The sequence below is a fragment of the Sorex fumeus genome, unplaced genomic scaffold (assembly GCF_029834395.1).
Source record: "Sorex fumeus unplaced genomic scaffold, SorFum_2.1 ptg000007l, whole genome shotgun sequence".
Taxonomy (NCBI): Eukaryota; Metazoa; Chordata; class Mammalia; order Eulipotyphla; family Soricidae; genus Sorex; species Sorex fumeus.
Window position 1 is genome coordinate 31,000,154 of NW_026606064.1, and position 72,089 is coordinate 31,072,242.

A 72,089-nucleotide genomic window follows, 5' to 3' on the forward strand; every position below is an offset into this window, starting at 1 on the left:
TTTTTTTTTCTTTTCTTCATGGGCCAAACAAGCCATTGATAAGGCTTTGCACTTTACTTTTGTGCATTTGGTATGCTTCTTTAATTATTTTTCTCTTACAGAAAATAACTTGAAAATGATTTTTACAAAATCAGATTTACTGTAGTAATGTAAATTCAGTACTGAATCAAGATTGAGAGCAAGTATTGTATTTTTGTTGTGTTCAGTTATATAGTAATTAGGTACCAGGCCATATGCCCTTAGAGAGAAGGGCAAGCACCTGCTGTGGTAGATTCCCCTTCTTCCACATATATCATCAGAAGTAGAATCGTGAGGTCAGAGAGGTTATGTAAAGTAATCAACCTTTTCATAGGCTTAGTGCCAAAGAAAAAGATGCATATGGGACATTCTAAAAATGAGCATCAACTTCAAAATTAATGATTCCAAGATGTCAAGGACTTTAGGAGAATAAAGATAATACTCAATAAATTAGTGAGTAGGAATGAAAATATAATTACAAGAAGAAAAATATAGAGCTTATTATCCCTGGGGTCTGTAATTCAAATCCTTCTTCCAACTAATAGTTGATCAGGTTGGAATGAAGAAAATAAATTTTGTGTTAATCTTAACTATTCAAGAACTCAAACCAAGTTATAAGAGTATCTCAAATATAACTTGTTTTCTATATTTGTATTTATTTAAACTGAGTAAAATATTTTGATGTATATGTGTCATTACAAAGTAGAATCTTGAGTTCCTAAAAGATTATTTGTTAGAACAGATTGATCAGAATCACTTAGAGATCTTACTCTTAAAATTTATATCTGAAATGTGTTCCCTAAACACTAATTAAACATGAGTTGAGGAAAATGTTTTCCTTTTAATGATCACTGATAATGCTGATGAACTCTTACGACTTCTTTATTTTATTGATTCAAATTCATTGCCATGGTACGAAGAATACCTGCTATCATTTGTTGGAATTCTTGTGATACAAACTCACTTTTTTCCAAACACAAATAAATTTACAAAATACTGTCTCACAAAATATAATTAGCTATGAAAAATTGTTTTGAATGCAATTACTTGAGATAATTTTTCCCTCTGAAAGTTATCACATTAATTAGGTTAAAAGTATCCCATTAAAATACTAAGGACTTTAGGTATAAATAACCACATTTAAAAAAATTACTATATTCTGAGAATGTTCTCAAGTATATTTTTTGACTGTTTTTTCTTATTAGAAATAGAAAATGAAAAGATGCATTTCTTTTTTTTAATCTATTCATATGTTTTATTTGTTTCATTTTTTAAAATTTTTTAATAGTTAGACATTATGAGGTACAGTTGCAGACTTACACATTTTTGTGCTTGGGTTTCAATTATACAATGATCAAATACCCATCCCTCCACTGGTGCCCATTTCCCACCCCCACAGATCCCAGTATCCCTCCCACCCCCATCCCCCACATCCCACCCTGCCTCTGTGTCAGGGCATTCCCTTTTGTTCTCTCTCTCTTATTGGGTGTTGTGGTTTGCAAAAGAGGCAATGGGTGACAATCATGTTTGGTCTATAGTCTACTTTCCGCATGCCTCTCCCATCCTGGGAGGATCCGCCCAACACCTTCATTTGGTGTTCCCTTCTTTATCTGAGCTCCCTTTTCCCCTGGTATGTGTGGTTGGCCTCCAAGCCATGGAGTAAAATTCCTGGTACTAATCTCGGCCATTCTTGGGTGTTAGTCTCCTATTTTGTTACTTTATGTTCTCCGGATGAATGCAATCTTTCTATGTCTATCCCTTTCTTTCTGAGGCATTTCACTTACCATGATACTTTCCATGTAATACCACTTGTATGTAAATTTCGTGACTTCATCTTTTCTAACAGCTACATCATACTCCATTGTGTAAATGTACCAAAGTTTCTTTAACCAGTCATCTGTTCTCGGGCACTCAGGTTTTTTCCAGATTCTGGCTATTGCAATAAACAGACAATTGCAGATGTCATTTCGACTATACTTTTTTGCCTCTCTGGGATATATTCCCAGGAGTGGTATTGCTGGATCAAATGGGAGCTCAATTTCTAATTTTTTGAGAATCGTCCATACTGTTTTCCAAAAGGGCCGAACCAGTCGTCGGCGTTCCCAACAACAGTGAAGGAGTGTCCCTTTCTCACCACATCCGCGCCAGCACCGGTTGCTTTTGTTCTTGTGGATATGGTCCAGTCTCTGTGGTGTGAAGTGATATCTCACTGTGGTTTTGAGCTGCATCTCCCTGATGATTAATGATGTGAAGCAATTTCTCATGTGCCTTTTTCTCAATTTTCATTGTAGCTTTCAAAATTATCTCACAATGCATTTGTGCTACTTATCAACATCTCTTATATCATATTTGATAATTGGAAAACTCAGTCTCTATTGAATGGAGAAAAAAGGTAAAAGAAATGCTTTGGGTTCAATACATAGCCTTTTGATAGACTGCCATTATAAGAAATGTGTCATTAGTGAAATATTCTGTAATTTAACACTACTTGTCAGTTTTATAACCCTATCATCATAAATATTTCAATAATGTGGCAGAATTGATAAAGAGCCTTAAATCAAGTGTATTTTCTAATTTTCATATACCTGGATTATTTTTAATGTATATGACTAAATGAGCCCTAGATATATGAGTACTTGGGTATGTAAATCAGGTTCTAGTACTTTGTATTATTACTTAACCCCTAAATAGCAAGTACATGGAGATGAGCATGCTTGGGGGTGGGGGAGGATGAAAATCTTCATTACAGTGCTCAGGTGCATTCAGGAGTCTTCACTCATTAATTGATGCTATACCAACCACATCAGACATTCAATGCAAGAACCTTGGAATGTAGAGCATAGGTTTCTGGGAATCAACAGGGCCAACAGGTGGTGCTCTGGGGCAACTAGGACCACATGGAAGAGTGCTTGTGGGCCTCTATGGCTGCACCCAGAGGACTATGTGACCATATGGAGGTTAAAAATGTGTTCATGGGCAATCCTTGTGCTATCTCCCTAGCCTCATGAACATGATTTTTTAAACTCAGGAAGTATACTACTACCATTTTATTTGCTATTCTATAACTTGAAGAGAGAGCGATTTTAGATATTCACCTCCATGACACCAATAGCTCTAACTTTCTATATCCATGAATTAATTCATTTCCATCATCATTTCACTTGTAAATTAGTTTCATTAAGTGTCAGAACTTATTTGGTTCCAGAGAACAGCTTTCATCAGCTCCTTTACTAGCAAAGTGACTCATTCCTTTGAAGTATATATGTTATTTGAAAACTACATTTTCTCCTAGTTTCAGACCTAGTTTTTTTACATCTTAGAATGTGAGGGGCACACAGTACAAAGCTTCTGTAGTGAATCTAAATTGAATACATTATCTTAAAGAGAGAGTGAATAATCTGCTTAATTGTATATTCATAAAAACAATTTCATAAAATTACTTGAAAGCTTAAAAATAAGCTACCTATTGTTATCCTAGTGATAACAGTGAGATGACATCAGTCACCTAAGTTATTGAATGAAATAAAAATAATGATAATTATACTACTAATAAAATTAGTAAATAAAAGCTTTACATCCTGAAACCTAAGAATATATATTAAGAAAATGAAATGTTTAATATCTCTAGAAATGGACAGAAAAAATAAATTATTCACTTCAATCAACTTAATATAACACATCCAACTATTTGAAAATTACCTGTTCGAAGATATGGAAAAAAGTTGAGTAACCTCTACTTTACATGTCTTACTAAAAACTATTTGCACTTTGAAAAATCATTTGATCATAATTTTATAATTTCATTCTACTATTTCAAACCTGACTTATTGTTTGACCAAGTAAAGTGCTAATAATTAAAAACAACAGAGAATCTCTTGAATTTTGAAAGCAAAAAAAAAGTAAAAAGATACAGTATTAAAACATGATTTTTCCTTTATTGTTGAAGCACATTCCCCATTTTTGTTTTTTGTTTGTTTGGGGACCACACCCAACAGTACTCATTTTTTTCTTGGTCCTTGACTGTCAGGATTCTTACACAAAATTTTAAATCAGTACATTAATAAGTAATTTTTTCAAAAACTGTATGCTTTTGTGCTGCTAGTATAATATCTGGGCTGGAATGATAGTACAGCGGGTAGAGCATTAGCTTTGCACACGGCCAACACGGACAACCTGATTACAATTTCTCCACCTCTCTGAGCCTGGCAAGCTACCCATGACATATTCAATATGCCAAACACAGTAACAAGTCTCACAATGTTACTGGGCCCACTAGAGCAAATCGATGAACAATGAATGGGAGGACAGTGACAGTGACAATGAGAGTATAATATCTTTGTGGCTGCATTAAGTGTATATAATCTTATTGATTAGAAAGATTGAGCTTAACTAAAAGTCAGGAGGAAAATAGCTATAAATGAATAGCGATTAGTAAATAAGAACAAATATTCTAATTCTTGACCAGAATTTTCTCCTTACATTATGCTTTGAGTTGAAACTGACCACTGCACGGAAACCAACAAAGATCAGTTTTTTTGTTGTTGTTGTTTATGTGTTTGTTTTTGTTTTGTATTTTTCTGCTTATTTTGAGCAGTGAGAATTCAGGAAGGAAAATAAAAACTTTTAGAAAGTTTGAGCAATGAAAAAAAAATCATGCAGGAAATTAGAAATAACATAATTACCACAAGTTTTAAAACTGGAAACTTGGTCAAGGGAGATCACTAACTTGAGAACGGAATCTGAAGTTGTCTATACAATATGTCAGCAATTATCTTGTGAATTTAATAGGGAGTCAAAATACTGAAGAAGACGTGATACAATGGTAAGATGTAAAAACTAGTGTAAATCTCATCAGATAAAGAACATGATTGGCTGTCTTGCTAAAGTATAGCAATACTGTTTTTCAAGTTTTCTTTATTTTTCTTTTGATTTTTAAGTTGCACCTGCTGGTACTCAGGGCTTACTCCTGCTAACACTAGAAAGACTATGTACAGTGCAGGGATAGAACCCAAGAAGGCAGCATGCAATGCAAGCACCTTAACTGCTATAGTAACTCTCTGCCTAAGTTTTCTTTACAACTTGACTTTAATGGTTCATTTTTAAGTAAAGCACTATTGAAAGGAGACTTTGGAAAATGTAGTTCTAAGATTTTTAGACTGTATCATGAAGCAGAGGAAAAAAATGAGGTAGCACTGCACGGTAGCCTGTTGTTCATCAATTTGCTCGAGCAGGCACCAGTAACATTTCCATTTGTCCTTGTCACGTGCTAGTGTAGCCCAATGGCGCCTGCTTTTTCCAGAAACATGAAGTGACACTTGTTGTTACTGTTTTTTGGCATATCGAATATACGAGTAGTTTTCAGGCTCTGCCATGCAGGGGAGTGGGTACTTTGGGTAGCTTGCCAGGCTCTCCAGGAGGGACGGAGAAATCAAACCCAGGTCGGCCACGTGCAAGTCAAATACCCTACCCACTGTGCTATCACTCCAGCCCTTAATTATTGGTGCAGGAAATCCAATGCAAGAATTGATTCTGGGTGCATATGAATTTCCAATAATATGACATGAAGAAAATTTTATTATTTCCATATTGGAATACCAAATAACTACAAATGACTCATTGGTCTCAATTCATTGGTGGCACTCAGGATCTTTGTCACTGTCCTTCTGTTATTGATTTTCTCGAGCAGGCACCAGTAACATCTCCATTATGAGACTTATTGTTACTGTTTTTGGCACATCAAATACGTCATGGGTAACTTGCCAGGTTTTGCCGTGTGGACAGAATACTCTCAGTAGTTTGCCAGGCTCTCTGAGAGGAGCAGAGGAATCGAAGCTGGGTCAGCCACATGCAAGGCAAATGCCCTACCCACTATGCCATCGCTCCAACCTATTCAGGATCTTTAAAAGCATAAATTTGAGTTAAAGTTCTACCAATTACTAACTTATATATAATGTATCTTATATTTTTAAAAGATGGTTTTCTTCTATAAGCAGAGATGGAAATTAAACACTTACTCTAAATATTATAATAAATATTAAATAAAAATAAAAATAAAGACATATATTCACAACACCAGACTCAATGTAAATACCAACAATTAACAGCACATTTTCAAAATTTTTAATAAAAAATTAGTGATGGATTCAAACATTAATATGAATTTAACTGAGAGAGATGTTGGAATACAAAGAAACTCGACTGAGCAGCCTACTTTAGCTCAAAATATTTCAAGTTAAAGTTAAGAAATAGCTAGCTATTCCTTCAACAAAGATGTGTACATCTATGAAACTGCTAGAGATAAGTTGATTATATTACCCCTTTATGTACAAAAAAGGGCTCTTGAGGCAAGAATTAATTTTGTGAATGACAAAAATTTTGAATGGCAAATTTTAGTGTTATTATAACGTTATAATAAACTATAATTTATTGTTATTAATTTTAGTGTTATTATAGTGTTATAATTTTAATGTTATTGTGAAAATTAGAAAAAATATAGAGGCTGAGATGTCTGCTTCAAATTGAATATTCTGTTAAACATACATAGTAAATGCAATCAGAACATAAAAATTATAAAATTTCAATATAAAATATATGACATTTTAAACGTTGGAAGCTTTTTAAAAAAGGACTTTCATAAGTTATTTAACCCAAATTGTATTTGAAAAGGTTTGAAAATTCTATTTAACAACAAACAGAAACACTTTGGGTGTTTTTTAGGTACTATCAGATTGCCAAGAACTTTACTCAGAAATGTGTATTATTAACTATTGTGTGTAATTTGCTCAGAAAAATCAATGAATTATCTTATGCTTACGTTATAGGTAAGAAAATTGTTGTTCAAAATGACTAAATGGTATGTTTAATTGTATAATTTATGAATTAAGAATATGATTTATGAATTCTACTTTATCTTTTCCTTGTTCTGAAATCCTATCATTTTTATATTTTATTCCTTCACTCACATGGTTCAAAATAGTGGAGTATTAAAAAAAATATTAGGAAGAATTAAGTATATCCATATGTACCCATTTGTGAATCCTGGAATTTTATCCTTGGCACTGAAGTCAAAAAGCAACCACACTGTTTTTATAGACTCAGTAATCTTTTCTTTCTGTTTATAATACCAGGAGAGATACCGTGTAAAGAATAGAGAAGATGATTTTAATAAGAGAAAGTAAGTATATTCCCAAATCCTTGTAGTAAAAGTTATTCTGTATACTATTAGAGATTAAGAGATAAATTGAGATTAGGGGATAAACATTAACAAATAGCTACAGAAAAGCGGTAATTCCTAGTTTACTTTTATACCCCAGAGGACAGAATGAGGAGCAGAATATTTTAACCAGTTTTCACTTGTGACCCCATTTTATCTGGGTATCTTTTATGCTCATATGTTGGTATATAAAATCACACAAATAAAAGTTTACTGACAATAAAGTGCAAGGACATGCATTTTAAACATTTTTAAATTACAGAATTCTATATGAGATAGACACACAGTTTTGCCAAGATATAGTTTTGGTCTTCAGATTTCTTTAACATTTGATTTTTCTTTTGTTTTGGGACCACACCCAGCAGTACTCAGGTGTAAATCCTGATCTGGACTCAGATTATTACTGAAGGATATATGGAATGCTGTGTCAGGTGTATTGTCTCTCCAGCTTTATGGTATTCAGAGTTCTTAAAACAGTTATAAGGATATAAGGATAACAGGTTTGTTTGTCCTTTCTGCCTTGCCACAGGGAGCTTAGATTTATTTGGTTACTCCCATAATAGTGCTCCCATTTCTCTGTGTTTATTTGTAACCACTTTTTTTTTGTGCTCTGCTTCCCCAGTCAGTGAATTATCTTTATCTCCTAAACAGACTCTGTTGACTTGTAAATATTACTTTTCTCTTCTCCTTAATTCTTTTCCATCGTTAATTCAGAGCAATATCCTTTTTGTATAGATATGGGAAGACAGTTAATGCTACGCTTTTGTAATTTGGAAGTTAACTGACTCTGAATAATATTCACTCCTGGGCATCTGTTCTCTCAACTTAAGCCTCAGTTGCCCTTACTTCTTAGGACCCCAACAGCAGGGTCCCAAAGAGGGACTGGGGCAAGCTGTGAGCTACCCTGGGATCAATATGGGCCAGGCCAAAGCGACATAATACTGAACTATAAAAGCATGATCATGGACAAATTCTGTCATTATCCAAAAAGCAATAGCTAATTTTTTTCCTGCTAGGATTAGGAACGATTATCCTGGCCTGAGCACTGAAGTCTGAGATCTATAGCAAGAAGTCCCTAGGAGAGCAAGCCTACAAGCTTAATGTATCTCTTACTGTGTCCATAAAACATAACTAATATGAAGAAGTAAAATTAAAATGTTAAGATGTGAATTAAGTTATTGGAGTAAGAAGAGGAGAAACAATCTCAGTGGCATTTTGCCCTTGAGCAGAAGAAGGACTTTCATATGTTGATTGTGCTTCCTGACAGGGTGTGCTGGATACCCTCAATACTCGAAGTTGGGAGAGACTAGAGACAGACCAATACAAGCAAGGGGGAGCGCAGAGAGATGAGGAGGAGAGACAGGAGAAGACAGGAATGAGAGGCAGTTTGATGATTGGCTAGAATGGGGAGCTAAGTAAGATTAGAACAGGTGTGTGTGGGGAGAATGGAATAAATGTCAACTGGTCACCAATCAATCTGGCCCTCGTTTCCTCCTTCAGTCACCCATGGCATCGGCTATCCCGGGTGGGGAAGCAGCCCAAGACCACCAAACACATGCATTGTGAGAGAGAGTCATGGAGTTCCCTAGCCGCCTGGAGATTACACAGAAATACGTTAAGTACAAGAAAAATGAAAAACAGGAAAGTCTCTATAGTCTATAAATTTTTAAGGGCGACAACTAATGTAAATTATTGCTATTTCTTAATTTAAAAAGATTTTTTCAGATTCCTCTATAAAAACATTGAATTAATTTGTGTAACTGTGAATATTATTGAGTGAAATACTGAATTTAACTCTATACTATTTTTTATACTAAGAATTCTACCAAATACTATAAAATGTAAGATATGTTATATAGATCACTATTATTTATGGTTATGGGTTGAGAGATTTATTTAAGTTATCCAAGAATAATCTCTGAGATTGAATTTTCAGTAATATTTTGTCTTCAGAAGACAAATAATTACAGGCCCAAAGTCAAGACAAACAGTATATGTTGGATTACAGTTCCACATATTTTATTCTTAACATTGGGTTTTCTTTCTCCTACTGCAGGGAGTGTAGGTTAATTGAGTTACACTCACCACCATGCTCTCAAGCACACAAGGGCACTCCCAGCATTCCATGTTTATTTTTAATCTCTCCTTTGTGCCTTTCTTCCTTTTCTGTTAATCAAAAATATCTCCAAATCACACATGGTAACTTATAAAGTCAAAATTTCTGATTGTTCTGGATTTGGTATATGTAACTGAAATACTGATTTTTCTCTCTCCTTTATTTCCTTTGCATAGTTTTATTTTAGAGTGATCTGCTCTATAGGAATGCTTTGCTTTTGTAATTGACTCTAAGCAATATTAACCCCTGGACATCTGTAATATTTACTTGACTTAAGCCTCAGGTGCCCTTAGATTGATCCTAGTTCTTTACACTCTAAAAGGTGGGTGCCACCTACAGACTTCAATAGACCCAGGGCAAGCCTAAAGCTACCCTGACTTCAACATGAGAAAGTTTAAGTGTAATAAGTAAAGAGCACAGTCATAGAACAAACTCTGACATGACCTCAAAAGAAGTAACTGAATAAAGACCCTTTTGGGCTTAGGAAAAAATAGCCTGACCTGAAGACTATAGTCTGGGAAATATAGAAAGATGTCCCCAGGAAAAACCACCCTTTACCATGAGTCCAGAGGATATTAAGTAAAAGTCTATATCTCTTAATGTGTTTACACAAAATCATTAGATATATTATTTTTAAATTAATTTTATTAAATCACTGTGAGATAGTTACAAGCTTCCATGCTTAGGTTAAAATCACACAATGATCAAACACCCATCCCTTTACCTGTGTACATCCTCCACCTTCCCACCCTCCCTCTGCCATGGAAAATATAATTCCCCATAATCTCTCTCTATTTTTAGGCATTATGGCTTGTTATACAGACACTGAGTCTGGCAAACTTCCCGCGGCATACCCAATATGCCAAATACCAGTAACAATGATAGATCTCATTATCCTAACCATGAAAGAGCCTTGAATATGGCACTTTTTAAAATTTCAGGACTAGGACGAAGGAGATGTTACTGGGGCCTGCTCGAGGCAATCAGCGAACAACAGGATGATCGTGATCATACAGACACTGAGAGGTTATAATGTTTGGTCCTTTATCTACTTTCTACACACATCTCCAATCCCTACCAATTCCTCCAGCCATCTTTTTCTTAGTGATCCCTTCTCTATTCCAGCTGCCTTCTCCCCATTGCTCATGAGACAGGATTCCAGCTATGGAGCAATCTATCTATCCCGTGTATCAACTGTCCTTAGGTGTCAGCCTCATGTTATGTTGTTTTATACTCCACAAATAAGTACAGTCCTTCTATGTCTGTCCCTCTCTTTCTGACTCATTTCACTTAGCATGATACTCTCCATGTCTATTCATTTATTAGCAAAGTTCATGACTTCTGGCTGGAGCGATAGCACAGCGGTAGGGCGTTCGTCTTACAAGCGGCCAACATGGCTGACCCGAGTTCGATTCCTCCGCCCCTCTCGGAGAGCCTGGCAAGCTACCGAGAGTATTTGATATGCCAAACACAGTAACAACAAAGTCTCCAATGGAGATGTTACTGGGCCCGCTCGAGCAAATCGACAATCAACGGGAGGGCCTTTACCTTTACCATGACTTCATCTCTCCTGACAGCTGCAATGTATTCCATTGTGTAGATGTACCAAAGTTTCTTTAAGTCGTCATCTGTTCTAGGGCATTTGGGTTGTTTTCAGATTTTGGCTATTGTGAACAGTGCTGCAATGAACATATAGATACAGATGTCATTTCTACAGTGCTTTTTTGCATCCTCAGGATATATTCCCAGAAGTGGTATTGCAGGGTCATATGGAAGATCAATTTGTAGTTTTTGAAGGACTGTCCATATTGTTTTCCAGAAAGGCTGGACTAATGGCATTCCCACCAACAGTGAAAGAGTGTTTCTTTTCCCCCACATTCACACCAGCAGTGGTTGCTTTAGTTCTTTTGAATGTATGCCAGTCTCTGTGGTGTGAGAGATATCTCATTGTTGCTTTGATTTTCATCTCCCTGATGGCTAGTGATGTGGAGCATTTTTTCATGTGTGTTTTGGCCATTTTTATTTCTTTTTTGAGGAAACTTCTGTTCATTTCTTCTCTCCATTTTTTGATGGGGTATTTTTTCTTGTACAATTCTACTAGTGTCTTGTATATCCTGGATATTAATCCCTTATCAAATGGGTATTGGGTAAATATTCTTTCCCATTCTGTATTTTGGTCACTGTGTCTTTTGAAGTGCAGAAGCTTCTTAGTTTGATGTAGCCCCATTTGTTTATGCTTGCTTCCACTTGCATGGTCAGTGCTGTTTCATCCTTAAAGATGTTTTTAGCTTCAATTTTATGGAGAGTTCTTCCTACATTTTCCTCTACGTACCTTATGGATTCATGTCTGATATTGAGGTCTTTAATTCACTTTGATCTGATTTTTGTGCCTGGCATTAGACAGAGGTCAGAGTTCACTTTTTTGCAGGTAGCTATCCAGTTTTCCCAGCACCACTTGTTGAAGAGGCTTTCCTTGTTCCACTTCACATTTCTTGCTCCTTTGTCAAAGATTAAGTGGTCAAATATTTGGGAGTCTGTGACACAATATTCGACTCTGTTCCATTGGTCTGCAGGTCTGTTTCTAGCCCAGTACCATTTGTCTTAATTACTACAGCTTTGTAATACAGTTTGTGGTTGGTGAGGGTGATGCCACCCATCTTCTTTTTCCCAAGGATTGTTTTAGCTATTTGTGGGGGTTTATTGTTTCATATGAATTTCAGGAGTGTTTTGTCTATTTCTTTGAAAAATGTCATGGGTATCCTGATAGGGACCACATTGTATTTGTATATTGCTTTGGGCAGTATCGCCATTTTGATAATGTTAATCCTCCCTATCCATGAGCAGGGGATGTGTCTCTATTTTCTAGTGTTCTCTTTTATTTCTTGAAGTAGTGTTTTGTAATTTTCCTTGTATAGGTCCTTCACCTCTTTGATTAAGCTGATTCTGAAGTAATTGATTTTCTGAGGTACTACTGTGGACGTGATTTTTTTAATGTCTTTTTCTTGTCTTTCATTATTTGTATATAAGAAATCCATGGACTTTTGGGTGTTGATTTTGTAGTCTGCCACTTTATTAAACTGACCTATTGTTTCTAGGAGCTTTTCTGTAGAAACTTTAGGGTTTTCTAAGTAGTGTATCATATTGTCTGCAAATAGTGATAGTTTTACCTCTTCCGTTCCTATCTGTATTTCCTTGATACCTTTCTCTTGTCTAACTGCAATGGCCAGGACTTCCAGTACTATATTGAATAGGAGTGGTGAAAGTGGGCAACGTTGTCTTGTGCCCTATCTTAGAGGGAAGGCTTTTAGTTTTTCCCCATTGAGAATGATACTTGCCATGGGCTTGTGGTAGATGGCTTTGACTATATGGAGGAAAGTTCCTTCAATACCACTTTTGCTGAGAGTTTTCATCATAAAAAGGTGCTGGATCTTGTCAAATGCTTTCTCTGCATCTATTGATATGATCATATGGTTTTTATCTTTTCTTTTGTTGATATGATGGATTATGTTCATCAATTTCCAAATGTTAAACCATCCTTGCATCCCGGGATGAATACTACTTGGTCATGGTGTATGATCTTTTTCATGAGTCATCGGATTCTATTTGCTAATAGTTTGTTGAGTATCTTTGCGTCTGTGTTCATCAGGGATATTGGCCTGTAATTCTCTTTCTTTGTGGTATTTTTGTCTGCTTTTGGTATCAGGGTGATATTCGCTTTATAGAAACTGTTAGGAAGTGTTTTTGATATTTCAATTTCATGGAAAAGCTTAAAGAGGATTGGGAGTAGGTCCTCTTTAAAGATTTGGAAGAATTCACTAGTAAATCCGTCTGGGCCAGGACTTTTGTGCTTGGGAAGACTTTTTATTACCATTTCAATTTCCTTGATGGTGATAGGTCTGTTCGGGTATTCCAGGTCTTCTTGGTTCAGCCTTGGGAGTCTATAGGAATCTAGGAATTTATCCATTTCCTCGAGGTGTCCGTGTTCTGTGGCATCAAGCTTCTCAAAGTACTTCCTGAGGATCCTTTGAATTTCTGTAGTTTCTGTTGTAGTGACCCCCCTTTTCATTTCTGATTTGGTTTATTAGGATTTTCTCTCTCCCTTTCTTTGTGAGTTTTGCTAGAGGCTTATAGATCTTGTTTATTTTTTCAAAGAAACAGCTCTTGGAATCATTGATCTTTCAGAGTTTTTTGGGGGGAGGTTTCCATCTCGTTAATCTCTACTCTGAGTTTTATTATTTCCTTCCTCCTGTTTGGATTGGGCTCCTTTTGTTGGTCATTCTCAAAGCTCTTAAACTGTGAATTTAGGTTACTTATGTGGGCTCACTCCTCCTTTCTGAAGATTTCTTGTAGAGCTATAAACTTTCCTCTTAACACAGCTTTTGCTGTGTCCCACAAGTTTTGGTAACTCGTGTCCTCATTTTCATTTGTTACCGGAATCTTTTGACTTGTTCTTTGATTTCCTTTCTAAGCCACTTGTTGTCCAATAGTGAGCTGTTTAATTTCCAGGAGTTTGATTTAGTTTTCTGTTTGTGTGTGATTTACTTCTAATTTTAGTGCATTGTTGATACAATCTCTATCTTCTTAATTAGATATATTATTAAGAAGTAAATTTAATATGATTATTTAAATGGATTACCAGTTAAGGAAAGGAGAAAACAATATACACTTAGATGGTATTCTGCCCTTGGGTGGGTCTAGTAGAAGAAATATAGAATGCTGGAACCCCTAGATGAAATTTCATCCTTGGGTGGATCTCCTCAAAGAATTTACTCTATAGGAGGGACTTAACATCTGTTCTTTGTTTATGCTAATGTTTATGCATAATTGCTGCCCTCCAACTTGTTCACAATTTCTCTATAATAACCATGATGAATTTCAATAAAGAGCCATTGATTACCAGCCTGTGGCCCTGTTCCTTTGTCCATTGGCCAGGAGAATGGTCATCAACTCTGAACACACCACATGACCCCAATCATTGCAGAAATGTGACAACAACAGCGACCCCCAGACAGGGACACCTCAGAATTCATACAAGTATGGTAAGACGTAAGAATTCTCTGTCACACTTCATGCTCTAGAGACAGCTAACTTTAGTTTCAATTCTGAGTGCCACGATGACAGGATGAAGCCATGGCAATACCCTTCCATTTTTAATTGTTGGTTTTGTTGCAAACCAAGAGAAAGGGAGACCTGGCCTTTCAGCCGGAACTGCCAGCACCCAGTAAATCACAAAAACGACCAACAGAAAAGAAAAGAAGAGGGGCACCCACTATATGTTCTCCGGACCTTTCAGAAAACATGGAGTTGTTCCTTTGGCCACATACATGCGTATATACAAGAACGGTGATAGTGTAGACATAAAGGGAATAGGCACTGTCCATAAAGGAATGTCCCACAATAGGCACTGTCCATAAAGGAATGTCCCACAAATGTTATCATGGCAAAACTGGAAGAGTCTACAATGTTACCCAGCATGCTGTTGGCATTGTTGTTAACAAACAAATCAAGGGCAAGATTCTTGCCAAGAGAATTAATGTCCGCACTGAGCATATTAAGCACTCTAAAAGTTGAGACAGCTTCCTGAAATGGGTGAAGGAAAATGATCAAAAAAAGAAGGAAGCCAAAGAGAAAGGAACTTGGGTTCAGGTGAAGCACCAGCCTGCTCCACCCAGAGAAGTACACTTTGTAAGAACCAACAAAAAGGAACCTGAGCTTCTGAAGTTCATACCCTATGAATTCATGGCAGGAGAAGTGTTTGTTTAAAAATAAAGAGACTCCTGGACTATAAAAAAGAAAGAAAGAAAGAAAGGTAATGTATATTGGAGAAATATTGTATGAAACCTAAATAAGCCCAAAGGCATGAAGGCCTTTGAGACATAGGGCACATCTGAGGAGCCCAGCCTGGACAACCATTGAGATATAGAATTTCAAGTCCAGATACTCCACCTTGGAAAAAGGGTCATGCTAAGAATATCAAAAGAAAATCCTCAACAGCTCCCAGCTCCGCACTCCCTCACCACTGGCCCTCCTCCCTTACCCTTAAGCAAACACCCTCACAATGGGTTTTGGAAGCAGTTTGGGAGAAATGTAATATATATAAACCAAATTCACAGGGGAAAGTTTTTCACATCTATTCCTGAGATGTGTACTTTCTTATGTTAGGATGAATTTCTCTATTCTGGGAAAAGGGCCCCTATCTCTGTCTCTGTTGTGTGCTTTCTTACCTTAGGGGGCATTTTTCTCCAATTGCCTGAGAATTCATACCTGTTTTTCACTGTGGCATGAATTCTTCATCTTGATAACCCACTGCAAGTCTACGTTTGTATGATCTACAAACAAAAACACTTGTACTTGTTAATCTACTCTGGGGAAATCTTTGGTCTCTCTTGAACACTTATCTTTGTCCCTTTCTCACCTGTTATTTTTCAAGTAAACTTGTTTTGCCTCACTATTCCTCTTCTCCTGAAATCATTTTCTGTGAGGAAGATGATAGACCTAGAAAAGCTTGTGTAGGACTTAGAAAACTCACTTTCCTTTTCTGAAAACAGCAATTCACACTCCACTCTCATTCCCTGGTTTTCTGGAAAATCAAGTGGCCTGGATAAATCCCCACTCCTGGAAGAACAAGTGTAACTCAGATACAGTTTGACAACTGCCTATGGAACTGGAGAGATGGAAGGTCTTTGTCATAAAGAACTCATAGCAGAGTTTCATCCGACCTAAATTTCCACAAACCCATCCTCTGGTGACTATGTAGGGTAAAGAAGGAAGTTAGAGAGGAAAGCAATTGATGCCCTTCTCTAGGTTGCTATCACTCTCCTTACCACTTCTCATAAACCACTAGGGAAACATTATCTCTTCAGGTAGGAGGTAACTCTCCCACTCATAACAATTAATGTGTGCCATAATTACCTCATGGTATGAACTAATGTTTCCTTAATCATGTCGCGTAAAACAAGGATTATTTCCAAGGGTTGGTGGATACTGCTCCCCACTGTGCACTACCTTCAAATTAAGGGGAAAGAGGAGTAATAGAACAAAACCTTTACCTCAATAAAACCCTGAAAAAAAAAACTTTTTGTCATTTCACTTTTATACCTAACAAATTATTTTACTTACTAAGAACAATCATCTTATTCATTGTGTGAATATAATACTAATATAGATATCAAACAACCCAATGTTATCCAACAATTGGTCCCTTCTGTTTTTGAATATTTTATTTTTAAACTTCTATGTGCAGTATAGTACAACTTCTTTTGAAGAGTGCATATGTGGATGAAACTGTAATGCCTAGTCAAACATTAATGAAAATACTAATATTATCAATACAAAAGATTTATATGTTCATAGTTTGTCACCACTGAATCACTGTATCACTGTCATCCCATTGTTCATTGATTTACTCGAGCAGGTGCTGGTAAAGTCTCCATTCATCCCAGCCCTGAGATTTTACCAGCCTCTCCTTACTCGTCTTTCCCAACGCTACCATATTGGAGGCTCTTTCAGGGTCAGGGGAATGAGACCCACTATTGTTACTATTTTTGGCATATCGAATATGCCATAGATAGCTTGCCAGGCTCTGCCATGTGGAAAGCAGCCTGGAGTGTGGCGGTGGTTGGGTAGCGAAGGTTGGCTGCCATAGCTGGGCCTCTTGGGGTAAGGAGGGCTCTCACCCACCCCTCTCTGGGGAGCCCCAAGTGAAAACAGCCTGGAGTGATGTCTGGTGGCATGGTTATGGGGCCTCATTTTATGCTCCCATAAGGTAATAATTATGAGTACACAGGCCTAATTTTTAGTGATTACAAAGCATTAAATCAATTATCTATACCACACTACTATTTCTGGTTAGTCCTTAGAATGAGCAGATCACATTTCTCTAGATCGCACCAATATTTGTGTTTTGTTTTGTTTTACCTTGAGACATGGAGTAATTTTTAGATGCCTGTGTCCAGGTGAAAAAAATGTGACTTTTTATTAAATTTTAAAGATACAGTACAAATTTGAATAATGCAACTTTTTGAAAAATCTTAATACTTTTTGTGATTTTGTGGAAATTTTGTGATTTTGTGACTTTTTTCAGCTCATTTCTTTGTCTCCTAATTCCTTGATTTGTTCATTTTAAAATGCACATTTTTTAAAGTATATGGTTAGTTCATTTGAAGAAATATCTCCTCCATAGATTGCTTCTAGCAGGTTTGCTTATTTTTATGTGTATTAACTGTTTCAGAATGTATATCCAATTAAATGTCAGTGTTTATATTTATCACTATAATAAAAATAAACAGAATATATAAATGCTGCTTCATTTAATCACTACTTACACATAAACTTTATGCATAAATTTTATGTTTTGATTCTATACTATATTTCAGAGGGCTGGAGTGATAACACAGCTGTAGGGCATTTGCCTTGCGTGTAGCCAGCCTGGCCGAGCCGGGTTCAGTTCTCCGCCCCTCTCGGAGAGCCTGGCAAGCTACCGAGAGTATCTTGCCCGCACAGCAAAGCCTAGCAACCTACCCATGATATATTTGATATGCCAAACACAGTAACAACAAGTCTCAAAATGGAGATGTTACTGGGCCTGCTCGAGAAAATCAATGAACAACGGGAGGACAGTGCTACAGTGCTACTATATTTCAGAGTCCAATTTATTTCTAAAAAAATCTGTGTGTGTGATTCAAGGGCATTAGTGCAGAGAGGTTCGGGAATTATTAGAAGACTGGGTATATAAAAACTGTATAATAGGATAAAATGTATCTTGCAAATTAATTAGTATTTAGAACTAAACAAATAAAATTGTGTTTATATAGAAGCAGCAATATGGGTAGATTAGGGTTTCATTTGAAATGTGTAAATTATGCAAAGGCAACATAATAAAGCAAAGAAATGATGTGTGGTTTATTTTTTAAATATTTAAGAACTGACCACCAAAATGAGCAAATTAAAGAGTGTTTTCAATGTTATGTCACTTGAGCTTTAAATTTCTACTGTTGATAATGTAAAATGTAGCTTCATGATTTCATTTAAAAATATTCAACTGAAAAGATGTTAGGTATTCATGTATTAAAATGTAATCAATGTATTAAAATATGTATAGCAAAGCAATGATAGAAGATAACATATTTGAAGTGCCACAGAGTTAGTGGAAGGTTAGGTGTTGGCCTTGCAAGTAGCTGAGTGACTGATCCCTGTGATTCTTCCCTGGTTCCCTGAGCATAGCCTGTAGCACCCACATCTGGATGTGAGAAAAAAATGTTTGCACATTGACAACTTGGAACCTAGAAGGCCTGATTTCACTACTGTTCTAGAATCAACAAAAAAATAAGCACAAATGTATGGAAAAAGGCCATCATGGCAACAGCAGGTGGTCTTTGAGTGACTCATATCCTCAGAACAACCATATTGTGTGCATGGTCACAAAAAAAAAAGATTTGGGGGGAGGGGATGATGACTGAATTGCAGACTAATGGTCAACAAAATAATTATTGAAATAAGCTTTGGGCTGGTCCCCTGTGGTATACTCTGTCTTATCAAAAACAAACAAACAAATTAAACAAATTAAAGATATAACTTTTAGGGAAGATCAGATAAAGAGATAAAGTCTCTTTGTCTTTAGACTTTCTGAAAGGGGCAAAGGCTAAACTGAGAACAAGGTGCTTTTGTCTTTAACTTTGGGGCAAGGATTGTTACCTTTGTTTTTATCTTTGTTCTGCTTCCAAAGGAATCTGATAAGCACAGCTCCAGGGCAATGAAATTGCTTTCCTTTGAAAACACCCCTATCTGTTCTTCAGCTGGGTCAGTTTGCCAAACCATATAGTAAATGGTCCAGTTATTGCATTATATATTTGCCCAGAGACAATCCTCTGTCTTTAAAAATAAACATCTTCTTTTGAAACATTTCAAAGCTGCCACTTGAAGTCAACAAGAATTTCTGCCATGTTTCTGAAGATCAGGTACAAAATCTCCCACTTTTGAGAATCCCAAGTTAATAGAACTATCTGTCAGTCCTAGAATGTGTAGGGGACAGAGAGATATCTTAGGGGGCTAAGTACTCTGTGTGTGTGTGTGTGTGTGTGTGTGTGTGTGTGTGTGTGTGTGTGTGTAGGGCGTGGTGCTAGATTTGATCCCTAACACCATCTTGAGCAACGCCCTGACAGTACAGAGCTGGGGGCAAACTCCCTTCCCAACCAGCATCACCAGGTGTGGCCACAAACAAAAATAAACACACACAAAATCAGAGACTGTCTCATTTTTTCTTTGTTTACTCTCTACTGCCATTTATTCCTTGATAAAACACACTGTTGGTAACAAGGACCTGAGATGAAGCTGGTGAGGGAGCAGTTTTGAAAAACTATGTACAGAAACTAACATAGCAGAGGAAGAAGCATGCACATGACACCCGCATCTTTCCTCTGGAGATGTGTATGTTCGTATTTTTTAGGGAGCACATTCTGTCATATCTCCCTTCCGGAGGTGTTTGTGTTTATTCTTGTAGTGTGTATTTTCCCTTTTCTGAGGGAATAGCTTTCACATCCATGCTTGGAATGTGTACTTTGCTTTTTCTGTTCTGGAGAACCCCGTCTTCTCTCTTGAATATATTATCTTTACCTCTGTCTTTCCTTCACTTTATTTCCTGAATAAATTTGTTTTATCTTATTATTCCTGTTCTAAAATATTTTTCTGTGAGGATAAGGACTGTAGCACTGTAGCACTGTCCTCCCGTTGTTAGTTTGCTCGAGCGGGCACCAGTAACGTCTCCATTGTGAGACATGTTGTTACTGTTTTTGGCATATCGGGTATGCCACAGGGAGCTTGCTAGGCTCTGCATATAGGCAGGATACTCTCAGTAGCTTGCCGGGATCGGGAAGAGAGATGGAGGAATCAAAACCTGGTTGGCTGTATGCAAGGCAAACCCTACCTGCTGTGCTATCTCTCCAGCCCAAGGATAAGGACATAGAACTGAAATGCCTGAGTAAGATTACGAGCTGATTAGAAACATAACACAGTGGGTAAAGCATTTACCTTGAACATGCCACATCTGGGCTCAGTCTTTGGAATCCCAAAAGACTACCAGGAGAGAAACCTGAGCATAGGGTCAGAAATAAGCCCTGAGTACCACTGGGTGTGTCCCCACCAAAAAAAAAAAAATTAGAACTGACTTTCCTTTCCATTCCAAAGCAATTCTTTGCTCTAGCCTGAGTCTATAACTCCCACAGGAATCTGGCTGGGTGGCAGGGATAATCTCCCACACTAAGCCAGGGAAGGGGCAAGTGAACAGCTGCTTCCTGGGATAGTGAGATGTGTGGTCTGTACTGTGCAGACTCATCAGAGACTCTCATAAGCACTGAATTTCCCAAGTTCTTTTGCAGGTGAGCAGGGTAGAAAGAGCAGGAAGCAACAGACTTCCCCATTGTGGTTCCTTTCTGTCTCACTTCACATTAAGTCACCAAGTCACCCTATATCTTCACTGTTTGCGGTCAAGTGAACCACAGTAACAGTGAAATACCAAACTTGTGTTCAAGGAGAAGGTACATTGTGGCTTTATTTCTGAGTAGCATGTAGAATGTGGAGGTAATTTTGGACTCAATATTTTATAATCAGGTAGGAGAGACAGACACAGAATAAATAATTACAATAAATCTATGTGCTTTGCATTCTGTAATTCAAGAGAACACTTCGTAGAGGACTAGATAGTAGATTGGATTACAAATCATCGTGGTAAAATGCCTTAAATAATGCCTTATTTTGAATCCCTGATAAAAGAGGTATTTATCTTTTGTATACTTTTATTGTGCCTTCAATTATTTTGAAATGTCTTTATAGCTGTGTGTTCAACTTGCATATTTAATTATCTGAGTTGTCTTCTTCTTGAGCATTTCTGAAGATTTACTGTACTGTTCTCACTTCATAATTGACTTTCAAATTTTCTCATATGGGTTTCTGTGAGACATCTCTCCTTTACCTATGTTAGGAAAATCAAAAGATCCTGTGAATAAAAAAGATGTTTGATGTCAATTAGGAGAAAGAGAATAGAAATTATATGTGAGTAAACATAAACAGATTTCTAATAGATTTCAAGGTATCGTAAAAGTGATTATGAAGTTAGATTTGAATTTCACTTACTTAGTAAACAAAAAAGAGCCTTTTATCTTCATATGTGAGAAAATACACCTTTTGACACTCTGCCATCTGTCTCAATGAAGACCCCTAAGCTAACTTCAGAGCTAAGACCAGACTTAGAGATTGTTGGCTCTGAACCTGAGAGCTATTTCTACATTGAAATCTGACGATGGTTTTAAAATTTAGCCAGCTTAGTATCTATTCCAAAGATTAGAGAGAATGGATGATACTCACTATGCCTCCAAGGAGGAAGATAAAATTATCTTCCTGCTTCAAAAAAAAATAGAGAATAAATACCATTTTAATTTATTCTTAAACCTGTGATTTATTTATAGGTCACTCTCAATAGTCAACACAATTTCAGCACTTTTTAATAGAATGTGGTTATGAAAGTATGACTAGAAACTAGTATCACTGGCAGAAATGACAGCATCATGTTGTCTCAGTCCTTGTTTCCCCAAGAGAAAATTCACTTAGGAGACCAAGACAGCGTAGTGACAGATTTTATTACAAAAAAGAAGTGAGAGAAGCTCTCCTCCTGAGATGTCAAAGATACTTTTGACACTTACTTTGCTTAGATGAAGCCATGAAGCTCTGAAATGACCAATTTGTATTATTTTCTAATCAGTGGCCAATAGATTTCTTTTTCTTTCATCACATAATTTTTAACTTGACACAGTTAAATATTACAGATTTCTCTTATCAGCAATTATACTGAACACCAGTAAATTATAAAGATACTACTTATTGATGGTATGTGCTAGAGTTTCAAAAATCATCATAAACTTTAGTAAGCAACCTGTTAAAAAGCTTAAAATTTGAGAACTATAAACAGTAATTCTTTGGTAGACTAATGATTATGATAATAAGTAGAAATCATTGTATCACTGTTGTCCCGTCGTTCATCGATTTGCTAGAGCAGGCACCAGTAACATCTCTATTCATCCCTGTCACGTGCTAGTGTAGCGCAGTGAAGTACTGAGGGCTCTTTCAGGGTCAGGAGAGTGAGGACCATCATTGTTACTGATTTGGGCATATCAAGTATGTCACAGGTAGCTTGCCAGGCTCTGCTGTGCAGGCAGGAGACTCTGGGTAGCTGACCAGGCTCTCTGAGAGGGATGGAGGCTTTTGGAGTTTTTGGATGAACGCCTTTATAGGTGTTCCCAGTAGGGTATATATATATTTCCCTCTATGATTTGTTGTCTACTTTCTGAACTCCATCAAATATGATGTGGTAATTATGGAAAATAGATAGGGAGTGTCTTATGATGTGTCGTGAGGTCCAGGAATATGTTCACTCATATGTGAGGCTCAATCCAAGCATGTGAAACGCGGCTTGGAATGTGGAGGCAGTTGAGTTGTAGAGTTTGGCTGCTGAGGTGGGGTCCCTTGGGCTTCCCCCTCTTGGTTGCCCTGAGTGAAAACATCCTGGTGTGGAGTCTGGTTATGGGGATCTCATTTTATTCTCCCTTCCAAGAGAAGCAGCTGTGAGTTCTGGAGGGTGGCCGATGAGGAGATTACCTGTTGCTGGCAGGAGGTGGCGTATAGGTTTGACCCTTGGTTGCTGGAGACTGGAGGAAGCAGGCAGAGGATCTGTGCTCCTGGGTCCCATTGAGCCCCGAGCCTAAGGTCACAAAGTTCCGCATAATCTGGATTCTGTGGGACTTCGCTCATGCGTGAGTATTTTAGATACTTAAAATAAGAAAATATTTTACATTTTCTATGGAAAGTAGAAATTCACATTCTATATTTCAAATGACTCCAATAAATGTAGCACTTTAGCACTGTCCTCCTGTTGTTCATCGATTTTCTCAAGCAGGTCCAGTAACATCTCCATCATGAGACTTGTTGTTACTGTGAATATGTCATGGGTAGCTTGTCAGGCTTTGTCGTGCAGGCGAGATGCTCTCAGTAGCTTGCCGGGCTCTCCAAGAGGGGCGGAGGAATCAAACCCAGCTCGACTGGACTGGCTGCACGCAAGGCAAACTCCCTACTGCTATGCTATCACTCCACCCCCAATAAATGTAATATATCAAAAACATAAAAAACAATATTTCTTAAGAATATTATAGGAAGGCTGGAGAGATGAAAACAGTACAGGAGTCAAACCAGGTTTGATCCCTGGCCCCACATATGGATGACCTGAGCAGCATTAGTAGAGGTGCCTGGACACAGAGCCAGAAGTGAGTACTGCATGTAATCCCAAAACAAAGCAAAAACAAATAGAAAACAAAAACTTGGAGTAAAATTTTCAACTTGGGAATTAGAGCAGGATATATACAAACATTGGAATACAAAAACTAAAGAAAGTCTTTTCAATTCAGAATTACAGAAACAACTGCAAAAATAATTTAACAATTGAAATGAAGACTAATATGTTTATTGAAGATAATCTACACAAAATATGTAACTTTTAGCAAAGGTAATATCATAGGATATTTGACTCAAACCTTTTTTTCTCGTCTGTATTCCTTTGCTTGTACTCTTCAGAGAAATTATTCTCATTATTTAGGCGTAATATCTAGGTAAAGGCCCTCCCGTTGATCGTCGATTTGCTCGAGCGGGCCCAGTAACGTCTCCATTGGAGACTTTGTTGTTACTGTGTCTGGCATATCGAATACTCTCGGTAGCTTGCCGGGCTCTCCGAGAGGGGCGGAGGAATCGAAACCGGGTCAGCCATGTTGGCCGCGTGTAAGGCGAACACCCTACCCGCTGTGCTATCACTCCAGCCATAGCGTAATATCAAATTTTAGGCGTAATATCAAATTTTACTATTTCAAATGCTTTTTCTAGCCAACTACTACTAATACAGGAGTTAGTCCCATCATCTAAATCTGTTTACTTCATTTCTGGTGTTCATGATGTTGTGACATTTTGTTTTATGTATGGTCCTATTTGGTTTTTGTCTTCTTTCAACAAACACATTATTTGAATGAAGACAAGGACTTGGAATTCAGTTTGATTTTAGATGTACATCAATTAGAGTCTTGATAACAATGTGACTGGTGATATATTTGATACTTTTTTGGAAACACAGAAAAATATGAAGAAATCATAATAAAATTGAAAAGTGCTTATTTGTCTTAAATAAAATAAATTATCATACTTGCTACTGAAAGGTGTTAAAAGGGTTATCTGAGTTGATATTTATATTGTTGCCTGATTCATTGATTTGCTCAAGTAACGTCTCTATTGTGGGACTTCTGTTGCTGTGTTTGGCATGTCGAATATGTCACAGGTATCTTGCCAGGCTTTGCCTTGTGGGCGAGATACTCTCCGTAGCTTGCTGGTCTCTCCAAGAGGGGCAGAGGAATCGAACCCAGCTCGGCTGGGCTGGCTGCGAGCAAGGCAAAAGCCCTACTGCTGTGCTATCACTCCAGCCACCTGATTCATAATATGTGTTAAATAGTATTTGTTAAGAAATAAAAAGGAGGGCTGGAGCAATAGTACAGCAGGTAGGGATTTATCTTGCATGCGGTCATCCTGGGTTCAATTTCAGGCATTCCATACTGTCTCCTGAGCACCGCCAGGAATAATTCCTTAGTGCATGAGCCAGGAGTAACTCCTGTGCATCTCCAGGTGTGACCCCACCCCCCAAAAAATGAAAGAAATAACCAAGGTAGATATGTGTCAAATTCTTAAATCTATCTTTTCTCGTTTCTGACTTTCTTTATACACTGAACATATATTAATTCAATCACTAACAAATATAAAATTGAGGCTAATTTTGTAATTAGTTTTATTTTTTTATGCTTTTGGTAATATGTACCCTGCTGTCATTATTCAGGTGTAGCTGAACTGGGATTGTTTCATTGTTAGTTCTTTTACACTAAAATTTTTATTAACTAGTAACAATATCTCATACTTGGGCTTATAAGTATAGTATAAGTTACTATAAAGTAACTTATTTCATTTTTATGTTGTGCTTTTTGTTTTTTCTTGTTTTTTATTTTCTTACCCACATTCAGAGGTACTCAAGGCTTATTCCAGGTTCTGCAATTTGTTCTGTATTCCTTTGCTGAGGTGATAAAAGGTGAAGGGAATTGAACACTGATTTTGCATTAACAAGAGAAGCTACCTACCTACTGTACTATGGATCTGACTCTATATGATGCAATTTTTAATATTTAATATTTAATTTTAAAATTTTAGAAACATAGTTAAATATTTTCTCAAAAATGACACTTCTTTAATATATTATTGTGACAATTTGTTTGGTAATACCAAGAACATGCTTGTTCAAAACATTTGTCATTATATTCACAATCAGAAAACATATGTCCAAAAACAAATCAACATTTGACAAGATTTGAACATCTCTAAGAGTCAAAATAATTCTGTGATTTTTCCTTGGTTAAAGTGTCTCTGTTGATTTTGAAGAGTAAACTAAGGGGATGCTGGGCAAAAAATGTCAAGTTTTGAGTCTAAGTCTGTCACTTAATTTCCTTCACATTTTTGACCTTTACTATAGCACAGCGGGTAGAGCGTTCGCCTTGCACGCGGCCAACATGGCCGACCCGAGTTCGATTCCTCTGCCCCTCTCAGAGAGCCCAGCAAGCTACCGAGAGTATTCGATATGCCAGACACAGTAACAACAAAGTCTCCAATAGAGACGTTACTGGGCCCGCTCGAGCAAATCGACGATCAACGGGAGGGCCTTTACCTTACCTTTTACTTTATATTTTATATTGAATTCATTCATCAGTGAATTAAGAAATACTGTGAGTAAAAGGTAAAGGTAAAGGTAAAGGCCCTCCCGTTGATCGTCGATTTGCTCGAGCGGGCCCAGTAACGTCTCCATTGGAGACTTTGTTCTTACTGTGTTTGGCATATCAAATACTCTCAGTAGCTTGCCGGGCTCTCCGAGAGGGGCGGAGGAATCGAACTCGGGTCGGCCATGTTGGCCGCTTGTAAGGCAAACGCCCTACCCGCTGTTCTATCGCTCCAGCCCTTTTACTGTGAGTAAATGTTTTCATTTATTTTTTAAGATTTTTTATTAACAAACCATTGCTTTTAGTCTAGATATTTTTATGCCCTCCATGTTTCAGCAAAATGTTATTTGTCTCTTGCCAAAGTTCTAGCTATAATGTCTGATTAGCAATTACTCCCTATAATTTATGACCAACTATTTTACCAAAGAAGTAATTGAGGATTTTGCATATTCCTGGTGTAAAATAATTTTGAGTCAGTCTTTATTCCAATTTTCTGGGTACAATGTATTGGGATTTGTTTCTCTATCTTTAGTCGATTTGGTTAATTTAATAAATCCTCATTTTTCAACTATAATCTCACCTCATGACCTTGATCTCTGTATGTGTTATGAATTTTCAATGTATTGTTTTAATATGCAGACTATTAACAATTAAAATGAAACTCAGAAAACTTAGGTTCTCTCTGTTGAGGTAGTAAGACTAAGCAATAAAATAGTCCCACGGGGTTTCTTTTTTACAAAAAAAAATGCTTTAAAAGCAGTTGCATTTTTGTAATCTAGCACTCACTGAACTATTCAAGACTTAAATATGACTAAAGCGTCACAGAAACTTTTTCTTCAAAATATTATTTTTAGTATATACATATGAGAGAGAGAGAGAGAGAGAGAGAGAGAGAGAGAGAGAGAGAGAGAGAGAGAGAGAGACCAGAATTAGAAGTATAAGAGAAGAATTGATTACAAAAGAGTCCTAAACTGAAGTGACATAAACTTCGGGAAAGTTGATGTCATGTGTAGAAAAGTAGTATATGAAGGAAACCCTGCTTTATGCTTTATGTAGGAGTATTTCTTCTCTAGAGTTCCTTTATGCATACTTGTGAGGAACCTGTGTGTAAAAGTGGGAGCACATCCAAAAGGAATTGCAGTTGAATTTAGAACCATTAATTAATCTTGTTTACTCAAGCAGGATATCTGTATTTTATCTTTCTGTGACAGCACAATTTGTCAAAATACAAATTTCAGTGTTTTACCCTGAAATATTTCCAATTTAGTTAGCTTGTCAGGTGCCTGAGTGATATTTCTTACACATCATATATATGGAAACATCCACGACATTGGCAACTATCGTCCAATCTGCCAATTGTCTGTCATCTACAAGCTGTTCACTAGAGTCATCCTGAATAGGATTGGCAAAACACTAGATGAAGGACAACCACGTGAGCAGGCCGTTTTCCAAAAAGGATTCAGCACCATCGACCATATCCACATGATAACCAAGCTCATTGATGTTTCTTGGGAGTTCAAGATGCCGCTCTGTCTAATGTTCATTGATTTAAAGAAAGCCTTTGATTCTGTTGAGATGGAAGTGGTCATTGAAGCCCTAGCAAATCAGGGCATTCAAACTCAATACATCAGGTTCCTCCATGAGCTGTATTACTGATTCACTACCAGGATCTCACCATTCTACAAAGAAGTGACCATCCATGTCAAGAGAGGGGTTCGGCAGGGTGATACCATTTCATCGAAACTCTTCAGTGCCACCCTCGAGAACGTCATGCAATGACTGGAATGGGAAGGAATGGGAGTGAAGATGAATGGTCGGCAAGTACACCACCTCTGCTTTACTGATGACATCGTTCTAATAACACCCAACCTCAGTCAAGCCGGACAAATGCTGACCGACTTCGACCATGAGTGTGGAAATGTCGACTACAGCTGAATCTCACAAAGACAATGTTCATGAGAAACAGTCTTGTTCCTGACGTTCCATTCACTCTCAATGAATCGATTATCTCTGAATGCAATAATTATGTTATGTATACCTAGGTCAAGAAGTCAATATGACGAATGACCTGGCACCTGAGTTGAGCAGGAGGAAGAGAGCAGCTTGAAATGCCTTCAAGAGTGTCAAAGAAATAACTAAGAAGACAAAGAACTGCCAGCTCCAAGCACATCTCTTCGATTCCACTGTTCTTCCTGCATTAACATACACCTCAGAGACCTGGGTCCAACAAAAATAGGATGAGAATGCTATTTGGGTGTTTCAAAGACGAATCGAAAGAGCTATGCTTGGAGTATCACACTTCACTCAAATGACAGAAAGAATCCAGAGTTCCGACATCCGTCAATTCTCAAGAATCAGGGACGAATCAGGGACGCTGTCTCGTTTGCCAAGGCATCGAAAATCAGATGGGCTGGACACGTAATGAGATTTAGAGACGACTGCTTGACTAGAGCCATTTCCGACTGGATTCCACAGGATGTCAAAAGATCGCATGGACGCCCACCTGCAAAATGGTCAGACTTCTTCGTGAAGACCCTGAACGATCGGTTTGAGGCTCTTCATGTTCCTAGAACAAGCAGATGCCATTGGGCTATGCTAGCATGCAACAGGGATGAATGGAGGCATTACTGGTGCCCGCTCGAGCAAATCGATGAGTAATGGGATATCAAGTGATATATATTATCTCCCCAGTCCAAGATATCCATAGAGGAAAGTGAACCAACTAATATAAATTGATTAGTATTACTTGAATGTGGTTTCTAGATCAGTAACATATACATTGCGTAAGAAATATCACTCTGGCGCCTGACAAGCTAACTAAATTGGAAATACTTCAGGGTACAATCCTGAAATTTGTGTTTTGACAAATTGTGTTGTCATAGAAATATAAAATACAGATATCCTGCTTGAGCAAACAAGAATAATTAATGGTTCTAACTCCAATTGCAATTCCTTTTGGATGTGCTCCAACTTTTACACACAGGTTCCTCACAACTCTGATAAAGGAACTCTAGAGAAGGAAAACTGCTATATAAATCATAAAGGAGGGGTTCCCTTCATACACTACTTCTCTACCCATGACATTAATTTTCCCAAAGTTTATTTCACTTCAGTTTAGGACTTTTTGTAATAAATTCTTCTCTTATACCTCTAATTCCGGGCTGGTGTGATAGCACAGTGGTAAGGCCTTGCACGTAGCTGGACCAGCCAAGCCAGGTTCAATTCCTCCACCATTCTCAGAGAGCCCGGCAAGCTACCGAGAGTATCTTACCCACACAGCAAAGCCTGGCAAGCTACCCATGATGTATTTAATATGTCAAACACAATAAAACAAGTCTCATGATGGAAACGGTACTGGGCCCGCTTGAGTAAATCGATGAACAATGGGAAGACAGTGCTACAGTGCTACCTCTAATTCCACTTAAGTATTGGTTTATCAGAAGACCTATTTCAAGGAGTGCCAAAAGATGATGGAGACAACAGGGATTTTAGATGGAGTTTGGGAAGGTTTTTAAATCAATATTCAGTGTCAATACGGGGAGTTCTGATGCACAATGAAGTTTAATAACCCATGATATAGAAATTGTTACACTAAGTGGATCACAGAACTCATCATGAGAGGATTATGAAGTGCTCTGTACTTGATGATATTGAGGTTTAGAGGATGACACTATTCAGGGGATAGTCATGAGAGGGAATATTTAACTACTTCTATTAAGGCTTGGGTCAAATTGAAGAGGAAAGATCTGAAACCAATACAGCACATTGGTTGTACTGTGCCTCAGAATCCTGTACATAAAAGACAAAAGGTCATGATTATCAAGGAAATTTTCTCTGTGATATTTATTCACAGTAACTTTATTTCCCTCAAATAATATGTTATGCAGATGGTTTACTCTAAAGAAACATCAGAACATCATTCAAATCAGGTAGAATTCATTTGTATTTGAGATGACTATGATTTATGCATATATGCACTTAAAAATATCTCTCTTATTATTTCTTATTAACCACAATAATTCTTCAGTGATATCATTGAAATGACAAGGTTGTCAAAGTATATATTAATATAGTTTTCATCTTCTGTGTAATGAGATAAAAATAATCTCAAAAATTCTAATAGCATTTACAATCACCAAAGGATATTTTTCTAATAAATATATTTTTATATTATAGCTAACCACAGCGGGTAGAGCGTTTGCCTTGCATGCAGTCATCATGGTTGACCCGAGTTTGATTCCTCCGCCCCTCTTGGGTAGCCCAGCAAGCTACTGAGAGTATCTCGCCCGCATGGCAAAGCCTAGCAAGCTCCCTGTGATGTATTCTATATATTTTGGAAGTATCTCTGACTTTTTGAGTCTGTTTACAACATTCTAGAGATTTTTTTGAATGTGAAAACAACTTATTTTACTATGACTTATTTTAAAATTATGTATTTCATAAAATTAATTTTATATGTACAGTTTGATATGACTATTACTTTGTATATACCTCTGTAAACCTTCATCAATTCATGATGTAGAGCATATCTTTTGCTCACTAGGTTTCCTTAAGTTTTCCTTTCATTTTTTAATATTGGCCCTACCAAATGCTGTTATTCTGATTTGTATTACCATAAAGAGGGAAGGGGTGACAGTTTTGAACTTTATAAAAATTCAATTTTATAGTAAATAATCTTCTATAATAGCTTATCTTTCAACAATAAATGTCAGAAATATATTTTTCTTTTCAGGGCACAGAGTTTGAGCCATATTCTTCAGTGCTTAGGGGTTTCTCTTGGATCTATGCTCAGGAGTTATGCCTGGTAGTACTTGGTAGACCATGTGGTAGCAGGGATCTAATTGGGTTCAGTCACGTGTAAGTTTCTATTCATTTTCTTAAACAATATAATTTTTATACTTAACCCAACAATAATGTCAAAATTAGATCTCTGATAAAAAGCAAATGAAGCATGTCTAGTAAGTATTATTGGCTTAAATTATTTAAATTTTAACAACTAGAATTTTCTGAATTGATATTATGAGGACAATTTCAAATTACTCCTGAAAAGAAGAGAATTTTGGGGGGCAGAAAGGGATATAGAAGATGCATTTTGCACATGGGACTGCTGTGAGTTTTAGGAAGTATAGAAGGTGATCTCTAATGGATTTATAGAGACTTTCAAAGGCTTTGTCTACCCAAAAAACCTCAAAATGTAACCATTTGTGGAAATTACATGAGGGAACAGTTTAAAATTAAGTCTTACTAAATCAATGCAGGTGCTAAAATCAATGTAATTAGTAATTTTAGTAAGAAAAAAAACACCCTTAATATTTCCTAGTAGTGTTACTAAAAAGCAGAACAAGAAATGAATATTCTTTGCTCATTAGAAAGTTCTTGATCTGGAACTTCTTGTTTTGAAAAACTTTTTTGGCCGCTGAAATTCTCTCAGTTAACTTTGCTTTCATATTTCCGGTTTTTACTGTGAATACAGTTAATAAAAATCTACTTTGCTGTAATTTTGAATGAAAGGGAAAAGAAAAAAGAAAAAGAAAAAAGACACCCTTATATAAGCAGGGTAGCAGGCTATGTATAGACCTGAGCAGGGATAGTTTGCCAAACTATGCTAAAGTACCCTGTTCTAACTAGAAAGAGGGAAGGTAGAAGAGGGAAGGATTCCCTCCTAGAATCTTTATGGGAAATAGACCCTCATGGATATTTTGTTTTCAGATGTCATCAAACACTGAGAACATAATGACTGCTTTCAGTTGAGGTATATATAATATATATGTATATTATGTAATATACAATTGTCACAATGGAAACGTTACTGGGCCCACTTGAGCAAATCGATGAACAATAGGAGGGCAGTGACAGTTACAGTGATATTATCTATATACTATATAATATATAGTAGAAGAATAATATCCATGGCCAGGGGAAACAAGGGTTACGAGGACTGGTCAATGGTTGGAACTAACCACAAGTGTGATCACACTGGACAAGATCTGATGGTTAAAAGTAGGTAACATATTCTTGATAATCTTTCAGTATCAATACTGTAAACCACAATGCCCAAAAAGGCAGGGAAAGGGGAGGGAGAGAGAGAGAGAGAGAGAGAGAGAGAGAGAGAGAGAGAGAGAGAGAGAGAGAGAGAGAGAAAGAGAGAACAAAAGCACCTACCACAGAGGCAGGCAAGGGGTCAGGGGTGGGGCGTGATGGGAAATGCACTCTAGTGGAGGGATGTGTACTGGAATACTGTATGACTGAAATCCAATTATGAATAGCTTTGTAGTGCTCTAAAATAAATAAATACAATTTTAAAAGTTGAAAAAATGGTCCTAGTTAATATAGTTGTGTAACTTTAGTATGGCGACCCTAGAAACCAAATCAGAAAAATTACCAATTTTATTTTTGCTGGTAAGTTTTGAAGGTTGACTACTCATTATGATTTCTGTTTCAGTGCATTTAAAACTCTCCACACAGTGAGAGGCTTCCTGAAACATCAATTTTCACACCAAAAAAAAAAAATGTTTTTAGATTCAGAAAAATCCAGCTCTCCCGGGTCTGTCATACTCATTACACAGATTCACCAAGCGCATTATGAACACCTTGGGGGATTGCTTCCGGTCTCTCACCAGACACATGCCCTGGCTTTCCTCCTGCCTCTTTCTCCTCTCTCTCCTGGCACATGCTGTTTCATCTGCTGAATATCGGTCTCACTTTCTTATCCCAGAGCCCAGCCTCAAAGCTTCTGCAACTTGAAAGTCTTCTCTAACAGACAATGGGATATAATCTCATTGATCTTTTTGTTGTGGACTATAAATGTTATTTCAACAAATAGCATATTTTTTAATATAAATAAAACGGTCGTTTTTCTCCTCACACTCACCCTGCTAGACTGAGGTTAATTCCTTCTGAGGTTAAGACAATCTAACATACTTTAAAACATGTTTGCTCTCTTTTAAATCATAAGGTTTAAATACTAGCTCTGCTACTAAGTAGAACGTTCTGGATGCAATGATAAAGCTTCCCTTATGCAAATTTGCTGTCTATGAAGCCTCTCGGTTTCCGTTTTCCAGTTCTGCACCTGGAAAGTCACCCTACTGTCCCCTCTCCTACCTAGTTCAGTACAGATTATGATTGTCAGCATTATCTCATATTTCTTTGTCACATATACATCATTCAGATCTCTAAATGATTCATCAACTAGTGTGAACCTCATTGAAATATATTCGCATAAATTATTCTAATCTCATCCTGAAGTACATTTTTTCCCCCAAAGTATTCCGGCATGACCTTATAATATTCTCCACCACAACGCTACTTCCCTCGCACCCTCCCCCCCACCCAATCTGTATGCATCACTGTCACTGTCCTCCCATTGTTCATTGTTCACTGCCCAGTAACATTGTGAAACTTGTTACTGTGTTTGACATATCAAATACATCTCAGGTAGCTTGCCAGGCTTTGCCGAGCGTGTGAGATTCTCTCAGTAGCTTGCCGGACTCTCTGAGAGGGCCAGAAGAATCAAACACGGGTCGGCCATGTTGGCTGCGTGCAAGGCAAACGCCCTCCCTGCTGTGCTATCGCTCCAGCCCATCTGTATGGGTAAATAATGATATTGGAAGCAGAATTCATAAACTTGATGAATTATTCTTCCTCTTCTTCAGGGGATTTTTAACTTCACTTTCCTTCTACCCCAGTTTGTGATTCCCTTTTCACCAGACTTCTATTTTCCTTCTATTAAGAGCCTTTTCTGATACTTCTAGTTTACTAAATTCCAGACAACTGGCAAAGTGTTTTTTTTTTCTTTTTGGGTCAAACTCGGAGATGCACAGGGGTTACTCCTGGCTTTGCACTCAGGAATTACTCCTGGCAGTGCTCAGAAGACCATATGGAATGCTGAGAATTGAACCTGGGTTGGCTGCATGCAAGGCAAATGCCCTATCCACTGTGCTAGCAAAGTGCTTTAAATGTAATATCTCTAATATACAGTGAAACCCTATGAAGGAATTTTAAATACTATCTATATTTGCAGCTGTAAAAACAAACCTTGGTGATCCTCCGTATAGCCAGACCTCAGTTCCCCAAACATAAGGATTTGTGGCTTCATAAATTCTATTATTTATTTTCCATTTGTGGAGCACTTGACCCATCAGGGGCATCTTTGGGTCTCTGAGTTGAAGCTGGCAACGGAGGTGACGCTACTCTGAAGGGTCAGAGGCTGCTGCTCGTCCACCCTCACAGGCTGTTTGGGTTCATCCGAGTCCAGGAGCCACTCCCAGCAATGGCAATTCCGCTTCTCTAATTGTGTCCTACAAAGTCCATTCTCATTTGGAAGCCCGACTCCCTCAAACCGGCACAGATTTCAGAACTTTCCTCTGTAGGAATAGAACAAAGCTGACATTGTGCCAGGGCCTAGGAATGTACATAAATATCTAAGATCTCACTGATTTCTTGGGGCCCCAAATACAAGGTCCTACTAGATTGCCTAAACCAAGCACTCATGAACTCCTTCCCTCTCTGGGCTTCTAAAACATGCAGTTGAGCATTGAGTCCTTTCCTGTCAAATACTTACCTCTGCTTAGTGTGGGGATAAAAAAAAACTAAAACTTCTAGCAGTAGCTCCAGAACTATTTCCCCAAGGCTGCTGGACTACAATGATTGGGCTTAATTTCCAAATCATTGGAAGTAAAGTAAAGTAAAGTAAAGGCCCTCCCGTTGGTCATCAATTTGCTCGAGCGGGCCCAGTAATGTCTCCATTGGAGACTTGTTGTTACTGTGTCTGGCATATCGAATACTCTCGGTAGCTCGCCGGGCTCTCCGAGAGGGGCGGAGGAATCGAACTCGGGTCAGCCATGTTGGCTGCGTGCAAGGCAGACGCCCTACCCTCTGTGCTATCGCTCAATATACTACAATTGCATCACGAAATGCATCAACAAAATGTCTCTTAAAATGTTTGTGTTTATTAGGTTTATTAACACATTTATTTTCAGTTATATTGCAAAGGCAAATAAGCAATCTATTTCAAAAGGTGCCACGTGTATATGAAAGTCTTGGCGTGAATTCAATTACACTAGTGAATCTAGCCCCTGAAATTCTTCCAGGAGAGCTATTGCAGGATACTTAAAAAATATGAATAAATGAGCAGTGCAGACTATAGTAGTTTTTCTAGCAAACAAAAGACATTTTTATAGTCTTGATAAAAGAATTTTAATTTCTATTTTTATGTGAAAGAAAATTATTGCTTAAAAATCTTGAAAATCTCTTTTATATAACAATAAGTTATTTTATTATTGAGTAAAATGTATTTAAGAGTAATTTTTCGTTGATATTAAAATTGAACCATTGTACTTAAATGAAAGAATGCTAAACATTTTCACTGAGAAATGTGTACTTTCATTTGAAGTGTAGGATAACACTGTTATGTCCTTCCTGCATAGCCTCAGGTAGTTTAGATTTATTGGGTTGCTCCCATCACAGTGTTTCCAGTCCTTTGTGTTTATTTGAAGCTTCTTTCTTTGTGCTCTGTTGACTTGTAAATATTGTTTTTCTCTTCTCCCTAAGTCTGCCCCTCAGAGTTTCTTCATACTGAGAGACAGTTACAAAATGTATAACTACATGATTTTCTTAATAATGATGGATCTATCATAGTTTAATAAGTGACATATACTAGATAAGTTTGTTCAAAGGATATGAAGCTACAGTAGAAAAGACAATTTTTTATTTTTTTCCATCTTTACCTTATCACTCTATGGAATGGAAAATTATAGAGGAACATCCTTATGTAGTGTTGGCAGAATGCAAGGTAAGTGTCTTGGGTCCTGAATTTTGTTGCTCTTTTGGGGAAGGGGTGTTAAGAACATAATAGCCTGTTGAGCTGGTGCCTTCTGATATAAAGAACTTCAACTTTATTTCTTTCCTAGCCTGTTAGCAGAAAGGTATCTCATCTCCATTATTTCAGGCTCAGATTTAACCCATTAACAAATCAGACTATATACAAATTCTGGAATCACCACCTTCCCAATCGAGATTGTCCCCCATAACCCCAAGCCTATTGTTCTGTGATTGTAAACCAGTTTAACCTTTAGCTAGCTTATTTTGCTTTGGCAATTTTCTTTGCAGCCCATTACCCATTGCATCCATTGTCTGATCAGCGTGTGATTTCTGCATTTATAAATTCATTCCTGATTGTACTCAGGGACTCTAAGTTCTTTGGGACATTTGTCCTCTGCATGTTGCTTGGAAAACCTCCCAATTTGACCTCTCTGAGTAGAGTTCCAGATTCCTTCTCTCACTTGAGATAAGCATGATATTCTGAGCATAGCTCTTTTATTTATTTATTTTTTTAATTTATTTATTTATTTATTGAATCACCGTGGGAAAGGTTACAAAGCTTTCACGTTTAGGTCTCAGTTATGCAAATATCAAACACATTTCCCTTTACCAATACTTATTTTTTACCATGAAGAACCCCAATAAAACCCCACCCCCACCCCTCCCAGTCCCTGTGGGGCAGATGAATTCTAGTTAACACTCTATCTGCTTTGATTAGATTCATTGTTTCAATAAAAGATTCACCACTATTATTTAGAGTTTAGCCCCCCCCCCCCCCAATCAGACATGCTGAAAAAGCATTGTGAAGTGATTTGCTTTCTACAGCTGGGTTCAAGAATTAAATGTTGGTTTTGGATTTCTGCTATTTTACTTATTGAGCCTGGAAGTATTTCTACTGAAAGTCAGATAGTTAAGAAATTGGTTTCTGTGCTCTGTAGTCGTGGCCGTGCTGGAGAGCCGCTCGTGGGGGGCAACTGGTGGCCTCGGTAGGGCATGAAGGGCAGACCGAAACGCCCCCCTTCCCATGAGGTTTTAGTCGCCCCCACTCCCCTGGCTCATACCTGCTGTTCACAAGGCTCCCATGCGGCCGCCATCTTTCTTTCCAGAGAGGAGAAGGCGACTGGGGCAACACCCTTTCCCCTCCGGACAGACATGATGGCCTGAATTAACGCATAGTCCGTTCACTTTTCTGCTCCAAGCTGCCGGGTTCTGCATTAAGTCCTTGTGCTTCTGGGGCTGTGGCCATGCTGGAGAGCTGCTCATGGGGGGCAACTGGTGACCTCGGTAGGGCGTGAAGGATGGACTGGAACGCCCCCCTTCCCATGAGGTTTTAGTCGCCCCCACACCCCTGGCTCATACCTGCTGTCCACAAGGCTCCCATGTGGCCGCCATCTTTCTTTCCAGAGGGAGGAGGGCGGAAGGGACCAACAACCTTTCCCCTCCGGGCAGATGTGATGGCCTGGATTAACGCATAGTCCTTTCACTTTTCTGCTCCAAGCTGCTGGGTTCTGCATTAAGTCCTTGTGCTTCTGGGGCTGTGGCCGTGCTGGAGAGCGGCTTGTGGGGGGCAACTGGTGACCTTGGTAGGACGCGAAGGACGGACCGGAACGCCCCCCTTCCCATGAGGTTTTAGTCGCCCCCACTCCCCCAGCTCATGCCTGCTGTCCACAAGGCTCCCATGTGGCCGCCATCTTTCTTTCCAGAGAGGAGAGGGCGAATGGGGCAACACCCTTTCCCCTCCAGACAGACATGATGACCTGGATTAACGCATAGCCCGTTCACTTTTCTGCTCCAAGCTTCCGGGTTCTGCATTAAGTCCTTGTGTTTCTGGGGCTGTGGCCGTGCTCCAAACTTAACTCTGATTTTCAGGGAGAAACGTTGGGTGGTTTACTTCCCATTGATCACTTTGTACATAGAGAGAGGTCGCGCGGCCGCATAAGCGGCCGCGCAGTTTTGAGGAAAAGTCCTAGTTCCCGCATACTCGAGCTGTGCTTGTAGAGGCTTCTGGTCACCGGGGTTCCATCTGGGGGAGGCAGCATAGCTCTTTTAATTCCTCTTTGGAATACCCGAATAGCGTTCTCACTCTGTTTTTGTAGGGCCCAGGTCTCTGAGGTGTATGTTAATGCTAGAAGAACAGTGGAATTGAAGAGATGTGCCCGAATTTGGAGGTTCTTTGTCCTCTTAACAATGTCTCCAACACTCTTGAAGGCGTTTCACGCCACTCTCTTCCTCCTGTGCAGGTGACAGGTCATTTGTCATGTTGAGTTCTCGACATAGGTACACATAACTCCTGCATTCAGAGATGTTCTTTTCATTGAGAGCAAATAGAACGTCAGGAATGAGTCCGATTCTCATGAACATTGTCTTTGTGAGATTCAGCTGCAGTCTGACCTTTTACACTCATGGTCGAAGTTGGCCAGCATTCCTGCAGCTTGGCTAGTGTTTGCTGTCATTAGAATGATGTCATCAGCGAAGCAGACGTGGTGTAGTTGCTTCACTCCCATTCCTTCCCATTCCAGTCATCGCATGATGTTCTCGAGGGTGGCACTGAAGAATTTCAGTGAAATGGTATCACCCTGCCAAACTCCCTCTCTTTATGTTTTTGAATATATATATATTATTGGGGGGGGAATATATATATATATATATATATATATGTATATAACGATAACAGATCTCATTCCCCTGACCCTGAAAGAGCCTCCAATCCTTGGGAAAGACGAGTTAGGGGAAGCTGCTAAAATCTCAGGGTTGGGAGCTATAGAGAAGTTACTGGCACCTGCTCGAGGAAATCGAGGAACAACAGGATGACAATGATGACAGTAATAAAATTTTTAACTACGAGAATACTCAGAATATTTTAACTGTAACAGCACTGTCACTGTTACTGTCCTCCCAGTGTTCATCGATTTGCTCGAGCGGACCCAGTAACATCTCCATTGTGACAATTGTTACTGTGCTTGGCATATCGAGTACCTCATGGGGAGCTTGTCAAGCTTTGCTGTGCAGATGAGTTACTCTCGGTAGCTTGCTAGGCTCTCCAAGAGGGGAGGCGGAATCGAACTCAGGTTGGTCATGTTGGTCACTTGCAAGGCAAGCGTCCTACCCGCTGTGCTATACTCAGAATAATATATAAAGTATAATTTGGGTAATTGGATAGTTTAGTATAGCCAATAATAGAGGATGTAAAATTCTGATGTATTTATAAATTTAAAAGCACCCACATGTATTGTAATCATTAATTATTTTATGAGCTGGAGTGATAGCACAGTGGTAGGGCATTTGCCTTACAAGCGGCCAACATGGCTGACCCAAATTCAATTCCTTCCCTCTCGGAGAGCCCAGCAAGCTACTGAGAGTATCTCACCTACATGGCAAAGCCTGTCAAGCTACCCGTGACATATTTGATATGCCAAACACAGTAACAAGTATTACAATGGAGACGTTACTGAGCCTACTTGAGCAAATCAATGAACAATGGGAGGAGAGTGACAGTGAATTATTTTATAGAAGTTAAAATACAGAGCACTATAATAGTATAATCAATTTAATATGAAGAAGAAAATCTTTTTTTTTTATTGAATCACTGTGGGAAAGGTTACAAAGCTTTCAGGTTTATGTCTCAGTCATGCAAATATCAAACACATTTCCCTTTACCAATACTTATTTTTTACCATGAAGAACCCCAATAAAACCCCACCCCCCACCCCTCCCCGTCCCTGTGAGGCAGATGAATTCTAGTTAACACTCTATCTGCTTTGATTGGATTCATTGTTTCAATAAAAGATTCACCACTATTATTTAGAGTTTACCCCCCCCCCCCAATCAGACATGCGGAAAAAGCATTGTGAAGTGATTTGCTTTCTACAGCTGGGTTCAAGAATTAAATGTTGGTTTTGGATTTCTGCTATTTTACCTATTGACCCTGGAAGTATTTCTACTGAAAGTCAGATAGTTAAGAAATTGGTTTCTGTGTTCTGGAGTCGTGGCCGTGCAGGAGAGCCGCTCACGGGGGGCAACCGGTGGCCTCGGTAGGGCGTGAAGGGCGGAGCGAAACGCCCCCCTTCCCATGAGGTTTTAGTCGCCCCCACACTCCCGGCTCATACCTGCTGTCCACAAGGCTCCCATGTGGCCGCCATCTTTCTTTCCAGAGAGGAGAGGGCGAATGGGGCAACACCCTTTCCCCTCCGGCAGACTTGATGGGCTGGATCAACGCATAGTCCGTTCACTTTTCTGCTCCAAGCTGCTGGGTTCTGCATTAAGTCCTTGTACTTCTGGGGCCATGGCCGTGCTGGAGAGCCGCTCGCGGGGGGCGACTGGTGACCTCGGTAGGGCATGAAGGACGGAACGGAACGCCCCCCGACCCATGAGGTTTTAGTCGCCCCCACACCCCCGGCTCATACCTGCTGTCCACAAGGCTCCCATGTGGCCGCCATCTTTCTTTCCAGAGGGAGGAGGGCGGAAGGGAGCAACACCCTTTCCCCTCTGGGCAGAAATGATTGCCTGGATTAACGCATAGTCCTTTCACTTTTCTGCTCCAAGCTGCTGGGTTCTGCATTAAGCCCTTGTGCTTCTGAGGCTGTGGCCGTGCTGGAGAGCCGCTCGTGGGGGGCAACTGGTGACCTCGGTAGGGCGTGAAGGACGGACCGGAACGCCCCCCTTCCCATGAGGTTTTAGTCGCCCCCACACTCCCGGCTCATACCTGCTGTCCACAAGGCTCCCATGCGGCCGCCATCTTTCTTTCCAGAGAAGAGAGGGCGAATGGGGCAACACCCTTTCCCCTCCGGAAAGACATGATGGCCTGGATTAATGCATAGTCCATTCACTTTTCTGCTCCAAGCTGCCGGGTTCTGCATTAAGTCCTTGTGCTTTGGAGTCGTGGCCGTGCTGGAGAGCCGCTCGCGGGGGGCAACTGGTGACCTCGGTAGGACGTGAAGGACGGACCGGAATGCCCCCCTTCCCATGAGGTTTTAGTCGCCCCCACACCCCCGGCTCATACCTGCTGTCCACAAGGCTCCCATGCGGCCGCCATCCTTCTTTCCAGAGAAGAGAGGGCGAATGGGGCAACACCCTTTCCCCTCTGGGCAGAAATGATGGCCTGGGTTAACTCATCGTCCGTTCACTTTTCTGCTCTAAGCTGCTGGGTTCTGCATTAAGTCCTTGTGTTTCTGGGGCTGTGGCCGTGCTCCAAACTTAACTCTGACTTTCAGGGAGAAAGATTGGGTGGTTTACTTCTCATTGATCACTTTGTATATAGAGAGATGTCGCGCGGCCGCGTAAGCGGCCGCGCGGTTTTGAGAAAAAGTCCTCGTTCCCGCATACTTGAGCTGTGTTTGTAGAGGCTTCTGGTCACCGGGGTTCCATCTGGGGGAGGCAGGATGCGGCACCTACTCCATCTGGAACTTGCGGGTGATCTCGGCTCTTTTTGGAACCTGTTTTTTCTTTTTTTTTTCCCTCCGGGATCCCGCACCCTCCATGTGTTCCTTCTCTCAAGAAGAAAATCTTTTTTTCTCTTTCATTTAAACCATATATTGTAGAATAACACTCTTTTGTCCTTCCTGCATAGCCTCAGGTAGTTTAGGTTTATTGGGTTGCTCCCATCCCAGTGCTCCTGAGTCACTCCCATTCTTTTGTTTATTTGTAACTACTTCTGATGTCGGTGGGCCCCACGGGTGACTTATATGAAGTGGGGAGGAGAAAGACGGTCACTTTCTCCCCACCCGCCTCTGCCACCTGGGACCCTGGGTAGGCTAGGACCGGTAAAGTCTGCAGTGAGCACCTGCTCGGCACGGGCCTAAGCCCCACCAGCCCCACAAGGTGGCTGTCAAGCCACACCTGAAGTCCACTTGATCTTCTCGGCACGGGAGTTAATCCCCGCCACCCGATTGCTTGGGGAGCCACGGACTCAAGCTGGGGCGAGAATTTGCTCTTTGCAGGAAAGGAGAGACCAGTCCCAAGCCTTACCCGAAGTTTCTGGGGTTCTTGTCTCGCTCGCAGAAAAGAATTTCAGGAGTAGACGAGCAGTGAAGTAACAGGTTTTATTTGGAGGCTTTTGGAGAGGGAGAGAAAAGGATAAGCAGATAGTAAGAGAGAGAGAGAAAGAGAGAGAGTAACGTGTCCAGAGGGAACGCGGGCTTCTCCGAGGGTGGAGAGAGCGCCAAGTGGGCTCTCGAGCTGGTTCTTATAGATCCTTCTTACTTGGAATGTTCTGGAATCTCCTTGGGGCTTGGTCGCTGAAGTTAACTGGATTGAAAGGGGGTTTGAGAATCATCTGACTTGGAATGTCCTGGAATCTCCTTGGGGCTGGGTCGCTGGAGTCAACCGGATTGAAAGGGGGTTCGAGAATCATCTGACTTGGAATGTTCTGGAATCTCCTTTGGGCTGGGTTGCTGGAGTCAACCGGATTGAAAGGGGGGTTTTCGGAAAGGAGGAATTTCATGGGGAGGAGGCCCATATTTTCAGGGTCTGGGGATGGTCTTATCAAGTCTTTATTCTCTGTGTCCACAGGGTGGGTCGGTCCTAGAATTCTTCTTCTATGAGACTGTTTCATTGCAGAGAGCCTTTCCCTATCTACCCGCCTACATCACTTCTCTATGCTCTCTTTCCCAAACAGTTAATCAGTTTATTCCCTTAATCAGTTTCTGTTAATATGTAAGGTCAGATCTTTCCAGGACACTGAACTTATATTGTAAGTAAATACTGCCTTTCTCCTCTCCTTACATCTTTTGAATAGTTTACTTGAATGCAATGTCCTTTTTGTATAGATACAGGAAGACAATATTATGCTTTGTAATTTAGGATTTAATTGGGGCTTTGAATATTATTCATTCTCGGGCATCTGCTTTCTCAGCTGAAGCCTCAGTTGCCCTCACTTCCTAGCGCCCCCAAAAGCAGGGTCCCGACAAGGGACTGGAAGGAACCAGGGCATGCAGGTAAGCTATGTGCTACCCTGGCATCAAGATGGGCCAGGCCAAAGTGCCACAATTCTTAACTATAAGTAAGGAGTTTGATCATAAACAAATGCTGTCATGATCCAAAAGTAACAACTAGACAAGGACACTGCTAGGGTTAGGAAGACTATCTGACCCAAGCATTGTAGTCTGAGATCAAGATGGTCCTAGGATAGCAATTCTATAAGCTTAAGGTACTTCTTACTGTGTCCATACAAAATTATTTATATTATGTATGCTTATATGTTTGCTGGACAAGGAGAGGAGAAACACACTCAAGGGATTCTGTTCTAGAGTGGGTTGATATGCTAAATGAGAATCTGCCCTAGAAGCGGCTTTCTTATGTGTCCTGAGAAGTTTTGATGAGACTGAACATTTCTCCCCTCCAAACTGCCTTCAGTAAATAATTTCAGTATATTGTAAGAGGCTGTTTTCCTTCTCTCACAGAAACCTAGCTGATCTTAGATATGCAGATTTCAGGTGCTAGCCAGGCCTGATCTTTGGGATTTAGATTCCCAAAGATTGCTCTAGCCAGACTAGTCTTTGGGATGCAAAGCTCAGATTCTTGTCTTTGGGATGTAGATTCCAAGCTCTAGCAGACTGGTCTTTGGGATGCAAATGCAAGTGCTTGTAGCTTGTGAAGGTGCTTGTGAAAGGTTTCAGTCTTGGCTTTGTATCTTTTTTCTGAGGCCAAAATTACTGGCAGGAAGATGTAAAGAAACAATGTATGCTTTGCCTCCTCAATGTTCTTTCTGTCACTCCTTTTGATAACATCACTGTATTGTGTCCTTTAGAGGTACCATGATCTATATAAGCAGATTTTCAGGGCTCTCTGGGAAATACATGCTTGAGAGAACCTGGGCCCTCCATAACATAAATTTCTTCTATGGGATAAACTTCCTTGTAATAAACTGCTACTAAGACCAACCAGCCTGGCCGTCGTCTCTTCCTTCATCTGCCCCTGGCCAACAGTCGTCCTGAGTGAGGCCACACACAACGGCTTGAGAGCACCCAACACGGGCGGTAAGACAGAGCTGTCCAGAGAGCCTGCGAACACACAACCTTCAGTGTGCATAGTTTTTTTTTTACAATATATAAGCTTTGATATATTGAGTAAGTTTATATAATTTATATGTCTTAGTTGCTCCAAAATGAAAGTAGCTATAAAATCTAGTATATGAATTTGAAAAACAAATTGAATGAGTTAATAAAATTAAATTATATAAAATAATGTAAGTATATCATTTTGATGTTGGTGGGCCCTACGGGTGACTCATGTGAAGCGGGGAGGAGAAAGACAGTCACATTCTCCCCACCTGCGACTGCCACCCAGGACCCAGGGTTACTGGGTTCTTGTCTTGTCTCACAGAAAGGAATTTCAGGAGTAGACAAGCAGTGAAACAAATAGATTTTATTTGTTGGATTTTTAGGTGCGGAGGGGGAGGAGAGAGAGAGAGAGAGAGAGAGAGAGAGAGAGAGAGAGAGAGAGAGAAACGTACTCAAGAGAGAACACAGGCTTCTCCAAGGGTGGAGAGAGAGAGAGAGAGAGAGAGAGAGAGCCCCTATAAACATCCTAGCATTAGACACGAAAGCATGAAAGTACACATCTCAAGAGGGGAGATGCGGGCGACACATGTGCTCGGGCATCATATGTGCTCAGCCACGTGGGCGTAAGCACACATGGGCTCAGGCAGCATAGGCGTGCCCTTCCTTTGTTCAAGGTGGCCTTTATAGGGTTTTTCCAACCTGCCCCCACGTGGGGCTTCTTCCCAGGTAAAAGTCCATTGCTAAAGAGGTTACCAGGGAGGTTGGGAGTGGTGATGGTCTTCTTTGGGCTGGATCGCTGGAGTTAACTGGATTGAAAGGGAGGTTCGGAGATTTTCAAAAAAGAGGAATTTCATGGGGAGGAGGCCCATATCTTCAGGGTCTGGGGATGGTCTTATCAGGACTTTGTTTTCTGTATCTGCAAGGTGAGTCATTCCGAGAATTCTTCTTCCATGAAATTTTGTTTCATTGCAAAGGGCCTTTCCCTATCTACCTGCCTACATCAATTTTATATACATATTAATTCATATAGTATATATACATATATAAATATTTGCCATGGTTTTCCACTGTATGAATTGTAGTTAAAGGGTAATGATTACTTTTTATTTTAATTGTAAACTTTTTAGCTCTTTTTCAATAAAGGGTTTCATAATCTTTGAGGCTCATATCTACATGGCCATAAAAAGTCTTTACACTTATTCTCTTTATTGAAATGGATGTACAAAGTCTGCAATCTTGGAGATTTTCAGGTATAATGTACATTTTCCTGAAACATAACTATTTGAAACAGAAACATACTCTGTATTATTGGGTTAACATCATAATGCAAAAAAAAAAATGTCTATTCCTTAAACAGAAACCATTTTTTACTATAGTAAAGAAAGATATATTTATTTGGCATAAAATCAATCTGACCTTTATTCCCTAAGAGTTTTGTTTTCGTTACATAAAAGATGTACAAAATTTAGGCTGAATTGTCAACTTCTTTGTGATACAAATCATTAATCCAGCTCCCATCCCCCCCCGTACGACACCCCCGACACACACACACACACACACACACACACACACACACACTTTGTTACCAACAATCTTTCTATTTTCTTTAATTTACCACCTTGGTTTACAATACTGTTAATCATAGGGTTCCTTGCAGACAATGTTTCAACACCACATCTTTCACCAGAGTGACGGCTCATCTCCATATTCTTGGGAAATCAGTCTGAACCCCTCCCTTACTGTCCCTGCCAAAATAAGTCCAGTTGTCTGGACCAGTTCTCAGGTTAAGTTGCCGTTAGCTATTTGTTCTTTCTTTGTTATGCGTTTTTGTATCCCATAATATGAGGAAAATCATTCTATATCTGTACCTTTCTTTCTTGTTGATTTTGCTCAGCATGGTACCCACCAGTTCCATCCATGGAGCAGCAAATTATTTTATTGGGTCTTTTCTTATTATAATCCAAATCTTAAGTCACAATACCTGTAATTATGTTAAAAATTTCAAAAAGAAATCATTCTGGTTTTAGAGTGGGCCTAAATCTTATGGCTGACACCTTAAAGAGAAAAGGAAGGGACATTAGAAACATCCCTATACCAAGCTGAAACTTATGTGAAGATAAAGGTGGAAACTTAAGCACATATCCACAAATCAAGCAATGTTAAAGTTCACAATACTACTACTACCAGCAGTTAGCAGAAAAATGTACACATATTATCTTTCAGAGCCTTCTGGAAGAATCAAAACAATTGATAACTCAATTTCAGACCATTGCCCTAATGAACTGTCAAGGAATAAATTTATCTTTCTAAGCCCCAGTTCATAACATTTTGTTTTGGTATCACAACAATACAGACATGGCTTTCTAGTACAATTTTATAATTGTGAGTCTTCGTAATTATAATCTAAATCATACTGCTATTTTTTTTCCTCTAAAATGGAAACCAAACTTTAATTTGAAAACCACGGAAATAAGCAGCCAACAGTACTGGAGTGAGAGAGCTAAAACAGTGTCTGCGAGGTCAGGTGGCCCCATGGTGGCTTATGTGAGACTGAGAGGAGAGAGACAGTCACATTATCCCAATCTGCCTCTGCCATCCCAGGACCAGTTGGAAATCTAGACCTGATCAAGTCTGGAAAATCAGTCATAAGCCTAACCCAGGGTTTCTAGGTGCTTTGTCCTGTGTTAATGAAAAGTATTTCAGGAGTAGACAAACAGTGAAGTAAATCCAAATTTTATTTAGAGGATTTTAGGAAGCAGAAGGAGGAAGATCCAAAGGAGAAAAGTAATGTGTTCAAGGGAGAATGTGGCTTCTCCAGATGGAGCCCCTACACATATCCCACCGTTAGACATGGAAGCATAGAAGTGCACATCTCAAGAGGGGAGATGCAGGTGACACATCTGCTTGGTCACATGTGCAAAAGCAGCACATAGGCTGGGACAGCCTATGTGCTCCTGTCCTTTGTTCGTTTGCTTTTATAGGGTTTTTCCCAAGGTGCCACACATTAGGGTTTCTAGTTAGGTAAGAGTCCATTGCCAGGGCATTTGCCAAGCGAGTAGAGTTGATGGTCCTCTTGGAAATTCCTTTCCTGACCTTTGTTCCTGCTGGAGCTTTCTCAGAAAGGGGTTCAACCATCTCTGTGTCTCTTGGCACCAGATAAAGGTCTTATCAATTCTCAGTTCCTGTCCTCACAGGTGAGCTTTTTGCAGCGTCAGGAATATTGGTTTTAGGATGTCCTAGGAATTCCATTGCCATGAACTGTGGTGGGGAGCCTTATCTGTCTACTTGCCTACATCTTGCCTACCGTTGGAAATAGAAGATGAATATTCAAGGAAGCTAGAAGACATAGAAGACATGTCTTCTGAACTATTCCTTTTTCAGTTTAAGCATGCATTCAAATTTTGACTGTAATTAGGTTTCACCATACTTGCATTCACTTAGTCTGCCTGTGCTAAGACTTCCAGGTCATAGTCTAATGAGAAAGTTAAAATCTTTTAAAGTGAAGCAATCAAGTGAATGCATAATCCTCAAACTAAATACTAACTCCCTAGTGACATTAATAGAGATTAAAACTGTGTCTCGAGGATTAAAAACTATAATTTCCTCAAAGTCTTCTTGTAGTAAGGAAAAGCTTTTGTTTTTAAAGAAGGAAATTGTGGGGGTGTTTTCTGCTGATTTCTGCAAAAAAATCACTAAGATGCAATATAAATTATATCAGATTTCTTATTCATCCTCATTATTTTTATGAATTTTGTAAAGATAAAGGTTTCATTTTCAAGCTCTCTGTACACATGTGTTTCTGCAAGAAAAAGATAAAGGAAAACTATTTTACAAGAGATTTGTCTTTCAACATCTGAATATTCTTTTAGTCCCCTAGGGTGCTTTGCAAATGTTTTCGTTTTTATGTTCGTTTTCTCTTTTAGTAATTGATCCGCTGTCTTCTTGCTCTTGAAACTGATGTACTTAGGCAACTGTAGCCTGGTGAATGGAGGTTGCTAGGCAACATCACATGTAAGGTTTCTAGGTCTTTTTCCTTTGAGCACTTGTTTGGGAAGACTCTGGGGCAAACATAACCTCTAACTCATGTCTTTAGGCCTTAAAAAAGAGATAATTTGTAGCAAATGCTTAAGGCACTTTAAGAAGAACTTTCATGAAGTTGAAAAATATAAATGTTTGGCTCTTAGACTTTTTGTGATTTTTTAAAATGCCTCAAATATCTTTTAAATATCAGATCAATATTTTAATGTTCACATAAAAGCTGAGATCATTTATTTATTCTACTGTGGAAAATTTTTCTAAGTATAACTTCACATTACTTCCGTAAGTATTTATTGTAGGATTCTTGTTATTTGTCCTTTTGGACACACATGCTTGGACCACATGGGCATTGCTCAGATCATACTTCTGACGGCTCATGGATCACTGCTGGCAGGGTTCAGGGAACTTACAGAATGCCAGGAAAGTTTCAGGAAGTTGTAGGGAGCTAATGTATCTGTTTTTGCTATTCACATTGCTTTGTGATGATAACAAATTAAATCAATAATGAATATTTTAACAATTAATTTATTTTGACAAACACTTGGTCTTAATATATAGATGAGTGTGGAACAACAGTACAGCCACTAGGGTTTGATTTTTGTCATCCCTTATAGTCCCTCAAGTACCCCCAGGAGTAATTCCTGAGTGTAGAGCCAGGAGTAACCCCTTACCATTGCTTGGTATGAACTCAAAACAAAACAAAACAAATAAATAAATACAACTAAATATAGACCCGAGTTCGATTCTTCCTCCTTCGATTCCTCTGCCCCTCTTGGAGAGCCAGGCAAACTATGGAAAGTATCTGGCCACCACGTCAAAGCCTGGCAAGCTACCCGCGACGTGTTTGATATGCCAAAAGCAATAACAACAAGTCTCACAATGTTACTGGGCCTGCTCAAGCAAATCGATGAACAATGAGAGGACAGTGATAGCAACAGTGATTGATTTAATTTAATCCACTACTTCAATCCCAATTTTAGTTATATAATATCTTAAAGTATCACTATCACTATCAACTGCCAGGATCCAGAGACTATAAAACCAAGCTCTCGGAAGAGAACAAGGCAGTCTCCTGCCCCCGCACCTGGCTGTCCTCACTGGGGCCCCTTGGAGGAGGGCGGGTTGAGTTTCCCTCTCTGCTGTGAGCAGAGCCCGGACAGCTGAAGATCTCTGGAACCTAGCCAAAGCCATTCTGAGACCACTTTCCACATGCTTGGATGAGCCTCATGCATGAAGTAACTGGCAGAGGAACCCAGGTGTGCTGGACCTGTATCTGAGATCTCCAACCTGCTCGGTTCAGGACTGGGCCACCTCCACTCAGTTCTCCCACCTTCCAATAGCTAGGCGGTTACACCCACAAACTGCAATATAACTTCACCAACTGCCAGGATCCAGAGACTATAAAATCAAGCTCCCAAAAGCTTGCGGCCACAAATGCGGCTGCGCAACCTCTTATTCTCTAATTCTCCCTCTCAGAGAACACAGCAGGCTACTAAGAGTATCATATCAGCATATATCTAAAATTATATATTCAAATATACACAGAATGATAAATATAGCAATAACTGAGGTGAAATAATTAGGGGTTTAAGATGTGATCTTCAAATTTTGCTGAGAGTCAAATATTCCATTTTTTATAAATATATATACTTTCTGCTTTGAACTGAATTTCAATAACTTAAACAGAAATCCAAGCACTTGAACAAAGCAAGTTTATATGCATGTATTTGTAATAGACATAATTATACATGAATATTTAAATGTGCTCCAAATAGACAAATGAAACATATTAACAGATAATTATATATGAAAACAAAACTGCTTAATTTCTTTAATTATCTATTTACATGTGCAAACGTAAAAAAGGCCCTCCCGTTGATCGTCTATTTGCTCGAGCGGGCCCAGTAACGTCTCCATTGGAGACTTTGTTGTTACTGTGTCTGGCATATCGAATACTCTCGGTAGCTTGCCGGGCTGGAGCGATAGCACAGCAGTAGGGCGTTCGCCTTACAAGCGGCCAACATGGCCGACCCGAGTGCAAACGTATCTATTTGAATTTTTATTTTAGAAAAAAACTTGCACGCAGACCCGAGTTCGATTTCTCCGCCCCCTTGGAGAGCCTGGCAAGCTACCGAGTGTATCTCGCCCACACAGCAGAGCCTGGCAAGCTACCCATGATGTATTTAATATGCCAAACACAGTAAAAACAAAAGTCTCCAATGGAGACATTACTGGGCCTGCTCGAGCAAATCGATGAACAATGGGAGGACAGAGTTGGACAGAGTTGAGTTGGAGAAAAAAACTGGGCAAGATCTTCGTATATAGTTTTTCTCTTCAATTTCATTCTTCATTTGTTAATTTCTTTTATTTGCTTTGGGGGGCCACACCCAGTGGTGCTCAGGTATTACCTGTAGTTCTGCATTCTGGGGTCACTCCTGGCTAGGCTCAAGAGATCACATGTCCTGTTGGGAATCAACCTGGATTGTATTATCATTTAGGCACCTATTCTTCATATTTTGATTAGCCTGCATGAGAAATGCATCATTCTTATCTTCCCATGAGGTTAATTAGGACACTGAAAGATGACAGATTTAGACAGTATGTGACTACAGTTCTTCTAGAAAGAAAAAAAGATAGTAATTTGTCATCTAGTTAATTGTAAGTTACCTAACTTTTCCATATGTCTAGTTAAGGGTTGAATACTTTTCTTATATTAAACTTTATTCTTAATTCATAAATATACAATAAAATATTTTCATGTGCCTAACAATTTTAGTCTTAAGTATTAATGAATTATTTCATTAATAATGATCTAAATTCGAAAACTTTAATTTTAAGAAGCAATTCATATTTCCAAATAGGTTACCTCTCTCAGAAAAAAATTTCCTAGGGAAAGTGAATCACAGTTCCTTAATTTTGTAATGAATTTTTAAAATGTAGAATACATTATTTTTATTTTTTTACCTTATGTGTAAATAGTATTTTTGATAGTATTTTTTAGAAAGTGTTTTTTAACTTTTAAAATTTTAAAAGACTAGGGGCTGGAATGATAACACAGCTGGTAGTCCATTTGCCTTGCATGCAGCTGACCCGTGTTCGATTCCCAGCTTCCCATATGGTCCCCTGAGCACCGCCAGGAGTAATTTCTGAGTGCAGAACCAGGAGTAACACCTGTGCATCGCCGGATGTGACTGAAAAAGCAGGAAAAAAAAAGAAAAATTTAGAAGACTAAATTCTAAAGTTTTAGTATTAAATAAATCAAGTCTTATAATAACTCTAGTGGGAAGGTGTGTAATCCTTGATATTATTCTTTTCTTTTGAAATATGATATACATATGCATTTCCATATATTTACATTAAAATATTTATGTAATAGTTAAATATTATTTATACATATTAATATAAAGTCAAAAGGAAAGCAATCACATGTAGTGAAGTGAATCATTAGATCCTAGATCTGTCTTTAATATCTTATACTGACTACATACACTTGACTGCTATTAATTTGAAATATAACTTCTTTAGGCCTAGAGAGCTAGCAAAGAGGGAAGGCATTTACTTGACTTGATGTGGCTGAACCAGGTTCCATCCCAGGAACCCTATATTGTACCAGATGTGATCCCTGAGCTCAGAGATAAGCTCTGAGCACTACTGGGTGTTGCCCCAAAACCAAAGTTAAAAAAAGGAAAACAATAAGCAAATTAAAGCATAAAGCTACTGAGATAAGAAATTTAACTATATCTTGGGAAAATAGGTCAAGAGAATCTGAAATCATTGAATTATCCTAACACTTATTATTCTTAGTTATACTAAATGAAATGCATTTGTGAATAATCTTGAAAATCATGGCTGTTCTTCAAAATTAGATAAAAATGCATCTAATTAAGAGAAATAATAGAAGAAACTATAGAGGCTGAAAAACTTATTTCATGTAATTTAGTGGTTGCCAACTGGAGACATATCTGATGATATCTAAGAAAGCATGATAAAGGATCAAATACAATGGCCTCTCAATATTGCAAACCATAATGCCTAAAAGGAGAGAGAGAGAGAGAGAGAGAGAGAGACAGAGACAGAGACAGAGACAGAGACAGAGTCAGAGAAGAAAAGTGCCCATCATTGAGGCAGAATGTGGGAGGGATCTTGGTGGGAGGTATACTCCGGTTATTAGTGATGGGACATGTACACTGATGGAGGAATGTGTGTTGGAACATTCTATGACTGGAAACCCAATAATGAAAGATTTGTAAATGTGTATCTCACAATGATTCAATTAAAAATAAATGAATAAATAAAATAAAAAAGAAAGTATGATATCAATATTTTATATTTTTTACAAAGTATAGTAAACCATGGGCTGGAGCGATAGCACAGCGGTAGGGCATTTGTCTTGCACGCAGTCAATATGGCCGACCCGAGTTCAATTCCTCCGCCCCTCTCAGAGAGCCCGGCAAGCTACCAAGAGTATCTCGCCCGCACAGCAGAGCCTGGCAAGCTCCCCATGATGTATTTGAATGCCAAACACAGTAACAACAAAGTCTCCAATGGAGAGGTTACTGGGCCAGTTCGAGCAAATCGATGAACAACGGGAGGACAGTGACAGTGACAGTGATAGTAAACCGTAATTCTCTATTAATTTTTATTTAGACTGAAACTGGGACTCTCAGTCACTCATGCTTTTCTTTAAGTGTCTTCGTTTTCCTAAGTCATATTCCCCAACCCAGTGTACTACGTTTGTCTTATTGTTCATCTAAACTAAGTAAAAGGATTTATTTAATGAACCTGTTGGTGAACTCAGGCGTTCCTTTACTACTATGAAATAGGAGTGCAATGGGTATGCTTCTGACTTTTGCCTCATCAGAGAAACATTAATGAAAATGTGTTTTTCCTTAATTTTTCCTCTTTCAGTCATCTGATAGTAGGTTTTAGATCCAATTTTGGTTCTCTGTCAACATCACAAGCCATGGAGAATTTAAGTAAAATGATTGATCTCAAAGTAGGGACCCCATCTGTTAGATTCTCACATGGGTTGTCAAAACTAAAAATTTGTAAAACGGATATATCACTCTTCTGAAATATAATCAAGCACTAAAAAAAATTAATTAAGAAATTTATCTAAAGCAACTGTGAATACAGTGATTTTTATGGCTTTTTATGTTTCGAATAAGTGTGAAATTTTAGCTATTGCCTTCTTAGAAATATATGTCAAATTGCCTAACTTGAAAATGTAACTTGGGGAAAATCTTTTAAAATTTTCCATCCTATGATATCAATGCATTAAATAGAATTCATTAAAATATCCTTTAGATTAATTAAAACTAAATAAAAACTACTACTAATAGTATTTCACTTTGAATCATGATGTTTTGAACTGTAAAATTCTACATTTGTGTATAGTCTTGTGGTCTAGGTCGAGGCCAGTGAGACCCTGTCAGCAAATCTGAGGCAAACAGCTACCATCTCCATGTGCTAGCTCAAGCAGGATGCTACAGTGCATTTCTGCTTGAACTCTTCTGTGACAGGGTATTACCTGGGCCAGCTTGATGATGATCAGTGGTAACATGACTGTATCTGGACGTGCTGGTGATCAAATTGGGGTGAACTACACACAAGATATCTGCCTTAACTCCTGTTGTGTTTCTTCATCTCATATTTTCCCTTCAATTGTTTAAACTTTTCATTCTCTTATCAGAACTCTTTCAATTGTTTTCATAAATTGAGGGCATTTTTAAATCTGATGTTTATAATAGTAGCAGGTATCAGAAGAAAGAAGAAGAAAGAAATAGAAGAAGCAGAAGAACTCTCTCACTTGTTCTTCATTCTCTCACTTATGCCCTAATGTTCAGCAGAATCAAACAGGGATTTTATGCCAGAAAGATGAAGTTCAGAGCACAGGGAGTTCACCACACACGTAATTGTGGCCAAAGACTAATGAAAGTCAGGTGACAGGGAACCTTCGGGATATAGTTCTAGAGAGGCCCAGCAACAGGATACAGAGGAGCAGCAAGCCTCAGCAAGGAGACAGTGGTGACAAGAGTTCCTCTCAGTTAGAAAGATTCCAAATTCAGAATGCGCACACTGAAGGCAAGACTCCAGATCATGCATACTGCAAATGACCAGATCCCACTAATTTGAATCAGACAAGATGAAGTTACAAATAAGTTCCAAAGACACATCTATTTGAATTGTGTAATAAACTTTGGCTTTTATTTTGTTGCTTTTTAAAAACATACCCAGAGGTGCTTAGGGCTTACTCTTGACTTTGTGCTCAAGAATTGCTTCTGCATAGTAAGATCTCAGGGAAATGTACAGACTGCCTGGGATCAAACTCAGGTTGGCCACAAGCAAGGTAAGTGCCCTGTCCTCTGTACTATCTCTCAGGTCTTGAAAATTCACTATTCACAAATAACAATAATAGTTTTGAAAAATAAAATAAAGCCCCTTGACATAGCACAGACTCTGAGGACTCTGCTAGATTTTATATAGAGCACACATTTCTTTCTTCTGTTAATTGAAGCACAATAAAAAGTTATTCAAAATTGAGTTTCTGTCATGTGCCAACAATGTCCCAACACAAATCCCTTCTCAGTGTCCACATTCCTCTCATCAGTGTCCTCAGTTTCCTTCCCACCCCCAAGCCTGCCTTTGTGTCAGACATTTTTTTAACTTTAGGCACTGTATTTTATACTACTGTTCCTATTAGTGTCCAATGTACACGACTTTACCACTTCCAGCACTTCCTTTTCCCTTAGTGTGACCACTTCCTTTTGTCCTAGTGAGCCCTTCCTTGTCCTGCCCATCCCCCAGTCTCAGTGACAAGCTTTCTACTGAAGACCAGTTCTCACATTTCTCATATTTATTTACCGTATACATATTGTGAATTGTTTCCTGAAAAGAATATGTATTTTTGCTGTAAGGTAAAAAAATGCTGATCTCAAATGGAAATTAATGGGCATGGAGGTAGCTTTCCTTTTGATTTTGTGGAGAAGAATTTAACCATTGTTATGGAACTCACTTGATGTGTATTAAACAAGATCACAGAATGAGAAGGAATTTGACTTCAGAATTGATACATCTATTCTAAGCAGTAATTTTTGTGATAATTATTTTGACATTCAAATTTAAAACCACTGTTGTTTTCTTTATTCATGGCACATCAATCCTATGTCAGATCATCCTTATTAAACAATTTCAAGAAACTTTCTTATTTCTGTCTCCCTCGGGGTTGTTTTGATTGATAGCCTATTCCTTTAACATGCTCCAACGGCTTCAGCATTTCCCTATATACATACTCATTAGTGTGGTTAATCCCTCTCAATGTCCTTGGATACTTCCCCCAGGTCCCAGAGTGTATGGCATTTAATCCATGTTCTATGTCAGACCATCTTAAATATACTCAGTTAGTGAAAAAAAAATGAAAAGAAACACTTGTTTGCCCATCGTTTAATCTGATTATATACAAAACAATTTATATGCAGGCAGAAACCATGAATGTATTTTTTCAATTGAGTGATCACAGAAAGTTTTTAGTAATAAATAGAAAACAAATCATGTGGAATATAAATTTTAAACTTTATGGGCTCAGAAATAATAAACAGCAATTTTACTTGACATGGGTTTGAATTTCTTAAAAATTTTATTTAATTATTTTTGTATTGAATCACTGTGAACTATAGTTACAAAACTGTCATGTTTGAGTTTCAGTTATACGATGATTTAACACCCAATCCTCTACTAGTGTACATTTTCCACCACCAATGTCCCCAGTATCCCTCCCTCCCCCTGCCTCCATGGAAGACAATTGCCCTCTTACTCTCTCTCTCTCTCTCTCTACTTATGGGCGTTATGGTTTTCACTACAGATTACAGATAATGAGAGGCCATCATGTTTGATCCTTAAGGACCAAGGGCTTGAATTTTAAATCAAGATATATAAGGATAACCAATTGCAATATATGATATTATGATACAGTCTGGCTTCAGGTAAAATGTTATAACTTTAAAATAAAACAATTATAAGCCCTAATAAATAAATTAATCATCTACTTAGAATATTTTTTTTAGTGGGAACACATTTAGATCATGTGAGCATACAATTTATTACCTACCTCCATATGAATGTGTCATTAAGAAAGAATCTGTGAATCTTTTTAGATGAGTTTCTTTTCATCTGGAAATAATAACCCTACATGAGACACCAAAAAAAACTGTACAATTTTACTATTTTACTTCACATCTTAAATTTTTGTTTTATTATGCATCATAGTTTATCATAGTTCTGTTTTATAGCTGTAATGCTACAGCATTAATATTGCCATCAATATTTTGGAACTATTCTACCATTGTCCCCTGGTCCCATTCTTCCTCCTGCACCTTTAGCCCATTTTGTTCCTAGTATAATTCATCAAGTTTAAGGGTTCATTTGAATTGGGATTTGTCTTATCACTTTGTTTCTTTACATTCCACATTAGAACAAGTTATTTATTTTTTACTTTCTGACTTGCTTCACTAAGCCGGACACTTTCCAATTCCATTCAAGTTGCAAGATCTTAACCACAGAGGAGGTTTCAATGGTATTTTTGGAGATGGGAAAATTACTGAGTTCTAGTAATTACTCCAACCTTATCCTGAAAACAGGTGCTGCAAGTTCCTTTGTTCTAGGAATAGGCACAGTGAATTTCCATTGCTCTTTGTGTGTCAATGTTGTACTTGAGTTTTTGTGTTGAATTTTTTACTATAACAGTGTTACAGATCCCCTGGCTCCTGGTTATCTCCCCAACAGTTGGAAGTGACTTGGGTGAAATGTGGAACATGGAAACAAAACAAATACCGTCCTCCTGTTGTTCATCGATTTGCTCTAGCAGGCCCAGTAACATCTCCATTTTCAGATTTGTTGTTACTGTGTTTGGCATATTGAATATGTCACGGGTAGCTTGCCAGGCTTTGCCATTCGGGTGAGATACTCTTGGTAGCTTGCCGGGCTCTCCAAGAGGGCGGAGGAATCAAACCCATTGGCCTGGCTGGCTGCATGCAAGGCAAATGCCCTACTGCTCTGCTATTGCTCCAGCCCAAACTTGGAAAGCAGCCCTCAAAAAATATTTTAAAAAGTGCTTACATTCAACCCACCTATGTCACCAGAGGAAATGCCTATTGTGGCTGAGTGTTACAGTGCTGGTAGTGCTGGTCCTGAGGCTCTTGTCCTCAATCAGTCAAAGTTAAAAGCAAGAGATCAAACACATAATATATTAATTTAGAAGAACAATTATTTAAGAAAAGGGAAAGGGGGGGCGGAGTGATAGTACAGTGCATGGGGCATTTGCCTTGTACTTTGTCGAACCTGTGTTCAATCCCGGACATCCCATGTGGGAGGGAGAGAGAGAGGAGGGGGAGAGAGGGAAACAGATAGACACACACACACACACACACACACACACACTGATACTTAAGAGGGATGGCAGCTTTCTTTTTGAAGAGTGCCAGTTTATTAGATACAAAAGTATGAAATATCAAGATCACGATCATCCTGTTGTTGATTGATTGATTTCCTCGAGCAGGCACCAGTAATGTCTCATTTGTCCCAGTCCTGAGATTTTAAAAAGTGCCATATTCAAGGCTCTTTCAGGGTTAGGAGAACGAGACCCATCATTGTTACTGATATTTGGCATACTGGGTACACCACAGGGAGTTTGCCAGACTCTGCCATGAGGGCAGGTTACATTCGGTAGCCTGCCAGGTTGTCCAAAGTAAAAATGAGATAATAAGCTGTCCCGCAGCCACAAATGCAGCCGCATGCTTCCGGGAGCTGGGTTTTATAGTCTCTGAGTCTTGGTCATTGATGGGATTACAAAGCGCTGAGGGCAGTTGGTGGGTGTGACCCCTGACTGGAAGATGGAGGATCTGGGTGGAGGATGCTCAGCCCCAATCCGAGCAGGCTTGGAGATCTCAGCCTCGGGACCTGCATGCCTTTGTTCCTCTGCTGGTACCTTCATGTGTGTTGAGAGTGGTCTCAGTATAGTTGTGGCTGGTTCTGGAGGTCTTCGGCTGCCGGGGCTCTGCTCGGGGCAGGGAGGGAAACTCAACCTGCCCCCTCCAGGGGACCCCAGCGAGGACAACCAGGCACGGGGGTAGGAGACTCTAGCTGAAACGTACAGCTCAAGAATCTCAAGAGAAGAGATGCAGGAGACATGTGATCTTCAGCACATGAACTGCACAGAAACACATGGGTCACTGAGCCCTTCCTTTTTTGAAGTTGTCCTTTATCAGGTTTCATCAAGCTGCCCCAGGTGGGGCTTTCTGCTTAAGAGGACAGTCCATTGCTACACATGTTGCTCAGGGGCTCTTGTTGGGAGTACTCGAGGCTCTTTTTGATATTCCAGTCCTGACCTTTGTTCATTCTGGAATTTTTCTCAGAAGGGCGGGCAGCCTTCTCCAGGTCTATGTTGGAAACCTGGAAAGATCTTATCGGGCCTTAGTTCCTGAGTCCATAAGGTAGTTTTTTTTAGCAGCCTATTGGTTTTTATTGTTTTTTTTTAGCAGCTAATTGGTTTTATTACTTGCCAAGAACTTTTTGCCCTAGGGGGCCCTTCCCTACCTACCTGCCTGGAAGCTTCACTCTTCCCTAGAGCCAAATTTCTAATCTTTCCCTTTTCTTCCTTTGGTCTCTATCTTGTTCCTTCCCCTTTTACAGCCATCTTGATAACTGGTAAAGTTGGCTATAAGCACCTACAGAGAATGGACATCCAACCAGCCACTGAGGACAGCTGTCAAACTGAACCTAAGCCTAAAGTCCCATTTATCTTGCAAAGCACATGGTCCTTACTGCCTGTGTTCTTGGGAAGTCAAAGACTCAGGCTAGCACAAGGAATTACTTTCTGCAAGGGAAAGGTAAGTTAGTGATAATGTCAGGATAGGAGTTCCAATAACATTTCCTTCTTTTGCAGGAATTATAGAAAGAGACAAAATAGTGTTGCACACTAGTTTTATTAAAATAGCTGTACTTATAAAAATGTAAGAAGGAAAAAAGAAATATATATTCAAGAGAGAACACAAACTTCTCCAAAGGGGAAAATGCCTACAATGGCTTTTAGAAGGTTATATATAATTACTCCAAACTATCTATTCCTGGAGTTCTCTGTATGCATAAAAATTAATCTGGGCATTGTCCAAGGGCAAAAGACTTAAATTCTTGCTGATTCTTTGATAATCTTATCAGGACCTTTAGATTCTCCTGAAGGTTTTTTTTTTTATTTTTTATATTTGATGGATCCATCCTTCTATGGGTAGAACCTTCATTTCTGTCTCTAGATGGTGACTTAGTTTTTCCATTTCCAGAGTTCAGTATTTGCATCTCAAAGGCATGTGGCCTTCATGCCTTTAAGCTACTTCAGGGCTAGAAAATTTCTTCTTAGTTTCATTTCTCCTAAAGAACTAATTACTGGCCTTCCCCTTCCACCCAATCTATCTGCTTGCAACAATAAGAGCTCCACTGGCAAAGAAAAGAATGACAGAAATAAACAAATGGGACTACATCAATCTAAAAGTATCTGTAGTGCCAAAGAAATGAGGTCTAAAATAAGGACTCGGACTGGGTATTGATTGCAAGAAAATATTGTACACCATACATCAGAGAAAGGGATAATTTCCAAGATATATAAAGCACTGTCAAAGTTTGACATCATCAACAACAAAAGCAAACAACTCCATTCAAAATTAGAAGAGGAGTTAATGAGAAAGGCTGGGAACAGTTCCCATGGCAACGGAATTCATGAGAAGTAGTAATCAACTAGCCCTAAAACTGTCAGGACCAATACTTTGGACACAGGAAATAACGCTTGATAAGACATTTTGCTGGCTCCAAGACAGACCAGATAATTCTGGACCCTCTCCAAATGAAGCTACAGCAGGAACAAAGATCAAAAAAACAATTTTAAAGAAGACCATCTACCAATCCCAATTCTACCCCCTTGGCAACCATCCTAGAAATGGACTCTTACCTTGGTAAAAAGCCCCACATGGGGCAGCTTGGAGATAATTCTATAAAACCCATCTTGAACAAAGGAGGGCACACATTTGCTGCCCAAGCCCATGTGCTGCATGTGACCATATGTCATGGCCAAGAGCACTTCCCCCAAGTCATTGTCACCGCATTTCTCCTCTTGAGATATGTACTTTCCCACTTTCATATCTGTGGGATGTGTGTTGAGGCACTCTCCGACTCTGGAAAACCCTCCCTTTTCTCTTTAGCATGTTACTATTTATCTCCTTCCTTCTCCTTCTTCAAAAATCTCTGAATAAAATCTGTTTTACTTCACTGCTTGTCTTTTCCTGAAATTCTTTCTGTGAGAAGACAAAAACCCAAAGGCCTGGGTAAGACCTAGGATTGACTTTCCTGCCTGCAAAGACCAATTCCTCACTCAACCTGAGTCTATGAAATTTCCCCACCAGAGAAATGGGGTAGAGGGGATTAACTCCCAAGCGAGGCAGAACAAATAAAATTCAGGTATGGCTTGACAGCCACCTGGTGGATCTGGCAGGATTTGAGGTCGATGCCATACAGGGGCTCATTGAAGACTTTATCAGTCCAAACCTACCCAGCCAGTTCCAGAATGGTAGAAATGGATAAGGAGAAAGAGCCCATCTCTCTCTTCTTCATCTCACATAAGTCACCCAGGGTGGGTGTGGCCCAGCATCAGTAAGAGACACTTGTTCGAAGAAGATACAAAAATGGCAAATAGGCTTATTTCCTTCTCAAATTCTATTTATTCAAGTCTATTTTCAGATTAACTACCTGATGTGTTTTGAATTTCAATAGTGTTTTCGATATCTATGGATTTAGGTTCCACCAAGTCTACTAGACCTATTTCAAACATAGATATTCACTTTGTCATATTTTCCCCCTTGCTCGTATAATTTCTTTTTCAAAAATACATATTCTTATTTCACATTTCGTTTTTGGGCTTCACCCAGTAGTGATCAGGGCTTACTTTTTACTCTGCCCTATGAAACACCTTTGTTGAGGCTCTGGAAACCATATACAATGCAGGGGATCAAATGCAAGTAGGCAGCATGCAAGACAAGTGCCCTACCGGCTATACTACCACTTTGGCCCCCAAAAGTAATTAATTGAAAAATGAGACACATGTAGGTCCAGTAGGTATGTGTACCCAGATTCACTAAGGACTACTGAAAGGTGAAAATGGATTTGATTCTATCTAAACACTTCAAAGCAATCGTTACAGAAAATACAATTCAAACATAGGCTAAGCACCTTGGGACAAAGAGAACAGGAGCACCTGATGGGTAGGACATTTTAGAAATCTGTTTCTTCTAGTATGTGAATTTGCATACAAGAAAGCCATTGCCATAGAAGCCAGCTGGAGTCATATTTTTCAGAGTTTACTATGATTCAGATGAACTTTTTTCATTTATACAAACTAATCTAGCTTTTCGTGATGGTTGTTTTACATATGTGTATTTTATATATAAAATAAAGAAATAAACAAATTCCATTTGTTTGAACACACACACAAAACTGAGAGTCCTTGATATGCAATGCTTTTTGTCTGGATTGTGCTTTGGCCACCCTTTTTATCCTTTATTCATAAAAGCTTATGATGTTAGTTCTTGGCTAAATTTTTATCCTCTCTTTTTACAAAACTTTCAATGTTTCTCTCTTTCTTCAAAACCCTTCTGAAGAGAACAACTTCATAGAGTATCAGTTTTTGTAGAATTTCATAAATATCTGTAGGATATTTACCAAAAATATAGTTCAATAAAGCAATTAAAATTCATTGGTTGCTTATGCATCTAATTGTTTTAACAATGTACTTTTAGCTTCATGCTTCAAGAGGTTTTATGTTCCAAATCAGCAGCCAGCACAATAATTTGGACAGAGTACATTCATTAAATTTATATTAAATTACTGAGTAACCATGAGGCTTCTCAGCCAAAGTAATAGGGTTTTGAAAAAGTTTGGTTGATCTAAACCATCTAATCTCTGGCATGAAATTCAATGTTCACTATAGAAAACCTTTAGTTTAAGAACTGAGAAGAACTATGAAAAGTTGAGATTCAAAAGTCAAATATTTGGGGCTGGAGCAATAGTGCAGCAGGTAGGGTGTTTGCCTTGCATGAAGCAGACCCGGGTTTGATTCCCAGAATCCCCTACGGTCCCCTGAGCACTGCCAGGAGTAATTCTTGAGTGTAATGCTAGGAGTAACCCCTATACATGGCCGGGTGTGACCCAAAAGCCAATTTTTTAAAAAAGGCAAATAATTAACTATTTGAAAAACTTATGAAAAGGAAAGTAATTGGTGCTATTATTTTTGCAAATTACTTGGTAATTCCACAGATTGCCAAGGTAATTTGTTAACACTCATTTTGCACATTGAGCAAGGACTTTTGTAGCTGTCTTTGCTAGATTCAATTCAAATTCTGAATGTAATCAATCCTTGAAGGCATTCAACTCCACCCCACGTTTCAACTTTTTCATTCTTAGTGTCTATACAAATCTGTTTTCTAGCCAGATGTCAAGTGTACTTAAGTCTCTTCTACCCTGTTTTTTCTAAGAATTCTTCATACCTTCCTTTCACATCTATCTGCAAAATTGTTTGTTCCCAATAATCTTATCTATACACATCATCCTCTTTCATTTTATTTATGTATTTTGTTATAGGAGCAATAGCACAGCGGGTACGGAGTTTGTCTTGCACACAGCCATCATGCCCAAACCGAGTTGGATTCTTCTGCCCCTCCAGAGAGCCTGGCAAGCTACAGAGAGTATCTCGCCAGCACAGCAAAGCCTGGCAAGTGACCCGGGACATATTCGGTATGCTGAACACAGTAACAACAAAGTCTCACAATGGAGACATTACTGGGCCCGCTGGAGAAAATCAATGAACAACGGGAGGACAGTGACAGTGACAGTGATATAGCCATGTTAAAAGTTTAGCCATATTACATGCAAACACTACTCTACTCCAAAAGTATAGCGAGGGTAGATTTACTTATATGTGTTTGGTAGTCAATGAAGTATTTCATGTAATAATCCAAAAGATAATAATGAACTGAAGCATAAAGGACAGTAAAACAAATTTGAATAAGAAATCTATATGAAATCAGAAGGATAGTACACTGTAAAGAATCTGGAGTTCCGACCTCCATCGATGATCAAGAATCAGGGACGCTGTCTCATTTGCCAAGGTGTCAAAAATTAGATGGGCTGATCACGTAATGAGATTTAGAGACGACTGCTGGACTAGAGCCGTTACCGACTGGATTCCACGGGATGTCAAAAGATCATGTGGATGCTCACCTACCAGATGGTCAGACTTCTTCATCAAGATCATGAATGATAGATTTGAGGCTTTTCATGTTCCTCGAACAAACAGACGACATTGTGCTACACTAGCACGCGATAGGGACAAATGGAGACGTTACTGTCACCTGCTCGAGCAAATCAACGATTAATGGGAAGTCAAGTGATCAAGTGATCAAGTACACTGTAGTAAGCCCTTTTAAGTGGCTGAACCTTTTTTTTTTTTTGCTTTTTTGGGTCACACTTGGAGATGTCAGGGGTTACTTCTGGCTTTTAACTCAGGGATCACTCCTGGTGGTGCTCAGGGGACCATATGGGATGCTGGGAATTGAACCCAGGTCGTCTGCATGCAAGGCAAATGTCCTACCCACTGTGCTATCACTCCAGTCCCTAAACCTGGTTTTGATCCCCAGTGTTGTGTATATTTTCCTGAGTGTCATCTGGAATGATCTTTGCTTGAAGTATTTTATTTATGACATTTTTTCCCCCATAGTTTTGCCTCACAAGCTATCAATAAAAAGAATTAGTGGAAGAACAGAGGACTGCATGAGTTAGATTCTGTATTGTTTCTATAACCAGAACTGAAAGTTTAACAAATGTTAATTCTAAGTATTAATAAAAGTTCAGTTCTTTTTTTTCTATATGAAATCAAAACTGGTAGAAAAAAGTTCATGATGGTAAAAAATAATATTTAAAAGATAATTGTTAGGAATTATCTGACATGATCATTAAGGTCACATGGAAAAGTGGTCAGTAATTTTTAGGTTTTCATCTAGGCTTCTTTGCTTTTTTGTACACTTTTTTTAATCAGTGGCAAAAAGGGAAAGATAAAATCATAAAAAATGTTTTTTTAAAAATTTTATTAGCTCACCAATTCACTCATCTAGCAAGTATTTTCTGAGAAGTAATTCCACTTATAGATAACATTCATTTTATCAATGTAATTGACAAAATATCTGAACCATAAAAACTAGAGTTTAATGAAAAGTGAAGTTGATAAGGAGAATTTAATGTTCAATAAGGTAAGAAATTAGACATATCATTGAAATTAGGGACAACAAATTGGACTAATAAGGAGAAAAGACTTTCAGGTTATAAAGAAAAGGGTCTGGTAGTTTTGCTTCCTCAATAATATAGTAATATATTACAATATTTTCAGTATATATGATAAAACACAAGAGGAAATTCTGGTGAGAAAAAGTGCACATTATTTTCTTCTGAAGTACTCAGAAATTTGAATTACTGACTTGTTAAAAAGCAGATGATGCTATATTCTTCCTGAGTGACATTTTCAGAGCTTATAATTTGATAAGCAAGAATAGAATCTATTTTTTTTATTAATAAGACACATGTCCTTGAAACAAAACTTTAGAAATAAAAGGGAAGATAAATATATATATACATATATACACCATATATATATGTATATATATATATATATATATATATATATATATATATATATATATAATGTGCAACTCCAGGCACTGCTTAGGATTCTACTCCTGGCTCAGGGATCATTCCCAAGGATGCTTGTATGCTTGTAGGTACAAACACAGTGATAGAACTTGGGGTTGTCTGTCTGCAAGCCTTATTAACTCTTCATTCCAAATTTTGGACTTATTATTTATTTTACTAATCTTAGTAATTTTACATGAAAATTATGCACTGTCTATTTTATCTATATCTTCACTTCTTTCTGAGAATTACACTTAAAGTGAATACTATAAGTTAAGCATGTGAGGACAAATAAGCCTACTCTATTTTATTTAATACTGCTAAGTTGTGTAACTGTGGTCCGTTAATGTGTTGAATACATTAAATTGGTAGAGAATAAAATTTTAAACACTTAACTCAAATGAAAAAGCTGTGAGGAAACACTGTTAAAATTATTAGCATCAGTACCTATGCTAGAGGAGAATTTAAATAATCTTTTAAGCTTAATCAGTTGTTCAAGAAGCAGAAATTTTATAGATTCCATCCCTCTTTGTAAAATATTGTCTCCCGAGATGTTATCTGAATCCTTTCTTTTCAATTACCTTTGTTTCTCCTAAAGTTTTGAATCTTTCTTTTTTGTTTTTACTTTTAGTTCACATCTCACACTGCTCAGGGTTTATTACTGGCTCTGTGCACAAGGATTACTCGTATGAGTGGGATCACATCCAATCTGGCCACAGGTGTCTTCTTTCCCTTTCCACTGTACTATCTCTCTGTCCCCAACTTCCAATATTTCTTAAGCTCAAGAGTTTTGTATACATTATATATTTATATATGTACATACATATATATAAACCTTATATAAACCTTGCAAGGCATTTAAAAATAGCAACTGTATTGGGGAATTAGATAAGAAGATTTAAGTACATGACTGTTAATATGGCAATCTAGAGTTAGAATCTGGGCATTACATAGTCCTGAGAACTCCAAGAACTGTTGAGTTGTAGAACAGCATTGGACTGAACAGGATCAAGAAACTTAAATGCTAGTTTTAAAGTATTTTTATTAGAATTCTAATGAACTAAATAGCTCAAATGAATGCTTACGATAAAAGTCATCCAGGATATTAGGACATTGGGGATGGAAGGGCTGTGAGGGTTGGAATAGAAAGTCTAGAAAGAGACAGTGTGAGAAGCAGAAGATTCCTCAGTATGATCATAGAAAGGGGGAATGTGAGGAGCAGAAGAGTCCTCAGTGGGGTCATAGGAAAAGGGGAATGTGAGAAGCAGCTGGCTCACCTCTTCTCACTTTGGTCATAAAAGTTGTAGGCGGCAGCTCCGGCCAAGAGGGATAAATGATTTAACTGAGTTAACTAGTTACAGCAAGAGACCCAGAGAAGCTGCTGCAGGAACATAAGGCCAAGGAAGGAATTTCAAAGAAGACCATCACCATTTTCAACCCCCCTGGTAACCGCCTTAGTAACAGACTTTTATCTAGGTAGAAGCCCACATGGGGGCAGGTTGCAGGAACCCTATGAAGGCCACCTTGAACAAAGGAAGAGTACACATATGCTGTCCGAGCCCATGTGCTGCTTGTGCCCATGTGGCTGAGCACATGTGCCCGAGCACATGTGTTGCCCGCATCTCCCCTCTTGAGATGTGTACTTTCATGCTTTCCTGTCTAGCTGATAAGACACTTTCTTGATATATGGGAACTGGGAAGGGCTGGAGCAATAGCACAGTGGTAGGGCATTTGCCTTGCACACAGCCAACATGGCTGACCTGACTTCGATTCCTTTGCCCCTCTTGGAGAGCCTGGCAAGCTACCGAAAGTATCTCGCTCACACAACAAAGCCTGGCAAGCTCCCCGTGAGGTATTCGATATGCCAAACACAGTAACAACAAGTCTCACCATGGAGACGTTACTGGGCCCACTCGAGCAAATCAATGAACAATGGGAGGACTGTGATCGTGATAGAATGGGGACTGGGAATGTCTTCTTAATTGAGAATGTTTTGTTTTCTTGATAATTTGCTTTTGTATGCCTTTGTTCGCTTTGGAGTCTTTGTAAGTTACTTTTGCCTTTGGAATTGTTTTTTATCGAGCTCTGACCTGACTCTGGATGTCTCGGCCCCAGCTAGCTGGTAGAATAAAATCCTGATGTGCAGTTTGCATTCCCATTGGATTCTTTGTCTCTCTGAATACTGAGGGGTGGTCCCGGTCCTAACAGAAAGAAAGAGAGAATATGAAACAAAGTTGGCATGCACTGGGAATTTTGTTTTCATTTAATTCTATTATATACACTTTTTTCAATAAAAATGCATTTTTAATTTTTTTATTGAATCACTGTTTGAATACAGTTTTGAATACAGTAACTATATAAGTTACAAAGCTTTCATGCTGAGTTTTAGTCATACAATGATCGAACACCCATTGCTCCACCGGTGCACATTTTCCCCCAGCAATGTCCCCAGTATCCCTTCCGCCACCACCAGCCCTTCCCACCCCCTGCCTCTGTGGCCATCACTTTCCTTCTTACTCTCGCTACTTAAAAATGCACTCTTGTTAGAATTATTTTCAAAGATAGGTTTTTTAAATAAGTAATTTTAATTTTCAACTATGTTTGTACACATTTAGTATTAATTTCTAGTTTTCTCAGTTGCTAAATATCTCCTTTTTATTCTCTTAAAAATTTCACATCCAAAACTCAGACAGAACAAATACAAGCACAAGTTCTTATTTCTATTTTTTGATGCTTTCACATTATTATGTATTTAGAATTTCATAATTATTTCTAAATTGCCTTTATTAAATATTAATTTTTCTCAGAGTATTCAATTTTTTAAATTACATATCTATTAAATGGTTTTTGTGATTAAAAATCCCCTCTCAGAGAACCCTGCAAGCTACCGAGAGTATCCTAACAGCACGGCAAAGCCTGGCAAGCTCTCAGGGATGTATTCAATATGCCAAACACAGGAACAACAAGTCTCACTATGGAGACGTTACTGGGCATCACAATCACAAATCACAAATCATCCTATTATTCGTCGATTGCCTCGAGCAGGCCCCAGTAACGTCTCCTTCATCCTAGCCCTGAGATTATATTCAAGGCTCTTTAGGAGAATGAGACCCATCATTGTTACTGGTATCTGGCATATTGGGTACGCCATGGGGAGTTTGCCAGACTCTGCCGTGTTGGCAGGCTACATTCGGTAGCCTGCCAGTTTGTCCAAAGTAGGAATGAGATAATAAGATGTCATAATAAGATGTTGGAGCTGGTTTTTATAGTCTCTGAGTCTTGGCCATTAATGGGATTACACGGCACCAGGGGGCCAGTTGGTGGGTGTGACCCCCGCCTACTGGAATTTGGAGGATCTGGGTGGAGGATGCTTGGCCCAAATATGAGTAGGCTTGGAGCTCTCGGCCTCGGAACCCGCGTGACTTTGTCCCTCTGCCAGTAGCTTCATGTGTGCAGAGAGTGGTCTCAGCATGGTGGTGGCTGGTCCTGGAGGTCTTTGGCTGCCGGAGCCCTGGTCGGGGCTGGGAGGAAAGCTCAACCCGCTCCCCTCCAGGGTGCCCCAGCGAGGACAGCCAGGCGCGGGGGCAGGAGACTGTTACTGGGCATGCTAGAACAAATTGATGCACAACAGGAGGACAGTTAACGTCACTGTCACTGTCCTCCCGTTGTGCATCAATTTGCTCTAGCAGGCACAGTGATGTCTCCATTGTGAGACTTGCTGTTCCTGTTGTTCCTGTGTTTGGCATATTGAATACATCACAGTGAGCTTGCCAGACTTTGCCGTGTAGGCGAGATTCTCTCGGTAGTTTACCAAGCTCTTCAAGAGGGGTGGAGGAATGGAACCCGAGTTGGCCCAGTCGTCTGTGTGCAAGGAAACGCCCTACCTGCTGTACTATCACTCCAACCCCACAGTGCTACAGTGATTAAAAAAATTGTAAGAAGTAATATCTTTATATTTGTAATGCGTTAATTTTCATTTGTAAATGCTTCAGCAACTGCGATGAAGAAGAAATTGAGAAGTTCTACATGGAGCTGGAGAAGTTCTATAAAGAAGACCACACCTTCTACAAGATCATTGTCAGTGATTTTAATGCCAAGATAGGACCGAGAAGATCAGCCAAAGAACTGCATATCAGGACCCATGGCCAAGAATGAAACAAACAGGGTGAGAGACTGTCTGAGTTCATCATGTCAACCAAGACCATCCATGGTAACTCACAGTTCCAGAAGACTGAATCTAAACATGGGACTTGGGAGTCTCCTGATGGACAGTTCCAAAACGAAATTGACCACATCATATTCAACCAATGGTTTTGTCTGACCAATGTCCCTGATGTCAAAATTCCAAACAGGACCAGAACAACATGCAATTCTCCTTAAAGCAAAATTTTACTTCGCAGAGTGGGAGAAAGGGCTGCAAAGTTTAAGAAGAGAATTCCCAGAACAAGCAACAAATGGGATCTCTTTGGCACTATTGCAGCAACATGGAAAGATGCTGTCATATACAACATTGACGAGGAATATGATTGACAGGTTCAGCACTTCCATTATTGTGTGAAGAATGCCGAGAGAGAGATAGCCACAAAAAGATGCCTTTCTTCCAAAATTCTTGAGCTAATTCTCCAACGTGGCTTGTTGCAAGCCTTAAACAACTGCAAGCAAGCCTCTAACCTTAGAAAGCAGTGCAGAGATGCTATAAAGGAAGACCTTAAAGAGAGAAGAGCAGCAGTGGCAGAAACTGGTAAAAGCATTCGCAATGCATGCCTGTCCTTCGCCAACTACAAGACCAAGATGACTGCCCTCCAATGTCCTGATGGATCTATCACATCTTCCAGAAGGGCAACAGAGAAGATCATCCATGACTTCTACTTGGATCTCGATAGCCACGTCCACCTGCCCACATACCAAATTGCTCAGGATGGATATGTCGTTCCCATCATTCTCCCTTCTGAAATCTGACTCACCATTTCATCGGTAAAGAAGCAAACAGCACCGGGTCTAGACAAGGTCAGACCCCAACACCTGAAGAACCTGCCGTCAGTACTCATCAATACGCTGTCTTGGCTCTTCACACGCTACCTGTCTGAATGCAAGTTTTTGTCCTAATGGAAAACCAGCAGGACTCTACTACTGTACAAGAAGGGAGACATCTACGACATAAGCAATTATCTCCTAATCTGCCTGTTGTCTGTTGTCTACAAACTATTCACTTGAGTCATCCTGAATAGGATTGGCAGAACACTAGATGAAGGACAACCATGAGATCAAGCTGTGTTCTGAAAAGGATTCAGCACGATCGACCATATCCACATGATAACCAAGCTCATTGAAATCTTTCGGGAGTTCAAGATGCCGTTCTGACTAATGTTCATTGATTTAAATGCCTTTGATTTTGTTGATACTGAAGCAGTCATCAAAGCCCTAGCCAAACAGGGCTTTCAAACTCAATACATCAGGATCCTATGTGAGTTGCATTCTGGATTCACTATCAGGATCTCACCATTCTACAAGGAAGTGATCATCCATGTCAAGAGAGGGGTTCAGCAGGTTGATACCATTTCACCAAAACTCTTCAGTGCCACCCTCAAGAACGTCATGTGATGACTGGAATGTGACGGACTGGGAGTGGAGATAGATGGTTGGCAACTACACCACCTCTGCTACACTGATGACATCATTCTAATAATACCAAACATTAGCCAAGCGGCACAAATGCTGGCTGACTTTTACCGTGAGTGTGGAAAGGTCAGACTACAGCTGAATCTCATGAAGACAATGTTTATAAGAAACAGTCTCGATCCTGACATTCCATTTGCTCTAAAGAGTACAAACATCTCCGAATGAAACAGTTATGTGCCCCTAGGTTGAGAAGTCAACATGACAAATGACCTGGCACTTGTGTTCCACAGGAGGAAGAGAGCGGCTTGGAATGTCTTCAAGAGCATTGAAGAAATAGCTAAGAGGACGAAGAACCTCAGGCTCAGGGAACATCTCTTTTATTCCACTATTCTTCCTGCATTAACATATGCCTCAGAAACCTGGGCCCTATGAAAACAGGATGAGAACGCTATTCAGTTCTCCCCAAGAAGAATCAAAAGAGTTATGCTTGGAGTACCATGCCTCACTCAAGTGAGAGAAAGAATCCCGAATTCCAACCTCCATTGACTAATCAAGAATCAGGAATGCTGTCTTGTTTGCCAAGGCATAAATAATCAGATAAGCTGGACACGTAATGAGATTTGGAGACAACCGCTGGACTAGAGTCATTACCTACTGGTTTCCACAGGAAACGCGTAACATCTTATTATGACATCTTATTATCTCATTCCTACTTTGGACAAACTGGCAGGCTACCGAATGTAGCCTGCCCACATGGTAGAGTCTGGCAAAATCCCCGTGGCGTACCCAATATGCCAAATACCAGTAACAATGAAGGGTCTCATTCTCCTAAAGAGCCTTGAATATAATCTCAGGGCTAGGATGAAGGAGACGTTACTGGGGCCTGCTCGAGGCAATCAACGAATAACAGGATGATTTGTGATTTGTGATTTCCACAGGATCAGTTTGAGGCTCTTCATGCTCCTAAAATGAGCAGACACCATTGGGCTACACTAGCACAAAGCAGGGACAAATGGAGACATTACTGGCACCCGCTCAAGCAAATTGATGAGTAATGGGATGCCAAGTGATTCAATTAGTTTTTAAATTAAAAAAATTATTCTCTTGGGGTCAGAGGACAACAAATAGAGTGCTTACCTTGCATGTAGCTGACTTTGATCTCTGACATCCCTTGTCAGTCCATTAGCTCTGCCAGAATTGACCTCAGAATGGTTTGTTTTTGTGCAAAATAAAAGATAAATTTGTTTTGTTGTTTGTGGAAAAGATTAAGTAATTTTTTAAAGATATATGTTTACCTTTCAAATCTCATGTCTTTTACAATATCTCTTGGAATAATGAAAAAAAAACTTACTCTGCCTCAAACAATCCAAACCATTTTTCACAAGGGTTATTTTTCTTTCTGAATTACTCTAGATGAAATTATGCATGTGGTATCTTCATTACTACTTTTGAGTCTTTATATAATTGGAAACTTAGTGGCACCTTCATACCAATTTATTTAAAATTTTAGCACCATCTGGTATATTTACATCCCATCTGGCACATTCTCTTTTCTTTTATATATTTTTCTTCATAACACTATTTACAATAATGTACTATATAGTCCAATATTCTTTGTTACAACTGACTACCCTCACTTACTGGAAAATAGTTTTTATTAA

General features: G+C 39.1%; 1 pseudogene; it reads left to right on the forward strand.

The window, feature by feature from the left end:
* Nucleotides 1–14,578: 14,578 nt before the first annotated feature.
* Nucleotides 14,579–15,110, forward strand: LOC130015930 (60S ribosomal protein L21-like; annotated as a pseudogene).
* Nucleotides 15,111–72,089: the final 56,979 nt, after the last annotated feature.